The 52,370-nt window shown below is 29.5% G+C and overlaps 9 protein-coding genes across 11 annotated transcripts; 2 read left to right on the top strand and 7 right to left on the bottom strand.

The window, feature by feature from the left end:
* Positions 1-1,873: 1,873 nt before the first annotated feature.
* On the bottom strand, positions 1,874-5,057 carry LOC124912055 (serine carboxypeptidase-like 45). The gene is made up of 10 exons (XM_047452611.1): positions 4,758-5,057; positions 4,570-4,671; positions 4,370-4,465; positions 4,208-4,300; positions 3,530-3,606; positions 3,153-3,443; positions 2,861-2,985; positions 2,671-2,763; positions 2,468-2,585; positions 1,874-2,340 (listed from the first exon to the last, which is right to left on the bottom strand). The coding sequence occupies exons 1-10, from the start codon at positions 4,996-4,998 to the stop codon at positions 2,185-2,187; spliced, it is 1,392 nt and encodes a 463-aa protein (XP_047308567.1). The 5' UTR covers positions 4,999-5,057; the 3' UTR covers positions 1,874-2,184.
* A 3,338-nt stretch (positions 5,058-8,395) lies between these two features.
* On the bottom strand, positions 8,396-11,246 carry LOC124912547. Its single transcript, XM_047453183.1, has 3 exons — positions 10,837-11,246; positions 10,422-10,772; positions 8,396-8,865 (listed from the first exon to the last, which is right to left on the bottom strand). Exons 1-3 carry the CDS (start codon positions 10,979-10,981, stop codon positions 8,444-8,446), a joined length of 918 nt encoding a protein of 305 aa, XP_047309139.1. The 5' UTR covers positions 10,982-11,246; the 3' UTR covers positions 8,396-8,443.
* A 3,695-nt stretch (positions 11,247-14,941) lies between these two features.
* LOC124911772 (tRNA (carboxymethyluridine(34)-5-O)-methyltransferase) lies at positions 14,942-16,401 on the bottom strand. The gene is made up of 2 exons (XM_047452286.1): positions 15,357-16,401; positions 14,942-15,274 (listed from the first exon to the last, which is right to left on the bottom strand). Exons 1-2 carry the CDS (start codon positions 16,259-16,261, stop codon positions 15,187-15,189), a joined length of 993 nt encoding a protein of 330 aa, XP_047308242.1. The 5' UTR covers positions 16,262-16,401; the 3' UTR covers positions 14,942-15,186.
* Positions 16,402-17,658: 1,257 nt separating this feature from the next.
* Positions 17,659-20,492, bottom strand: LOC124912412 (UBP1-associated protein 2A-like). Of its 3 annotated transcripts, none has more exons than XR_007096666.1 (3): positions 18,984-20,492; positions 18,725-18,914; positions 17,659-17,917 (listed from the first exon to the last, which is right to left on the bottom strand). XR_007096666.1 is itself a non-coding variant. In XM_047453025.1 (2 exons), exon 1 carries the CDS (start codon positions 20,453-20,455, stop codon positions 19,082-19,084), a length of 1,374 nt encoding a protein of 457 aa, XP_047308981.1. In that variant the 5' UTR covers positions 20,456-20,492; the 3' UTR covers positions 17,659-17,917. The 3 variants fall into 3 exon arrangements, 1 of the variants encoding a protein (XP_047308981.1); XR_007096665.1 differs by having other exon boundaries at positions 19,082-20,492; XM_047453025.1 differs by lacking the exon at positions 18,725-18,914 and having other exon boundaries at positions 19,082-20,492.
* Positions 20,493-22,242: 1,750 nt separating this feature from the next.
* LOC124912812 (heavy metal-associated isoprenylated plant protein 45-like) lies at positions 22,243-24,041 on the top strand. The gene is made up of 4 exons (XM_047453457.1): positions 22,243-22,253; positions 22,362-22,413; positions 22,619-22,694; positions 23,716-24,041. The coding sequence occupies exons 1-4, from the start codon at positions 22,243-22,245 to the stop codon at positions 24,039-24,041; spliced, it is 465 nt and encodes a 154-aa protein (XP_047309413.1).
* Positions 24,042-32,420: 8,379 nt separating this feature from the next.
* LOC124912638 lies at positions 32,421-33,207 on the top strand. Its single transcript, XM_047453283.1, has 2 exons — positions 32,421-32,762; positions 32,830-33,207. Exons 1-2 carry the CDS (start codon positions 32,619-32,621, stop codon positions 32,929-32,931), a joined length of 246 nt encoding a protein of 81 aa, XP_047309239.1. The 5' UTR covers positions 32,421-32,618; the 3' UTR covers positions 32,932-33,207.
* A 311-nt stretch (positions 33,208-33,518) lies between these two features.
* On the bottom strand, positions 33,519-34,881 carry LOC124912415. The gene is made up of 3 exons (XM_047453031.1): positions 34,727-34,881; positions 33,863-34,133; positions 33,519-33,765 (listed from the first exon to the last, which is right to left on the bottom strand). The coding sequence occupies exons 2-3, from the start codon at positions 34,113-34,115 to the stop codon at positions 33,728-33,730; spliced, it is 291 nt and encodes a 96-aa protein (XP_047308987.1). The 5' UTR covers positions 34,116-34,133; positions 34,727-34,881; the 3' UTR covers positions 33,519-33,727.
* A 1,754-nt stretch (positions 34,882-36,635) lies between these two features.
* LOC124911394 (peroxidase 4-like) lies at positions 36,636-38,331 on the bottom strand. The gene is made up of 4 exons (XM_047451871.1): positions 38,037-38,331; positions 37,608-37,799; positions 37,338-37,506; positions 36,636-37,253 (listed from the first exon to the last, which is right to left on the bottom strand). The coding sequence occupies exons 1-4, from the start codon at positions 38,268-38,270 to the stop codon at positions 36,862-36,864; spliced, it is 987 nt and encodes a 328-aa protein (XP_047307827.1). The 5' UTR covers positions 38,271-38,331; the 3' UTR covers positions 36,636-36,861.
* A 10,344-nt stretch (positions 38,332-48,675) lies between these two features.
* Positions 48,676-50,219, bottom strand: LOC124912811 (peroxidase 4-like). The gene is made up of 5 exons (XM_047453455.1): positions 50,208-50,219; positions 49,899-50,138; positions 49,480-49,671; positions 49,207-49,375; positions 48,676-49,122 (listed from the first exon to the last, which is right to left on the bottom strand). The coding sequence occupies exons 1-5, from the start codon at positions 50,217-50,219 to the stop codon at positions 48,731-48,733; spliced, it is 1,005 nt and encodes a 334-aa protein (XP_047309411.1). The 3' UTR covers positions 48,676-48,730.
* Between the last annotated feature and the right edge of the window lie 2,151 nt (positions 50,220-52,370).

Here is a 52,370-nt window from a genome sequence, read left to right as displayed (position 1 = left end):
ATGTGATAAAAGAGAGATTATGTAATATATTTTAGTTATGGATATTTAAATAATTAAAATAGCTTATTTTTTTTAAATTAATAAAAAATTATATGTGAAAATAGTGGACTTATTATAATATTTTTATATTAAAATTTTATAAAAATAAAATAAAATTATTTTAATTAATTAGTTAAGTGTTAAATGATTTAATAAATTAAATGAAAACAGTAAGAATTTTAAATTTCTTGTAATTTGAGCTTGTTTAATATTGTTTTTATTTTAGATTTTTATACAAAATTAATATTTTTTTTTTCATCTTTTTTTTCCATTGAAATATAAAATACTTTTTATTTAATATATTCTTTCTCATCTATTTAAATAGTAAAATATTCATTAAACTCTAACAAAAATTAAGTAAAACAGTTTTTTAATTAAAAAATCAGATAAAATTCTAAATATCCAAATAGCAAACGAATTTTATGAATACTTCTATTTTATATAAGTTTTTATGTTTGGAGATTGTGATAATTTTTTTTAAAAATATATAATTTAACTCACTAATGTAATTTAAGTGTCAATAATAATTTTAATTAAGAGATCAAATATCCACTTAAATTAAAGTAGGTGCTATGATTTTAGTGATACTAGTATCTTTCATTCAAAACAATAAAAATAATAATAACAATTAAAAAAATTAATTGTTCTAAATCTAAAATTAGTTCATATATATATATATATATTAATATATATATATATATATATATATATAAACTTTGTAGGAAGTGTAATAAATCAATAAAATTGTGACATCATCTCCTATATAGTTTTCTAATTTTTAAATTTATTTTATTATTTATTTCTCTAATTCTAAAAAAATAATAAATTTTAAATTCATAAATTATACACTCATTTTATCAAAAATATTTTCTCATTATTTTTTAAAACTCATTCTAATTTTTTTCAAACCCAACTTATCTGAAAATAAGTTGAAAATGAATAAACCAAATGCTACTAAAAACATAAATAGACTATTAACAAATAAGTTGAAAATAAATCAAACTAGTCTATTTTAATTGATCAAAGTTATTGTATCATGATAAGATTGTGTAGGGTAGAAATGGTGGGAGAAGATGAGATTGCAATTATTATCTGGATTTTTTTTAAATAAACCAATTGTTTTGGGCAAAATTTGTTTAATAATATATAATTTATTAATTGAATAATTTAATGAAATTCAACATACAATATTAATAAGTTTAAATTTAATCCAAATAATTCACCTAATTTATAATATATATATATATATATATATATATATATATATATATATATATATATATATATATATATATATATATATATATATATATATATATATATATATATATATAAAAGTTAGATCTACTAGTCAAAGTTGTAATCAGATTATATGAACCTAGCTATATATAAACCAAATTAATTATTAATTTGATCATATGCCAAAAAGGTCTAGATTGAGGATCGAAAGTCAATATAAAAGCAAAATATATATAAGAAGCAACAACATTATTGATCATTGTGTTATTTAAGACAAAACTCCTTAAAAATTTATTTTTAATCTGTATGTTCTTGAAGAACATTAATTAAAACTCTAACTAAATTGGCATCATTACTAACTTTTAATATATTTTTTTTTCAATATTATATATAACTTGTATCTTTGAGGTATTTTCTCCTATATTTGTAATCAACATGACAAAAATAATGCAGGGTAGGGCATTATAGTTGGACTGCCCAAAATTTATAAACCCATTTTGTATTTGAGACCAATAATAAAATAATCAAATCATTGGTAAACTATGGGAGATTATATGAATTAATTTTAGACTATGAATATTTAGTCAAGATTAGGTTATTTCAAATCACAATAATATTCAATTAGAAGGGTTACAAGGGTACATTTGAATTCTTTTGGTAACAAGTATGCTCATAAATGACAACAACCTTACACTTACTAATTAATCAAAGTAAATTGTAGAAATTATAATCTCACTTCAAAAGGAAAATCTAAACTTAGAACACAATATATAGCCTAACTTGATCATTGACAAGCAAATGTAAATATATTTTTTTACTTTTTCCAAACACGTTTTTCATTTCAAGGATTGGACGAGAGATCGGATCGAGAGTTTTAACAAGTTCTTTATCGTGTCAACATTATTGTCAACGAAGTGGCGACCCGGGCAAGGGTTTTCCACCCAAAAATGTAGTGAAAAGAGCAAGAGATCTCTTTGGCTGCGTGAATGGAGCTTCATGAGCAGCCCCTCTTATTGTTGCAAAGGAGAGCACATCCCCATACACTTGTGTCCATCCAGCAACCTATTTAATTAATTAAACAAAAATAATCAAATAATTCGCTTAATGCTATATTCCTTTCAACTTAATATTTGTTTAACCTAGCTAATTCATAAGATCAAATAAAAAACAACAATCGGGACTAACTCACTTGTTTACCGTCAAACCATGCCTTGTATGGCACACTCGTGTTCAATCCCAAATCTTTGGCCAACATATTGACAATCGTGCGAGTCCCAGTTAATGGGATAACCGAATCTTGATCCCCACTAATACATCAAACGAAGAATCAAACAAGACGAGCAAACTAAGATATAGCAAATAGTTTAAATAAAAAGAGATCAATCGATTTACCTATAAACAAGGACTCTTGTTCCGGATTTCAATAAAAAGCTTAGGACCGGAGCAATTGGCGTCTCTAGGTTGTTAACTTGGTAATCTACAACACTATAGAAAAACTTACATAAGTTCTTCATTTCATCCTTAAAAATCAAAGTCTTTTTTTGTTCATCCATGAGAAAAAATTGTGTTTAGAAATTATTACTCGCTACAAATGGTCCAATTAAGTACACCAACAAGCTTGGCATGGAAAGCATTTTGTACATCTGCCCTATTAAGGTATTTCATCGTCTCGTCTTCTACGCATACATCGACCTGTTGTGGATCTTGCTATAGCGAGAAAGATAAAGAGATTGTCACATAATAATAGTAATATAAAACATTAGAATAAGTTGAAGCATTGAGGACAAAATTTAATAAGTTACAATATCTCTATTTATAAAAGACATAGTTGTCACAAAATTAGAAAAGAATTGGGAACATATATAGATACATACCAATTGATCGAGAGTGGCGGCTTGTAGAGATAGGATAGACGACGACAAGCAGACGTCAAGAGTTACATCGTATTTATCAACATAGGAACTGAGTTCGGATTGGACAAGAGTGATGACTCTTTTACAAACAGGGGTTAAAGCGCGAGTTAATTGAATTTGTCTCCTAATCTGGGAATAATTGCAAACCCTAGTGAACTGATCATATGTTGAATCTGATATAAGTCCATGTGACCAAAAGAACTCTGCCCTTGAGTTTAAATCAATGTCGAACTCCAAAAGTGGATTTCCTATCTGCATGCCATCACCATGCATTATATATTATTCATCAAATTCATTAATTCATTGTCTCAAAGATTAATAATTTCATCAATACTCACTGCTATGGCCTTGAGGTTTAGGTTTAACTTTTGTTTGGATTCAAGGATCAACTGTGCTAATTGTGGAACATAATGACCTGCCGGGAGACAATTTACAACAACAAAAAAAATATAATGAAACAAAATATATTTATGTAAAAGAGAAATACAATTTTCTAATGTGTTAATAAAACAAATAGTAAATTAGTATATTAGGGTTAAGTCCCAACCCATATATCTATTATCTTAATATTATTTATCGATAAAGATTGAAAGATCTAATTATCACGTCAGATAATTCAGAAAGATCGTAGTATTAAATATTAATATTCAGAAAGAAGATATTCAAGAAGTAGGGAAGATCCGAATTTATAAACCGTTCTTCACTACATATCTGAGTATGTTTTCACAACTTCAATTTAACTCGAGTGATCAAAATTTGGATCAGTGCTATTGCCATTATCACTTTTTTATATGTTATTTTCTTTTTTCATTTAGGTTGTTTTGATTGGACGAATAAAATGTTTATCCACAATCTAGCAAAATACTAACAAAAACATATAGAAAAAAGACAAGTTGAAATTGATTTTCAAGCTTAATTCCAAATCAATAGGGGTGAGAACTAATTTCTACAACATTTCATTTTTCTAAATTCTCTAAATTGAATTGAAATTGATCAATAACCAATAATAAACATACCTGCGTAGCTCTCCCCGGTCAAGAAGAAATCGCGGTTCTTATATTCGGAAAACTTTTCAAGCCATCGTTCGAGAAAAATAAGATTATCTCTAGCTGTCAAGAAAACAACAACAATATCGTATCTCTAATCGCAAAACTAGCTATTAAAAAAAATAGTCATACCCGTTATTGTATCATTCAGCCCTTTATAGAATGAGTCATTAGTAGAGTATGAGAAACCAACTCCTGCTGGTGACTCCAAATATAACATATTTGCAACTAAAATTACAAAAAATAAAATTAACATTTCAACTATATTCATATGACTTATAATCAAAAAAAAAAGTAATGTAGATTCATATGACTTATAATCAATCAACTACCTTTATTCCAACTATATTCATTCTTAATCAACACATCTCCACTTGGCTTAAAAGGTCCATGTTCACAAAATGCTCCAGCCCCAACTGATGAACAACCCGGACCTGTAAAAATATTCGAGTGTGAAGACTCGAACCCATAACCGAAATAACATAATAATCGAAGATTATTCGAAGAGAAATGAAATAACCTCCATTAAGCCATAGAACAAGTGGTTTTGAAGATGGGTCAGTTTGAGCTTCAACAAAGTAATAGAAAAGGGATCTGTCTGTTTTTCCATGGCCGGCGCCGGCTTCATTAACGGCGATGTAACCGGAAAATTGCTGATAATCAACCTGTGGCTGACCGGGAAAGCTAATTATTCTGTCGGCGGATGTAAATAAGGTTAAATTTGTAGCACAAATAATTATAAACCATCCAAAATACCACATTCTTCTTGCAGATATCTATTTGAAGTTATAGAGAGAGAAAAGAAAGATGATTGATATTTTTGATTGTAAAATGGTGAATTATCTAATCCACATTCCCCAATAATATATGATCGTTGGGATTTTTTTAACAGTTAGTGCTGTACTGGTCCTCCCTCTCATTTTTTTTATATTAATATATAGTATTTTTTTTTTTAAAATAATATTGATTGATTGAAAAATAAGTTATTTAATTTTTTAATCAATTAATCTTTGTTAGAGTAATTTAAGTGTAATAGTTCTATCAATGTTTATATTTTTATTTAGAATATCATAAATTCAAGATTATGACAATGGTAAGTGTTTATAACTTTTTAAAATTTTAAAAAGTAATTAATATATAATTAATTGAAAAAGAGGAATGAAATGGGCAAATACAATGTAACGAATTCAACACGGCCTGACATATTTGTACGAGAGAGACTAAATTCATTTCTCGCACGTTTATGTCATGTCATCTTTCTCTCTCAACTCTCTCCTATGAAAATTGTCTCCAAATCCAAAACCCTAGATCTATTCATTGCGTGAACTCAAGCACTAAAATTTTTTCCGTCGTAATGATAGATTTTTCAACTTTAATTATATAAAAGACTTTATTTTGTATAGATAACGTCAAACTTCTTCGATTTTAATGCAGAAATGCAACAGAAACAACGTCAGAAAAGGTGAAACATTGAATAAATCGTATGTTTAACTCGGAAAATACCGAACAAGACCATGTTTTAGCTGAAGGCCCGAAAGTTACCAAACAAGACATGTTTTAGCTGAAGAACATACAAAAATATATATGGCATTGTAAAAACAAGAACAACGCCATGTTCTTGTATTTATTTTCATTTTAAAAAACTGTATTTTTTTATAAACAATTAGTTCATGTTAGGGAGGTGAAGTTAACATCAAAATACACAATATGAAGTGATGTTGACGATAGTTAATTAAATTAATATGTATTTGAAGAAGATGGTCATGTTATTTTTAAAAGATAACATGAACTTATTTTGAAAAGAATTAAAGTTTTTTTAACTGAAAAAGACGTTGAACATGACATTCATAGACGTTGAACATTAAATTCATTTGAAAAAATATTAAGTTTTTTTTTTAACTAAAAATGCGCTGAACATGGCGTTCATAGGCGCTGAATATGGCGTTCATATAGGCGCTGAACATTAAATTGTTTTGAAAAAAAACTAAGGTTTTTAATTGAAAAATGCACTGAACATAACGTTCAAAGATGCTGAACATGAAATTCTTTTAAAAAAAAACTAAGTTTTTTTAACTGAAAATATGCTGAATATGAAATTCATATATAGGCGTTGAACACGACATTCATAAACGCTGAACATGGCGTTCATATGCAACATGGTGTTCATCATATGCCCTGAACATGGAATTATTTTGAAAAATACAACGTTTTTTAAACTGAAAAAGGCGCGGAACATAACGTTCAAAGACGCTGAACATGAATTTTTAAAAAGAAAAATATAGCTCTTATATTTTTACAAGAACATGGTTTTTACAAGGCCATGTTCTTGATAATGTTTTCACAAAAAAACATGACCTTGAATACATATTAATCTAACTATATCACCAACATCAGCAACATCTACTATCATCAAATACGATTCTAACAACTAAATCTACATCAAAACCTTGAAATAATTTACCTTTCTGCATTCGACGCTGAATTGAAAGCGTTTCAAAAGTTTGTTTTGTTCCTAAAAAGTTAAAAAAAAATATAACGGCGATATAAAGACAACAAATTAGAAAAAAACGAATAAAAAAAGGTTTCAACTCTAAACCAAAAATAGAGTTTTAAATGTTCAACGCCTATTTCCCATTTCGAACGAGAAAGGAAGTCGCTGAAAAAGGAAGTTGATATTCGTCAGGTAGAGAAATGAAAAATAAATATTTTGGAAATATCTATTTTTGGAAAGAGAAGAAAAGACGAAAAGGTACGAGTAAGAAAAAAAAATTAAATAAAAAAAACATTTCTTTGTCCTACATATATGGCCGGCCATATCGGTTTTTTAGCCTTGCTTTCCATTCGTTTCTCATTGAAAAATAGTTGAATTATTATAATATTTTTTAAATTTAAATTTTATAAAATTGATACAAAGTATGTGTAGGGTAGAAATACATGACTATATGACTACATGAGTAATGGTGGGAGAAGATGAGATTGCAATTATTTATCTGGATTTTATTTTTTTTTAAAATATACCAGTTGTTTTAGGCCAAATTTGTTTAATATTATTAAATTATATAAATATTTGATTTATAATTTATAAATTGAATAATTTAATGAAATTCAACCTACAATATTAATAAATTTAAATTTAATCCAAATAATTCACCTAATTTATAATTAAAAGGTAGGTTTGACTGACCCAAAAAAAAAGTAAAGTGGACACTTACATATTCCCACTATGTTAGGCACGTGATTCGTGACTGTAATTTTTTTTTTTAATTTCTTTTAAAATAATTCAATAAATTTATTTTAATATCAATAATATGTTAAAAAAATAATAATATAATTTCATTGATTGATTTGTTTGTTAATAATAAATTAGATACGCCTGTACTGTAATCACGTGAACTCTGGTTGACAGGACGATGACGACAAATTACATTTATTATTAATATATATAATGTTTGTAGAAAATAATATAAATTATGATAAAAACAAAAATATTAAAAACAAAAATATTATTATGGTGTCAAAATTAATATAAATAATGATTTTTATATTAAATAAAGTAAAAAAATATCATATTTATAATTTGAATAATAATCCAAATAAATAAATCTAATAATAATTAAATAAAAAAGCAGAGTCAGTTTTAACTTAATAATTCTTCAAATATAATTGTAATTGTGCCACCATATTAATTTAACACACTAACCATTTTAAATGATATGATTATTAGAAAATATTGTCTTAAATTTTGAATTACATACAATTTCTTAGAAAATATATTTTATTATATTGTAATGATTACAATCTCACTTTAAAACATTATTTGCACTACACTTTAAAAAGTTCATAGGTCATTTTCAGATTAAATTAAAGATATGCAAAAGGGTAAATTTGAATTTTTGGAATATAAAATATAAAGGTAAGGATAGAGTTTTTAAATGAATGTAATTAAGTAAACATATATATTGATTAGTTACTTAATTAACAAAAGAAAAAGTGTTTCAAAAATATTATAGATAAATTCTCATCAAAATTTAAACAAAAATCCAAATTCAAAAAGTGATTCTAAACAGGATTTCAAATCAATTTAGTATTATAGATCAAATCATTAATAGAATATAATGTCTTTCCAACTTTAAATAACAAAAAAAACGCTTATGTTGCCACACAAAAACACTCGAGGAAAAACCAAATAATTGAAAGCTAGCTAGCCTAAAATCGAAGACTTCTCTTGCATAAATGACGAGGCAATTGGTTCTTCATCATGACATGACTACGGTGATTCACATGCTTGAACTCGGAGAAATTAATAAGTTCTTCAATCAAGTCCGAGTAGATGCATTCTTGAAGAACCAATCCTATTTTGGTGAATTCTCTTTTTTGTTCGCGTCTCATGTTTTTACAAATTTCTTCGACACTTTCTTTCACAACCTTATCGCTCCATCGTAGCAACAAAATCAACGGTGGCGGTGTTGTCTCCAAATTTCGATCTCCGTGGCATCCAGTATTAATCGATATAGAAGCCTCAGCAACATTTAGAATGCTAGTTTGTTCATCAACATTATTATCTCTGGTCATCATCCTTATAAACTTCTTGTTTAGCAATTTCCATTCCTTAGACTGTTGTGCATGCCCTACATAACATTTAATGTACCAAAACTTATAACAATACATACATATTATACCAGATTCAACTTTACATCATTTTCATAGCAAAAAATATGGCTTTACTCAATATAGCATATGCTCGGAACATATTAATTTATATTTAACATTTTTATAACATTTATGTCTGAATAATGACGGTTGATTTATATGTTTTTGAAATATTTGATTTGCTTCTTGCCAAAACATGCATGATTGACATATATGGTAAGTTCGAATAACATATTTTAAATTCAGATTTTTTTTTATTGGTAAACTATATTTACACCTTTTTTTTAATATATAGTAAACGCGATAGTCGCAATTATGATAGAACAAACTACACACCCTTTGGACATACTACACTCAATCGACATTTTTATATGTAAATATTTTGACACATGTAATCATGCATGTTGCCTTGTATAATAATCTTAACAAAGTAAATTTCATTCATTAAATACATTTAAAAATGAAATAATTTAAAATCAAAATTTGAAAGATAAATACAAAACAGAAAAATAAAAATGAGAATGGATATCAATATTCAATTTTTCTTTAATTAAACAAAACTCGTTATTTATCATGAAGTTTTGGTAGGTTTCTAAGCACATGCAGTAGGAAGAAACAAATATACAAGAATGAACCAGGAATTCTCGAGTTTAAAGTATTGATCTAAAAAAAGAAAAACTACTTCTATATCAATTCACGAAATCTTTGCAAACTGTGATTTACTTGAAAATGGTCTTTCCTATATATATATATATATAGGTGGATTATATACCTTAATTAAGCTTATAGATGGTTGCACAAAAAGAAGGAACATAAGAACTAACTACTAAACCGTTATTATAAAGGTCATATTAGAAAATCATGAGAACGATTTAAGTCGATTAATATTAGCCTCAACATTAATTGTAACATGATGAGAACAACATCATGGAGAATCGAATGATGTTTCAAATGAAAAGGACAAGGAATAGATCCATGGTTAAATTTACTTCAATTATGATTGCATTAATCAACATCATGATCTCTTGATATTGATCATGCAACATGATAGAAGGTTGTGGAGGAAATAGGAAGAAATTGAACAAAATAAGAAACACCCAATTAAGAAAAGATGAAAAGTATATGTATATGATGCTAACACTAGTGAAATCAATTTGATTATAGAGTATTTGACCTTATATTAGATTGTTGGGTGCTGTTGATGATGATTTTATTTAAATTAAAACATCACCTAAGAATCATTATTAATTTTTTTTTATTATATTTCACAATGATTAAGTCTCATGTCAATTGATGTTTAATATAGTGACAAAATGATGAATATATAAGAATTTGATCATGATATTTTATCTTTTTGGATGATACCCTTTTCTTCTTTTTATTTATTTTTATTGTCTCCAAAGTCTCATGTCATGAATATGCTAATTCTTAAGGAAGACTCAAACTTGTTTAATTAATATAAAAAATTATTTGAATATTGAAAACATTATATAAAAAAATTAAAATATTATTAAGAAAAGAAAAAAATACTCACAGAAATACTTATTGTTGTTGATGACTGGTGTCTTGCAGCTTGTTATTCTCTGCCGGAAAGTTGTCAGGCGGCGGCGCTCCGGCGAGATTGATCTAGCCGCCCTAGCCTCCTCTAAAACCTTTTGTATCTTTCTTAAATCCTCATCACATTTTCTCAATCCTTCCATCAATCTCCTCCCTTTCTCATCATCATCATCATCATCAACCACGGATTCCCGATGGTGATCGACCGCCGGAAGTTTCTTGATGATTTCTGTCTGTTTGATCAATTTTCTTCCATCGGAGGCTACTTTCAACTGTTTTACTGCTGATGAACTATTATTTTCTTCTTCACTCGGCCTCTTTTTGCTTCCTGTTGAATTAATCACACAGTTAGAAGTTAAATTGATTGGAAATGTAAAGTAAATGTTATTTACCGGAGGTGAGGAATTTGCGGCGACGGTGGTATTTGGAAATGAGCTGAAAAACGCCGGCCATGCAGCCGACGGCATTAACACGATGGTCGGGTACATTTTCACGGCGAGAGGAGGATTGAAGATGATGATCATGTCGTTTGAACATAATGATTCCACGATTTGTTCTTGGTTTTGTCTTTCTTTCTAGATCTGGAGAGAAGAGTGTAATGGTTGTAATAATAAAGTTAAAGAAGAAAAAGAGAGTAGGGTAATGGGAAGAAGATATTAACGGTAAAAAAGATGGTCCCAATTGAGAAAAGAGATTTGGAGAAGAAGAAGAAGAAGGAGGAGACCAGACCAGACCAGAGAGCGTGGGTGAGGATGATGATGTTTCATAAAGCTTAAGGGGCAAGGCCGGCCGACTGTAAAAGAAGATCAATATTACTTTGTTCTTCACTTTCTTTTTCCAAGTGCTTCTGCTACGTACAACTTATATCAGCCATTGGATTCCTAAGTGCCATCATCATCTTCATCATTCACTCTTTTCCTTCCTGACCACCTTTGTTTTAAGCGGTTTGGTTTGGTTTTATTCATTGTTTTTTTTAATGAAAATGTAAAATATAAAACATTGACTTGTATTTAATATATTCATATGTTCAAAAGTTATGGTGGGTAAATGTTTGTTATTGTTTTTAAAATTAGTAGATTTGAAAAAGGAAATGAGAGAATTCACACTCGCAAAATAGTTATTGGAAGCCTATCTTCAATGTGCCTACTAATCCTGATGAATGTTGGTTTTGGTGAGCAGGGAGGGTTGTGTAGTCCGATTGGTGGTGGACGGGCAACCTCACGTGAGTACGTAGAACATCGCGAAAGGGATGGGTGAGACGACGAAGGGTCACACCGGTCATCAGTCTTCAAGATACTTTCTCAATACCTCCTAAGGGCCTCCTCATGTGCCCGGGTTCGGGGAGGCTATGCATTGTACTTTGAATGTTATTGGTGGTAGAGGGAGGACTCCAGAAAGGAATCGATTCTCGATTAGACTCAGTTTCCACAACCAAATGAGGGAGAGGTCTTCGGTTGGCACACAACCTAGGCAGCAAACTCGGTCCGGAGTGGTGGAACCAGAACCTCGTGCGACCGAAGCCCGGACCTTTGCAATAGTGGTAGGCAGATTGTTTGGGTAGACTAGACGAAGACGGTTCATGTGAGACCCAAATCTTTTGTATTTTAGAGTTGGAAGCGCGCCTCTGAGTTGCAGTACTTAAAAATATATAATGGAAAAAGAAGAGTGATTGAGGTAGACTTAATCCAATTAAAGCAATTACTTTGGGCTTTATAGACGTTAGCTTGGAACCAAAGGCGTCTCGGGCCCAGACCTAATTATGGTGTTTTTGGGTATGACTTCAATTCTCGAGGAAGATGTGTTGCTCTATGTTACGAATTTAACACAACATTTATCATGTCAATCGATAAATGTATTAGACCATTAGTCAAAGAAATGAATTTGACGATTCGTTGATGGTCAATCGGTTAATATTGAAAATCCACAAGTTGTTGTCCCGAAACACATCATAAGTCCCGACGTAAATATGGAGGGTACATTGATTTGATTGTTTGAAATGCCAGCGAATATGTAGAATCGTGATCTTCTTAGTCTGACCGATAATGATCTTAGAGGATTTATTAAGCTTGATAAAAACACTTAATTATTGTAGAAGACCGATTGTGTTAAAAATAAAGGTACATCACTCTTATTCACATATTTGTTACCCGGAATTCATTTGTATTGATAAAAGAACACATATGTATAAGATGATAGTACTTGCCGCGTCTCCTTCATCAAGAACAAAAATATTGAATTCACTATGTTGGAGTCATTGACTTCGTTTAGGCAAACAAGAGATTAACTCCATTTTACGTAATTGGATTCGTATGGCGAGTCTCGCTGACGTTGAAATGCGAGTTTTTGGATAATATATTTTATTTTGGGAAGAATGCCAATTTTACATACCAAGTTGTAAGAATGTGTCAAATTTACTTATTAAGTATCAAAATTTTATTTATATGTATGAACTTGTCAAAAAGTGTCAAATATATTTAAAATAACAGAAATGTTAAACGGTGTTAAAAAATTTGCCACATGTAATATCCACATATTTTTTATTTTTTAAATTGACATTACTTTAATTATTTTTTATTCAAACAAAATATTAAAATCTTTTCTTATTTATTTTCTCTTTCTTTACCCTCACAACTTACCATTTTCTTTAAATATTTCTCTCTTTATTTCTTTAATTTTATTATTAATAATAATTAATTAATTAATTAATTATAAAAATTGTTCTAAAAAGTAACGAGTTATTAAGACTTCGCCATAGCATGGCAATTTAGGATTCGGCCAACAAAGACTTCACCACAACATTGACAATTTAAGATTCGATGAATGAATGTTTCAACCAATGATTATGATAGTGTAAGGTTTAACTGAGAAAGACATGGATTTGGGGGTTACGTCTGGGAGCTGATAAAGTTTAACATGGTGAGTATTATGAAAACTAAAATTAAAACAAGTCGGTTATGGGAGATTTTACCTTGATTCGGCATTGTCCGCTAATGGCGACAATGATTTAGGATTCGACTAATGAAGATTTTGGCCACAACGTCTATGATTTAGGAATCGGCCAACAAAAACTTCCACCAACGATGGTGACTATTTAAAGTTCAGTTAGGGAGCACTTGGAGGTTAGAAGAAAATAAAAATCCAAAAGAACTTGAGTTAATCAAAGAGAGAAAAGTTAGAAAAAAATGGAGAGTTGTGGAGGGATGAGAGAGAAAGTAAAAATAAGTTTTGTTTAAATGGAAAAATAATTAAAGTAATGTCAATTTAAAAAAATAAAAAATATGTGGATATTACATGTGGCAAAAAATTTAACACCGTTTAACATTTCTCTTATTTAAAATATATTTGACACTTTTTGACAAGTTCATACATATAAATATAAATAGAATTTTGATACTTAATAAGTAAATTTGACACATTCCTACAACTTGATGTGTAAAATTGACATTTTTCCCATTTTATTTTTAATTAAGTTGATATATATATATATATATATATATATATATATATATATATAAAAAGTATAAGTTGTTATTGATATATATTTTTAATTTATTTAACAAATTCAATAATAAATTAAATAAATTATAATGAAGGCCTGAAAGTTAGTAAATTGATGTGAACGGTGAACGTGCATTTTAGTTAATAAACTGACAAAACCGAAATTGAAATTAGAAAACTAACATAATTCTCTATTTCAATTTAAAACGTTTTCAATGAGAATATATCTGAGGACTTTGAAATTTAAAAAGTTTTCAATGAGAATATATCTGAGACTTTTAGGAGTTTATGCTTGACAATGATTATATATTATCTATTGAATTTTGACTATAGCCTCTGATCGTTTCAGAAACCATCCATAGTTCGATTTGCTACGCATCTCTGACTTCTGCCTGGTGGATTTAGTGAAGAAACATATTTTGTCTAATTTGTAATTCTGGCTCAACAAGCACACGTATAAATTGAAAAAAATACGGAATTTTTTTTTTGTTCATTTTTGTATTTCTGAGTCATAATAACCAGAGGGAAAACACGAACAAGAAAATAACAGACATCATGACAAACCGAGGTAATTGGTTCAGAGAATTAAGCGTGAGAGGAAATGAAATGCTTGTGCACCTCCAAATCATCATGTTGAAAAAGGGTGGTGAGGAGAATCAAATTCATCCCCAAATTTCTCAAATTCCACGCCATTTCATGTTTGGTGGTAACAATAACTCTAGTCTGTACATCAATCCACTATATTTCTTCATTTTTTTAGTTCAAGGTGTACAATCTAACTTAGTTCTTGAAGAATCGCAAAAAATACCAACTCAGATTTCAGGTTTGCGATAAACTCGGAGAGGATCAAAATCATCATAAACCAAGATGATGTAATTGAATCTGAATTGAAACAGGTTTTCCTGTCCAAACCAAGATGAAGCCACCTCAAAGGGGACCCGAGTGTAAGGATGCAAAAGGTTCACATAGGAAAGGAATGGGGGTAAAAACAAGGGCAAATAAGTTCTGTATTTCAAGAAAACTTCTAATAAATAAAAACAATGTCTACACAATGTCTTCAGCTCTGCAGGAAATCCTTATAAAAAAACATTGTATATTGTACACCATTGGACAGTTTAGAAAAAAAGACCACAAATGTTTCTTAAAAATGAAATTGATTATCATCATTCTAACCTGGTTCTTGGTCATTGCAGCAAGCATTGATGAATCAAATCAAATCGAAACTAAACAATCTCAAGATGCTTCTATTTGGTTTTCTTCAGAACAATGCACCAATTAGATTTATCATAAAACTTATCAACAACCTCAGCATTACTCATACCACATACTAACCTGCAACAAAAAGAAAAAAGAGTCATTCCAATTCATTTCAAATTCACAACATTCTAGAACAAGAATCAACATCGCCTCTTACCTCTCAAGCTCGCCCTCGCCAAAGACATGATAATATCGATTATAAACCACAGCACCCTTTTTATCATCCTTTTTAGCCAACCCATTCTCCACAGCAGAAGCAGAAGCTCCACTAACTTCAGCTCTATGATAAGGTAAATGCCAAGGAACAAAATACTCTTGCTGGCTGCTTTCAGTTAGTTCAACATCATTACTATGATCTTGAGTTTCAGGAATACTTTCTAAAGTAATCGAAGGCCTACGAACACGAGGACTACTAGGAGCAGGACCTACCCATTCAGCCAAATACTTATTGGTTAATGGAGTCCACTTATTAAGCAATGATCTATCTTCTTGTTCAACAGCCCAAACAGTAATCAAAACAAACCCACCAATTTTCACTACACGGATTAACTCATCAATTGCTTTCTTCCTTCTATTTTCAGTACTAAGATGATGTAGAACAGCAATAGAGATTGCTGCATCACCATAACCTGTTCTGTAAGGTAAATTTACTGCATCTGCAACTAACACTTCGTTTCCTCTATCACTACAGATATTGATTAACGGAGCACTTATATCACACCCAATAAAGTAACAATTTGGATTCAAACCCAAGTACTTACCATTGCCACAGCCTGCATCTAAGATTAGAGAACCTGGGGATAATGAATTTATGAAAGTTGCGACCTTTGGCCATTTGGCGAACCGGGTTGAACTGAAATGAGGAGCGATTGCATCGTAGACGCGATGAACATACTTCTTTTCGATTTCTGGCGTCGATTGGACATTCGAAGAGAGACTTTCATCGGTTGAAGATTTCAGGGTGTAATCACTGGATAGTTGTTCTTTCATGATGCTTAGATTTCTTGAAGTGTGAGCTAAAAAGGAGGATTTTATACCAAGTCTCGAATGCTTGGAGAGCATACAAAGATTCTTCTTCTTCTTCTCTAGAAACTAAATATGAAACTAGGGTTTCGTAAATGAACAATTGGGGGCGAGTAAATTAATGACCTTTTTTTGGTTCAAAGGAAGGAATGATATCATCTATATGAGAGTTGGCTGGCGGCTATGGACAAAAGCCAATATGGAGGGATAGAAAACACAAGGTCTTCTTTGGTTTGGGTTATATTAATAATTTATTCTTTTTTTATTATTATAAATTTTAAATATAAAAATACATTATAATAATTTAATAGTTTAATAATTTAAAAACTTAATATTTTTATTTAATAATGTTTTTAGGATAAATTATCAAATTGGGATACTTATTTGACTAATAGAGATTTCAAAAAATTTCTTTCAAATCTCTAAAAATTTATTAGGGTTAACAATTGGTGTTTTAACGGGTGTTAATTTATTATTTATGTAAAATTTATAAATAAATAAAAAATTTATATTATTAATTTAATTACTGAAATTTATATAATTGAACAGTATTATTATCGGTTTTTTTAAATTCGATAAACAAAACATTTAATTCACTAAATTTCGAGGGTTAAATTAGTGAAATAAATATTTTATTTATTTATTTATAAATGACATATAAATAAATTAACATACGTTTTTAAACCATTAAGAAAAAATATATTTTTTTGTGTAAATTTAACAATTGTCTCAAAAAAATCAATATATCTAAAATCTTAATTGATTCTAAAGATAAGCCTTATTAGTCAAAATCTTGAATAACTTAACATCACAAACAAATTTAAAATCTTTTCATAAAATAAATCAAAATTTCATAATATCAACATAAATAAAATTATTTAAATAATTTCAATTGGGTATTAATAATAAAAACTAAACAATAGTCCTTTATAATTTCAGGCTTTAAATGTAAGTGGGTGATAAAAGTTGTTTATGAGTTAGATTACCACCAGAAGAAGTGTTTTGAATGAAAATGTAGTGTTAGGTTAGTTTTAATTAATTAAAAAAAAAATATTATTATTATTTCAAAATTTAAGATATTTTTTTGAAAAAAAAAAGTACTTTGTAATCAAATGTATATTCCAATTTTATTTTTATAAAATTTTAAATCTCAAACTTTTCAAGATATGTTGGTTAGAGTTGTCTACAATGTGTCAATTAGGTTTTTTTTTATCTTTTATTCTTTTTATTAGTTTATTTTTAAATGATTTTACATATTCGGCTGTTTCTCTCATCAATATGCAACTGAGTCATTTTATTTATTTTCTTAACAAAAAAATACTTTTAAAACAAGTTCAATATTTCAAATATAGTGTAATTGGATTAAAATGTCTATTTTCTCAACCGAAAGTAGAAACAAAACCCTTAGAAAAGCTGAATATTTAATAAAAATAAGTAAAAATAAACACTGATTATTTAGTTCACTTTCAAGAACAAACAATTCAAGATTGGGCTCATTTTAAACATAACCATCCACAAAATCTCTTCAAATTTCATTCAAGACTGAGTTATCAACAACATTAATCATCGAACAATCTATTGACTGACTTGGTTCGAAAGAAGTGCTCAAGACTCGAGATTAACTTTGCAGCAAACCAACAAAGCAGCTGCTTGATGACGACTTTAACAAAGCAGTTGCATCGACAAAACATAATCCTGCAAATTAGGTCAAAACCATAGCATCATTGTTTGTGAACATATAAGAAACCTTAAAAAAAGAAAACATCATTTCCTTATACTTGATAAGTCAATTCTTTATAATTAACTAAATTAAATCAAAACATGCCTTCTAGAACTTAACCTTTCGCCAACATCAGGAACCAAAATACACATTAAAAGAAACATAGGAAAAAAGGATGATATGCAATATAACTACAACAACTTGCCAAACACAGTCTACAAACCAATCAAACACAGCATTAAAATCACCTAAAATCCCTTCCTTGATCACCTAAAAAGGAAAATCTTGATCTTGAATGTCATTATTTGACTGCCAAGATAAATTTATTGCACAAAATTCTCATTACCCAATAATCTTGTTCTGCTAGATAAGGATCTCATTTGCATACCAAAAAAATAAAGAGCATTGAAACTACTTCAAAAACTTGAAAGACATGAACAAGATTCTTGTGGTGAACAACTATATGAGGGTGCACAATAAAGATGATACGCTAAGAGGTAGAGTAACATGGCTTTCGGACAACTGTTCTAGGAGATCGTTTGATCTTGGCTTATTTGGATTTTTTCAAAATAATCATTTACCCATCATCAATCAAATCATCATTAAGAATATCAAATTACCCCTACTTTAGTTTATAGAAAATTTAAATATTTAATACAAAAAGATACTTTAGTAATTTAACCAAATCAACCACTTCTTCATCAAACAAAATTTTGATTTCATTATCTAGATTTTTTCCAAAATAATCCCTGATCAAACAAGCTCAAGGATATGTAACTTACCCAAGTCTTACTAGAAGATTAGCTATAACTCCCTTCTCTCAATTCAATCAAACGAGGCTATGCCCTCGGTTTCCTTCCTTCCCTTTGCTGATTCTGTCTACTTCTTCCTCTATTTCTTCAACATCTCCCTCAATCTCTCCCTAAACTTCTTGCTTATTGCTTATTCTATCAGATCTTGTCCACCTTGAGCCTACACTTATAACAATTGGTATCAGCGATTTCGGTCCAGTACTAGAATCAACTAGCCGAAAACGACTACCTCTTATGCCTGTCATCTTTATCATGCACCCTCATATAGTAACTAACTCGGTCATGGATGTGGAAAAGAAAAAGACAATGCTTTTCATAGTGTTTTACCTAGCGACTGAAGTAGAGTGGATAGTTGTTAGCTGCTGAAGATCCAAAGTTAGATTGTGGCCTTTGAGGTTCTGCTGCAGAAGTGGACAGTGCAGAAGAATGTCCAGATTGAGCATTCTGGTAAACACCCATACCTTGCAAAGCCGCTTGGGATCCATAGTTTCCCAATACACTCGGATTTATACCATAATTACTACTCAAACCTAAGCCAGCAGCAGCCGGAGCTAAAGATGATTGAGACAAACCCTGAGCAGCAGCCATCATTGGATTTGCAAAACCAATCCCAGGATTTGCAAAACCAAGCCCAGGATTTGAACCTAGTAAGACTGCAGCTGCAGCTGCAGCAGCAGCTGGATTCATATTATAATGTGCCAAAAGCGCAGGATTCAAACCAAACCCATAACTCATGGCACCAAGGTCAGTCTGCTGTATAGAAGAAGCAGGAACAGCAGCAATAGGCTGAATCTTGTTGGGTCGTGGGGCACCTTCTGTAGCCAGCCGGCATTCTAATTGTTGGCCTTCAAATATCTTGATAGGATCCTCTAGAGCCTTCCTACAACCTTCCACAGTCTTATATATGAAAATTGCAAAACCCTTAAACTTACCAGTTATAGAGTCACGACCCAAAGGTCCTTCCTCAATCTCCCCATATGCAGAAAACAAGGAGAGTAATTTGTACGAGTTAATATTTGGACTAACATTTGCCACAAATATTTTTCGTCCTGAGGTATGTTCCTGCTGAGACTGTGAATTGCCTCCAGTGGAAGAAAGCTGACAGGAAGTCATCCTGTTTCCAATCTTCTTTTGGGGCTGTTTCAATGCCTTCTTAGCACCAGCTTTGGTTTTGAAGAGAATGAAAGCATACCCTTTTGCCTTTCCAGTGAATTTGTCCATAACAACCTTACAATCTTCAATTTCACCATACTGAGTGAATATAGTCATGACCTGATCATTAGTAGCATCCCATCCGAGTCCATGGACGAAGATACGACGGTGAACAGGATCAGATTCAGTGGATTTAGCTATACGGGAGATGATTGAAGAATCCTTTTCTGCCGCTTCCTTAAGAAATGCTATGATTTGCTCCTTACACAAGGGTTCCAGGAGCTTCCTCAGTGTTTCTCTCTTCGTGTTCTCATCTTCCTCATCCTCATCCTCTTCTTCTGATTCAGATGAATTATCGTCAATCGATTCTTCTTTGTCGTCCTCGTCATTCGATTCTTCGCCAATTGACTCTTCTACTTCTACTTCTTCTTCAACTTCTTCGTATACATACTCCGATGAAGATGAAGAATTTACTTCCACTAATTGAGGCTTTGCAGGAGGTGTACTTGCCGGCGCCGATGTTGTGGGCGCTGTTTTCTTCTTCGCCATAGTTGTCTCTTACAAAAATTAGGGCTCAATTGTAGAAAGGATTGTGAAATGAAATGATTTTTTTTTGATTATTTTCAAATAAATTATCCTCATAATCAATTAAAATATTAAATTATTTTTAACTTTTCATATCTATTTTAAATTAAGGTAACTTGTTATTCTTTGTATGAGTTTGACAAATTAATAAAAAAATAAAATAAAAATGTAAAATATAAACTTTCATTGAAGAATTTGGTTTGTTTGTTTTTATAAGTTTTTTATATTAAAAAAAATGTAAAATCCTCTCAAATATCAATATTTTTTATTTTGATTCAAGAAATCTCATAGAGGATGACAATGAGACGGTTTGGGTGAGAAATATATTTATCATTCCGTCACATTTTTACTTCGTGATATTTTTATTGCCATCCCTGTTCCGTTCGATTTCGAAGAATCACCGCAGTGCACGGTTTATAGTTTATACAATATTCTCTAAACAATAATTATATAATAAATTGGTGATTTATATGTTTAATTGTGTTTTTAGTGTTCAGGGTGAAATCGGGACAAGTCGGGATGATGGACATAAATATCATTCCGTTCAATCTCTAATCAACTATCGGACAAACCGAAGAAAACCGTTCAAATGGGATAATTCGGTTCGGTTACTACGGAGCGGTTTCATTCCGCTTTCTTTCACAGAGTTTTCACAGTTAATATGTTAGGTCCACTCTTTACACCACCATACCACTTTGTTAGGTATCAAATTATTTAATTTATTATTTTATTTTTATAAGTTTTAAATCTATTTTTTTAATAATTTAAATCATGCCCTTTTCAGTAAATAAGATTTATTCATTTCAAATAACTAAAAAAATAACCATAATCAAACAAGTTCTATGTTCACAAGAGTTGAAATACAAATAATCTCAATTCAAACAAAATCAAAGCAAATAAATTTAAGCATGTAGTGAATCAATAGTATAGTCTTTTATATTGTTGTAATTTACATATGTAAGACTTAATATATTTATATGCTATATATATATATATATATATATATATATATATATATATATATATATAAATATAGCATTTTCAAATATAGTAAGTCAAGTATATAAAGCAAATTTAAAGCAAATTTAACTTGACATTTTTAGCTATTACTTTTTATTCTTACTATTTAGCAAAACCAATGGTGTATAATAACTTGGAATCTTTTGCATTTTCAAATATATCATCAAGTACTTCACCAATTTAATCTGTTTTTATTATAAAAAGTCAAAATTTTATTTTATTTTAAACTTTCATCTTTCATGAAAAGAAAGAGATGCATAATCATTTTTGTTTTTGTTTTTTTAAAGAACATATATCAATTTATAAAGGGTTGTACTTCAATCAACTTAATTATGGTTAAAACTGAATGTGGATTCTCAAAGTATGGTTAGTAGATGAGAAATAATCAAGAAATGAAAAAGATGAATACATTCTTAAGACAAGTAATAAATAAAGTAGAATATGACTACATTATTCTAATTTATTTCGATCACCTTTTATCATATATCATTAAATTTTATACGATAACTTTTATCAATCGATCTATTTTCTTTTTTGATGTCTTACCAAATTAAATGGTTTGAAGAGGTGAGCATCAAGCTATCAAAATCAACTCAACTTTTGATTATGGGCATCCAACTATCTCTATATATATGTGTGTATTTGTGATAGTTTGATCATTCACTATATATACAACTTTCTCCTCTTATCTATCATGCTTAGAGGATGCTTTGGCCATACTCAAAATCATAATGCCTTGTCTGTAAGTCATCCATATAATATCAACTTTTCTTTCTAGTTAGGCAAGAAATTTTAATATAAATTTGATTTAATATGTCGAAAACAAATTTAATCTACGCATATTACTTAGACCTTCGACCCAGTCGAATTTCAGTGAGGCTCCTCGTTGGCATCTAGCCGAGGTATTTTAATTTGAATCTATTGATATTGTTTGTGTTGTTTCTTTTTTTTCCAACTTAGACATGTTTTCGGCTCTCTCCTTTTCTTCACTTTGTTTTGTGCGTTTCTTTTTTTTATAATATTAGTTTCTTTACGGTTTTTTAAGTTTCATTAATGATATTTTACATAAAACAAATAATTTTTCAATTTCAAAATCTTTGATAATAGATTGTGGAGCTTGTGGTACATATGGATTGTGAAGGATGTGAAAAAAGAATTAAGAGGGCACTCTCCAAGTTAAAAGGCAAGTTCACTTTCTTTGATGTCTCTTTCTATTCAAAATCTTTTTAGAAATTGTCTTGGTACTCCTAGTTAAGATTTGACATATTAATGCTTTACTCTTATTTATTATATTTTTTAAAGGATAAAATCTATTTTATTGATTTCTTTATTCGTGAAATTGCAACTAAATTGTAAAATTCATAAACATAATATTTAATACAAGTTATGACATTATTTATTATAAATTATTCGAATAAACAAAACAGTTATTACCATAAATGAAATATTCTCCGAAAGTAGTTCACATTGCCACGAAACTTGAAAACTTCCTTTACCGTTTGTGATTTTTGGCCCTTTCCATATTTTATTTCATCTACTCACCAAGATGAACTTGTTCACCAGCATATAATTCTTCCAAAGCATTTGAATGAAGCATCATGATTAAGGTTTTCATTGTTGCGATATGTCTAGTCTCTTATTCTTAATTAATAAAGATTGAAACTTTCTATATTTGTTGTGCTTTAAATAACTAAATGTATATTAAACATGTGGAAAAAAAGTTGTGAAATCCGCAATAATTTTTTGGATGGGTGTATAGAAGTTTACATGACTTCTATAAAAAAGTAGCTAAATATTCCTTTCATTTTTATGGGTATTTTCACATGCTTTATGTATTTGTACAATTGACTTATATATAATTAAAGTGTGAGAATAAAACACATTTTAAGGTTGGTGGTAAATGTCTAATATTACAAACAAAGGGAACTGTGGGATGCCACTAAACTAAGAGATGCCCTTATAAGAATCAAGCACATATTCCCCCTCCTCTATATCTTCATTTATTCTTTATTCTTATTTTGTTGGATTAAGAATTGAATTCACTTATCTATATACATTTGTGATCTTGAATTCTCTATATTAGTGGTACTCATGTCATATGTTTTGTTGTGACTTATTTTGTAATGGTTTATTTTTTTTTATCACAAGAATAATAAGGGGACTAGATTTGAGAGAAATTATGTTAATGAAAGTTATATATATAGGTGTGAACATGGTTGAGATAGACATGGGAAAGCAAAAGGTGACTGTTACCGGTTATGTGGATCAACGACAAGTTCTAAATGTGGTTCGACGGACAGGACGAAAGGCTGAATTCTGGCCGTTTCCATACGATAGTGAGTATTATCCATACGCAGCTCAATACTTGAACGAGTCGACATTCTCCTCAACTTACAACTATTACAACCACGGGTACAATGAGGGTGTTCATGGCTACTTTCCTAACCCTGTTTACTCACATATCATAGAGGATAATGTGGCTGAGATTTTCAGTGAAGAAAATGTTCATCATGCATGCAACATCATGTAAATTGTAATGATAAATTGCAATATTTAACTTTAATGTATAATATAGTTCAATGAAAAAATAGCATGTATAAGATAAATAAGGATGACATTTGATTCACATACCTATAAAGATATATAACATTTTTCTTGGGATAAGTTTATGTTTAAACTTTAATCTATTATTTAAATGTACTAGGTCCTTATATTCGATTAGTGATATTCTGAATCTTTTAATTAGCATTGAAATTAAGAACATTTAAGAAAAAAACTCACGAGGGCCAGGCACATAGACTGGATTGTCAAGTTTTGTAAGCCCATAAGACTTAACCAGACTTTTTTTTCTTTTCGAAAACAAATTAGAAAAATACAATGTTATGGACTTTTCAAGATTCAAACACAATTTTGTTTTGATCCATTGAAATTGAATTCATTTTATTCCATTTGAAGACATCTGAGCTAGGGTGGAACATCCTTTTTATGTTATAATGTTTTTCTATCTTTTCGATTTATTATTAAGTTTTTTGAATTATGAGATATCGATTTATGAGATATTGTGGCTTTATTTGTAATAGTTTTATTTATAATAAATACAATTAAAAAAATATCAACTTAAAGTAGCTCGGCCGAATACACTACAAAAAAAAGTCTGATTTGCAATACATTTTATCGATTAAATTACGAATATTGGTAAATTTACTTGATAGGAATAAGTTCAGCGCTGGTAAATTTACTTGATTCGACGGGCACATTAAAAAACTAAAACACCAAAGGACACTGATCCAATTTTAAAGTAGCGGTTAGAAGGCAGCCCTGGGTACAAATAAGGATGTAGATACCCCAGTGCCAAAAAAAACACCACTACAGTTGAAACAACCAAGTAAGGAACATTTTTCAAACAAAGTGAACACTAGGACAAAAGTGGTTGCACAAACTAGCTACAATGCCCCTACACTTGTAAACGATAATGTGGCGCCTACGGGGTCTAACCCTAACGGTAATAAGAAGGCCAACAAACCGCATAAAGACAACGCTAGATTGACACAAACTGTCTTGAACCAAATTAAAGAGGTGGCTACAAGGATGAACAAAGACACAAATGATGTGCACATAGTGAAGTTCAGAACCAAGACACATCATACAAGAACTTCAAATCCTACCATGGATGAACATATAGACTTGAGAACTAGAACAAAAAAACCGACAAGCAAGACACCAATCATGGATGGGACAACAAGGAAAAGGGCAAATGCCTCATCTAATGTGGAAATGCAGAATGAGCACACAATGGTTATCCCTCGAACACAGGGTTAATAGGGCAATCATCAAGGCCAAAAACGGTTCGCGTTCAACCAAACTTCCAACTTATTACTTCTGAAGGATTTGAAAGTCAGATTAAAAGTGATCTACCATCCACAGTTCTTGAAACTCAACTTGACACAGATTTATCCCAACCACCTTCGGATACTGATGATCATTCTATTTCAGCAACTGAAGCAACTGAGGATGAGGATATGACTAAGCCTTTTATTTCTATAGAGGGGGATAAGCGTAGGAAGACTACCATTTCATTATTTCATTGTTTTAATTATGAATTTACAATTTTTTTTTCAAAATGCAGTTTTGAGCCAAACATCACCCGAGATATAAATCGAATTATTACATCTTTATGGAGGGGTGCTTATTTCAATTGGAACCAAGTCCCCCAAGATATTAAAGATGTTTGGTGGAAACATTTTGCGGTATGTCAAAAAACCTTATTTCGATTAATAACAATTACATAAAAAATTGTATGAACCTCTCATTTATTAGCCATGTTCACTACATTTGTAGAACACTTTTCGGTGGGAACCAACCAATGAACAATTTGTCAATAAACTATTTCGAAAAAAGCAAGTGCCAAGATTATAAACTTCGTGAATCGAGCGAAGAAAAAAAATGAAGAAGCCCTCTGACAATTGAGGACTGGGATTTAATGAAAGTTAATTTCATGGAAAATGAGTACATGAAGAAGTGTACAAAGGTGCAAACTCATAAATTGAAGTACACCAAAGAAGGTGGAGCTGCATACTATGGGGGATCAATAAATGCCAATGAGCATCGAAAAAGATTGATCGGTAACTAAAACAGTTCATTCATTACATTTAAAGTTTATGGTGATTTCACTTTACATATACATCTATTTACTAAATTATAGGCTATTCAACTTAAAAGACAGACCAGTACTGTCTTAGAGGTCTTCCAAAGGATATTTTAAAAGAAAACTGGGGGTTAGAGTGGTAAAAGAGTAGAAGAGTTGGCGGTTTGTATTCACAAATTTATTATTAAACGTCTATTAATTTACTAATGCATAGAAGAATAACATCACTAGTTACTTTTTCTTAAAATTATTGGATGTAGGAAAATTTTGAGCAAGTGAAACAAACTCAAGAATCACTGCCAGAAGGAGAACAAAAAAGCGATTATGATCTTTGGATTGAAGCGGCAGGAGGTCCAATAAATGGAAGAGTGTTTGGACTAGGTTTTGTTGGGAAAAGTAGAAGTTGGAGCGCGGGTCCATCAAACACTGAAATTTCTTTGGAGGTTTTCCAGCTGAAGACATGGAATGAAGAGAAAGAAGCATTATGCAACACAAGAAGTGAAAATTGCAGCTCAAGAAGAGGAAATTAAAGCTCACGAGGAAGAGATTGAAGCTAAAAAGGAACGGATAACCGCACAAGACAAAGAGATTGGGAAATTAAAGGTCAAACAAGAAAATCTTACGGAAGAGAATAAAGAGCGTGACCAAAAAATGAATACAATGAGTGAGCAGTTGACAATGTTAATGAGGATACCTGATAACTCAGGTGTATCCATGTCCGATGGGTTTTCCCTTGCCCAGGGAAAGTAGCACAAATTTATGCAATCATTCAAGTATGCTCTTAATTAACAAACTAATTTAAATGGTTAGATTAGTAATTCGTTACATAATTTGAAACATCTCAATACCACAGGTTACATACTTTTGGCATGCGTGGAAATCAACATTTGATGATGAAGGTAATTATTGTATATATATATGAAATATTTTTGGTATGTTCACAGTATATAATATGTTTGTTAGTAAATGCATCCTTTAGACTTTTCGTTCATAATAAAAGTGACATGTATTTTAATGTGTTATGTAGGTTGATTTAGGAAGAAGAGAAAACAGTCAAGGGGCACATTTTTTGAATGCATGTTTTGATGGCGGTAAATGGATTAGTTTTTGATATGTTCTGGATTAGTCAAATATAAGGAGTAGATGCGTTTTGGATTAGTAGGGTAATCTATCTTTTTGGATTAATACACTTTCATGTGTTTCTATATATGTCTTTCATGTTAAAAAAAAAATTTGGTTTTGGAATTTAAAATATGTACACGAATGATTTTGTTGTGTTCATATTTAATTGAATTTAGTTATTATAATTGTTTTTGCTAAATGGTTTTGAAAAGCAAAGAAGACAATTTCATAATTTTTTCTTGCGAATTAATATACATATTGCGATTAAAATAAGAATATTAATATACATATTGCGATTAAAATAAGAATATATAACCAAAAAATAATTTTGAAACAGAATAAAGAAAGTCGTAAAATGAGTGGCTATTCAACGATATTCCAATATCCGTCGCACTATTTCAAATTTAAACGAAAAAATTAAAGAAATATATAATTTACTGAATGGAAAAAAAATTTCTAAAAATTTAACTAAAGTATCGGCTACTTATCTTGAGTGACAAAAATAATTATTAAACGTGTAACTAAAGTAATAGCTAATCATCTTTATTTGTGAAGGGAAATATTAAATTTTTAACTAAAGTAATGACTACTTATATTATATGACAAAATAAAATACTACACTATTAACTAAAGTAATGACTAATTTTCTTTTTTAGCAAAAGAAAACGTGAAGCATATAACTAAATTAATGGTTATTGTTCGCAAAATAAAATAATAAAATTGTAACTACATTATTAGCTAAATATCTTTAATAGCAAAAAGAAATAATAAACTTTTAACTAAAGTAAAGTAGTAGTGATCCTATCATGGCTAAAATAAATATTAAACATTTAACTAAAATAATCATTATTTATTTTCGTTTAAAATTTGAAATATTAAAATTTTAACTAAAGTAATTAAAGTAATGACAAAATGAAATATTAAAATTATAAGTAAACTAATGACAACTTAACTTCAATAGAAAAATTAATTAATAAAATTATAGTTAATGTTAAAAAAATAAGTAGTAGCAAAATTAATGGTCACGTATGCAGAACAATATTCTGAAGAAAAAGTCGGAGAAATAATTTCTAAAACTCGAGTCACAAAAATTTATTCTAAATAAATTGCATAACTAATTGAAAATTTAGCCACGCGTGAAAAACGTTTTATTATTGTCAGGTCGCAAATAATAAAGGTAGAATGTTGTTCATCGCTAAACAAATTGTAAAATGTTGGATTTGATAAAAAAAAGTAATAGCAAGTGAGGATGTCGCATTTCACCAAAATTTTTGTAGTGATATCTTTTTGATGTTACAACCTTTTTTATCTTTTCGATTCATTATCATTTTTTTTTATTTTGTGAGATATCATAACTTTATTTGTAATAGTTTTATTTTTCATAGTAAATATGATTTAAAAAAAAGATCAATTAAAGTAATAGAGAAGAAGATCAATTCGATAAAAAAAAAAAGTTTGTTGTGACAAGTAAATGTGTATATGTTATAAGAAATTGAAGTATGTCCTCGTTTATTTGATAAACTATACTATAATCTTTGGTATTAAATTTTTTCAAGTTAATTTCCTGGAATGAAGTTTTTGTTATTTTCAAGTGAAAGATAAAACTAGATCTCTTAACAAATTTGAAAGCTTAATAATTTTATTTTATTATTGCATTTCATCCATTTATTTACTATAAATTTCTTTTACTATTATCTCATTATTTGTAGTTGACCTTTGAAGAATTTTGTTTTATTACAATGTATGACTTTTTTTAAAATTAATATAAGAACTAATTATTAATTATTTTTCCTAGTAAAAGTAAACAAAATAATAAATTAAGAAGTTTCCCATATGAATTATATATATATATATATATAAATATTTTTTTTTCTTAAAACATTGGGTTCACTTTTTTTTTTTTGCATGCGATTAATCTCTACGAGTTAAGTACATAACTCACCCATTAACTATTTAACTAGACACATAATTTGTCGTGTACACCAAAAAAGCTGATAATATTTAGTTTTTGTTAGCTACAGTTTAGAAAATTATACTATAATAAAGTTTGAATTGTCCCTATCTTGGTCAATTAATTTATTAACGTTGATTGGTTCAAATGTCCTCATAATCTTCCATTAATTGCTGTCCAATTATTTGAAGCAAAAATTATAAAAAAAAAAAGAAAAAAAAAAAATCCGTTGACAATTTCACATAAACGGTTCCAACTTCATTTTAATTAATTTATTTTTTCTTACTTAACTTTGTCTTTGTCTCATTTTAAAATCTATATATTATGTAGTGGGAGAAGGTGAACGTGCTTAACAACTATACTAATTTATTTTAAACAATAAAAAGTAAAATTAAAAAACTTGAATTTTCATTAATGAATATTTTAATTGAAGTGTAGGCTTTAATTGTATGAGTTCATAAGCTAATAAAGTCATATTTAATTTTAAACATAACCCTTAAATATACAAACTTTTAAAATAAATTTATATTAATTTAATTTATAGACAAATAGTTTATATTAGGTTATTTGCAAACTCACTATCACAATGACAATATAACCATTTTTTTAATTGTCAAAATAAAAAGTAATAATGATTTTATTTTTATTTGGAATAAAAGATGTGATTGAATTATATAAAATATTTTAAAATGAAAAGTGGATAAAAAGTAAAATTTTGGATAAAATTTTAAATTAAACTTAAAAAAAAACATTTTTTTAATCAATATAATTGTTTTAATTTTGTTTCTTTTTAAAAGGTCAATATATATTAAAAAATAAAAAATTTTGTTTAAGCAAAAAAAAAAGTGTACGACATAAAAAGAAAAAAAAATGTACTAAATAAATTATAGAGCTCGAAAATTCTCGAGAAAACAATTAACACTCCAACATACTATACTGGTTTTCCTAAACTAATCTCAGAAAAAATCATAATAATAGTACTGTGAATGATAGGCATCGGACGACTACGATCATTAAAAGTTCGACGATTTCTCTCTATACAGATAATTTATCAAAACATAATTGATGATAACTCAAATATGTAGGCATGTCATATCAATATAAATTTCTTAGCAAATACCCAAAAACTCGAGCATCACTCAATGAATCTCAATAATACTCCACAAAATACTAGTCACGCCTCGACAATGCAAAAATAAGTGAGTTATCGATTCAACCTCTTTGTGACACATACGACTAGCCATAATACAACATTTTTCATGCACATATCATCCGTTAGAATTCCACCATGAATAACGTTTCATCCAAAAAACGAAATCTTAGATGAAATCTTTAACTCTCAAAGTTTTTTTCAACCAAAAAACATTATATGTTATTTTTGTTTTTTAAATAGATGAGATCTAATACCCTTTAATCTGTAAGCGTTTTAAGTTTAAACGGGCATAACTGTGGGGATGCTAGGCTAGTTCTCATTATTTCAAAAAAATAAAATAAAAATAACAAAAAATTAGATCTAATACCCTTTATCCAATATTTTCACACAATTTTTCTTAAGATAAAATATAAATAAAGCTTGTATAAATAAGATTGTCACGAAGACACTAAATACCTAGTCAAATGGCCTTAACCATTAATTTTTAATCATTTATTGACTTTATATATATATATATATATATGACCATTTTCAATTAGTGTTGGTCACTTCTATTTACATCTTAGAAGTCATCCACCAACAATCATATTTTTTTACTCTATCCAAAAATAATTTAAAATTTTTAACAAGATCTTTGGATATTTGATATTTTATATTTGATAGGACCAACTAAACAAAAAAAAAAAGAGAAAATATTATAATGAGCTCAAAATCAAACAAATCCTAAAACTAAAAATAAAACATTTTATTTTTTCAAAAGAGAGTAGTTAGAGTTGGAATTGGGCCAATCAAATAACTTATTATTATTAATTTTTATAATTCTTTTTTAAATATCTAATAAAAATTAATGATTTTGATAAGTTGAAATAATTCACGATCATTTGATATGTAACTAAAATGATGGATCTTAACAAACTTTTACACTGATCACTTCAAACAATGTAAAATATTTAATTGAAATTGCAAAATCTTAAGTTTAATTAATTTATCAAAACAATCTACATATCAATTGGTTTATTAATTAAAGCTTTAATTAAAGTAAGAATTAATTAATTAACTAAAGAAATGTCAATTTATTATACCTAAGAACAGCCAAATGCAACTGCCACCTACTTATTGATGAGCCAATCAATATGATAATTTAGCTACAAATTTATTAAATGTTCTAATTTAAAGCTATTTATACTTAAATATATTTAGACTGAATTGTGAGATTGATGCTTCTTATTGACAAATTAAGATTTCAACATTTTCTTTTAAACCATATAATTTGGGGGTTGTTTATTATTAAAGTTATCTAATAAATTTTTTTTTTCTTTAACAGTTTTAAACACCGTTAACTTATACTCTTAAATTGTGTAGTCAACCTTCTCGATAGATAAAATTCGATAGTAAATTAATGACATTGATATTTTATTTTATTTATAAATTAAACGTGAATAATAAGTTAACAACGTTTAAAACTATTGAGATAAAATTTTATTTACTTATTTTTTCAATATCACTGGTATTTATTACGTGATGCCCAATATTTTAGGTAATTGTTGAGAAATTTAGATTAATGCAACTAATATGACATACATATACAATTGGGTTATCATCCCAATTATTATTGGGTAAACTATTTGTTTTTGATAGAAATCGTTGAATTTTGACTAATCGTAGTCTTATATTTATATTATTATATTTATATTATTATTATTATTATTATTATTATTATTATTATTATGTTTACTAAGATTTATTTTAAAAAGTTGAAAAAGTTATATGAGTTAATCGTTTTTCTCGAACACTTACGAGTTCTATACGAGTTCTATAACCTATTATGTATCATTTTTTATTTATTTTATCTGATTGCTGTTTTCAAATTATTTTCATTAATTTTAGTATCATGATTTTTTTATTTTTTTATTTATGTTGTTTAATATAATTTTTACACATAAAGAACCCTAAATTGTGTTAAAAGTTTGAAAGTGGATAAGGAATACCAATTTAATGGTAATGCATTTATAATTTTATATTATAGGACATGTGAAGAAAGAAATTTCTACGGAGACCCGTATACAACGTTGAAAATTAATCCAACCACTCCGTCCATCGTCGTGTTCGTCATCATGATCATAATCGTCTTTTCTTTAACCTAGCAAATAGCAGCCAAAGGGGATAATACAGAGAGAGAAGAAGAAGAAAGGGGAGAGAGACTTTTAAGTTTTGATCCCTAATTTTGATAATTCAAATGTGTCCGCTTCGATTTATTCTGGTTTTCCTATCAGCTTTGCTAGCTGGGTTTTTGGTTCTCAAGAACATCAATTCTGAGGCCGACATTTATGTCGATGAACAATCCGACGACACTGATTCCACTGCCGGTCGCTCCTCTAAGGTGGGTGCTCTGTTTTTTTAAGGGATATTTGATTTTGCAGGTTGAATTAATTAATTGAATTTTGCAGGTTTTGGGATCAATGTCGGCTGGATTCTGGACTTTTGTAGACATGGCTAGCGGTCGTTACCTTTGGAGGAACTTGGTTTCTTCCAAACCCACTTCCGATTGATCATCATATATTTGTTCTTCTTCTTCTTCTGTCTCTCTCGAGTTGTAATCTCTTCATCTGGTAAACAGAAAATAATAATAATAAATTTTGAATTACTTCTTCTTCTTGTTCTCACTTTGAAACTCAAATCATGTTAATGTATTGCTTAAGAATGTTTGATTTTTAAGGATAATATGCCACTGATTTTGTCATCAGACATGAACTTCATGATTCTTGTGGTTTGAATCACTCATTTCAACTCAAATGTTCGTTCATCTTGTTGGTGGGTTGTATTTCTTTTTTCTAGTTTTAGGATAAAAAGATGATTTTTTTTCATGATCATCCCATACAGTTATGACACTGTTCTTCAATTGATTGTTGGTTGTTTAGATGATTTAATACAAGACTATCATTGTTTACAAATAGTTTTTCAGAAGGATATATTTCATGATTAGATCATTACTACCCATGTTTAAACTTGCTAATGTTTCTTCCAAATGAATCAAATTTGTAAATCCAACTTCAATTCCCACCTGAACAAATGTAACCTTTCGAGTGAAAATGGCCAATAACAAAATCGAAAAATTTCAGCTGAAAATAACTCACCAGACAGTAAGAAATTCAAGTATAGAGAAAACAAAGAGAGACATGATTCAAGTTACAATGCTCATAACGAGTTCAAACGCTCGTATGACATATGAAGAAACATACAAAATGAATGAACCTGAAACTCTCTATAGATAAAAGATTCTAGTTGTTTAAAAACAAAACTGAGATATTGTTCAAATTTTGATTTCATTATTCAAATTCTTCAACTTTATTTGCCAAACTCCCAAACAACACCACCACCATCCTCTGCAAAAGATTAATGATCATGTTATAGCAATCAACAATTAATGATTGTAGCAGCCAAGAATCATTTAGAGTATTACTTAACCATTATGAACAATACCTTTAGTCTTCTTATCTATCCATATCTCAGTTAGCATACCTGCACCAATCCCAGCAAGAATCCATGACCCATAGTAAGCTATACCAGAGGGTATCGACCTTCGAGGAAGAAAATAGAAATCAGGAATTTGCCTAATCTTTTTTGGAAGACGTTTTTTCGTGGCTTGTCCACCACTTGTCTCATTAACCATCGAGTCGACCATAGGTTTCCATTCTATCTTCTTTAATGGGTCTTTTTGTTCATTAGATCCCATAATAATCACTATTCAATTCTGCAAAAACAGCAATAAGTTAGTGTTTCTTGAAGTTGGAAAACCCTTGTCCTGTTCACATCTTTATAAAACATTCTGATGAAAATGTCATCTTGATAGCAATGATATTGAAATGCAATCATCAAAACTAAACACATTAGATTGAGTTGGTTCTATTTTAAAGACTGGAAAAAGAAACTTGACAGACAGAATTCAATTAAGATTCAAATCATCAAACCACCTACTAGTCACAATCACCACTTCTAAGAAACAATAACTCAACTAAATTGTTAACTATGAGGCAATATGAATCAAGTAACAAAGCAAGAAAGTATGCCTGAAAAAAGAAAGATTATAAGGAGATGTCTTCGACCTGCAAACATCTGATGTGAACAAATCTGAAAGTTGACTATACTAGATAATACCCTAATCTGAAAATTATAAAAATTTCATCTAGTTGTTCCGATTCTCGTACCCTAATTTGAAACACTCTCAAACGAAGTAGATATTTCAAACAATCCAATCAAATCGTCATCAAATAATCCAACGAAATCCAATCGAATCGTCATCAAATAATAATCGGACGAGGGAGAAACAATCTGCCCTCAACATACCTCCGAGAGAAATGAATCTGGGGCTATCGTATTTTCCTCGTGCCGCCTTCTACGGCGCTTGGCGAGCTGGAAAGGAGGTCTGGGCAGCCGGGCTGGACTCTTGGAGAAGAGGAAAGGTAGTACAAAGATTGTGTTTTTATTTTTTATTTTTTGCTTAGAAGTAAAAAGGATTTAGGATAAATTTTAATCTTCCTTTAATTTTATTTAATACGGAAATTTGACGAAAAGACTCCGTAATATGGGTAAATAAGCGGGTGAAATGCGCGGATACCCACCTCATATTTTTTTGGTCGTGAGACGCAATCGGATGTCGTGTGAAAGGTCCACAATCGCGAGACGCAACCGGCATTCGCAAAAAGCAACCGACATTCGCGAAATGCAACATACAATCGCGAGACACAAATTTAATTTTTTTTTTAAAAATAAAAAAAAATAAATAAATTTGGGTCTCGCGAATGCAGGTTGTGTCTCACGAATACCGGTTGCGTCTCGCGACTGTGAACTTTTCACATAACATCCAGTTGCGTCTCACGATATGGACAATTTCGTCAAAAAAATATGAAGTGGTCACCAACGCTGGTCACCGACTCATTTTAGTCCATTTGTAAGGTCTTCTCGTCAAATTTCCTAATACAATGCTATTATTATTTTCAAAAATTAAAATATATAAATATTTAAAACAATGATAGGAAACGAAAATTTGATGTCATGAATAATGTCGGGAATAATGTGTCAACACGTTATTAAATTTAAATCTAATAAAAGAGAGAAATTGTATTTTTCAAGAGCAATCACGTGTTGAAATATTATTTCCAATATCAATCATGACACCAAATTCTCGTTTTCTATCCTAGATAATAAATCTCTACATTGTATTATCACTATAACCAAGTTTCACACACTTTCAAGCCCATGACCATAAAAAGCCTAAATAAATTGGATAAAAAAAAAGAAATGATAGTATGAAATTAATCGGCTAGAGTAATAAACAAACTTACTACAAAACGAAAATTTGAAAACTATGTGCCAAAATGTCGATAAAATAACAGCCTACTTTATGCCCAACACTTTCAAGAAGAACTCAATCAAGATACAACTTTAAAGAACACCATCAAACATGATCAGTCAATCACTAATGTTAAAATCAAAATTCATTCTAATCAAATAATATGTGGCTATCAATATATCTCGCGGTAATAAAAATGTATTGAACAACAAGAAAGACCGACTCTTACACTGAATTAACTACAACAAGTTATCCAGGAAATTAGAACAAACAGACGAAACCAAAGCAACAATATCAATTTGTTTTTGAACAAACCGGTTAAAAACATATATTTATAAAGAAAATATAGGCGATGCAACACCCAAAAAAAGTTTTTCATTTACATATAATAACTAATAAATACCTAAATGTGTTATTATGTACCTAGCTAATGATTTATCTACTTTTCTTTACTATTGATCAAACAAATCAAGATTAATTAATTTTTTAAAATTTGATATTGAAATATAACTAATATAAATATATTCATTTTTATGTATTGTATGTTACTTATTTATTCATTTTTCTAAACAGAATATTAAAAACTTATTCAACACCTTATCTGAATCTAGATACAATAATAAAAAAATCAGCTTTTACAAAGTAATTATCAAATTCACTTAATCAAATAAAATACTTTAGAAAAAGAAGAAAAAAGTACCATGATTCATCTAATTTGGTTGTCATGTCTACTTCATGTTATAGAACTGCTAGGCAAAATCATATTGGCTTCTACCTACTGCTGATTTGGTCAAATTCAATGTTTAATATTTTGGTTCATTTTGTTGACAAAATTTCTTCTACTTGACTTATTCACTTATATATCTATTTAGATAATCTTAAATCAATAACATAAGAGAAAATGAGAAACTTAATTTCCATAATATATCATGAAAAGGAAATTTATTTTATTAAGTTATACAAATCATAACAATAATCTCTGTCACACCACACCAACAATAACAAACAAGAACAAACAATAAGGGAAATAATTATCCAAACAAATATGATCAAGAGTAATAAACACAAACAAAAATCTACCCATTTCAAAGAAATGTATTGATTTACTTATTCTTTTATTTCATTCCGATTAATTCGCTTTTCTGCAATTCCTCCTTATTTCACCGCTGGATCCAGTGAGAACGTCAATGTCTCCCATCCTAATGATAGCACTCACGAAATCCTCGGAAAAGTCTTCGGGCTTCTTGCTGTAAGCCTCAACAAAAGAGTCGGTTGAGCCACCGTTGTAGAGAATTTGGTCGGAGTGAAGAAGTCCCTTCTTCGACAAAAGATTATTGTAGTACTTGTTATCGAACGTGGTTGGAGTAGTAACATCGAGAGCGGCTAGGTTGTTGTCACCGGACCCTGCTGGGGCAGGGCAATTTCTTTGCCTATTCTTGGCAAAGGATGAGTCTATGTTGGTTTCATTGTATATGCGGTTTCTAAATGTGACACATCTTGCCGCACCTATTGTGTGTGCCCCTGTAGATTTTTGTGAATTAAAATTAGAGAACAATTAGAATTTTTTTTTTATATAAGAGATCAAAATAAAATAAAAACACTAACCGGAAAGCACGACCATGTCCTTAGCCGATAGACCCTTAGCTTGGAACCGGTTTATGAGGTTGCTAAGAGTTGAAGTTGGAGGCGGAATTACTCCACTGTTAGCAGCTGAAAAGCTCGCTGTTTTTGAGTCTCTTCTACCAAGTTTCACATCCCACTCTGGTCCTCCAAGCTGCACGATCATACACAAAAAACATTTCAATTTATATAGTGATAAATTATTAATAACTTCAAATTAAAAAAAAATTCAAATTCAAATGTGTTATAACTTACAATGTCTACGGAGTCGCGAGCAGCTATAGCCAAGATATCCGCGCAAGAGACCACGCCGGGACAAACACTCTCCACCTTTGACTTGATATCGTCAACAACATTGAATCCTCGGACAGATCTGTTGTTTGGGGCTGCTGTCTTCTCGCCTCTGGATGAAGGGGTGTCGTCGAGTAGTATGGAACCGTCACAACCCTATTAATTCACATACCATTATAATATATTAAGAAAAATAATAATAACATATAGTTTGTCAGTTTTTTATTTGTTATGGTTATTTGTAAGCTTTAGATCACTAACAAAATTGTTTGAATGGATTTTTCTCTCCAAAAATATAAGATATTATTTTTAAGAAAAAAGGGGAGTACTTAATGAATTGAACATAATGTACTCTAGAGGAGATTAATTAAAAACCAGGGTAACAAAAATTACATTTACGAAGCAATCGTGGAAGTGGAGGCGAAGGAGGGAAGCTCCAATGCGCCTTTCCTTGGCGATTGCGGATTTGACTACAGAGTTGACGGCTTCAAAAACATTGGGACATGTTTTGTAGTAGTAATCAGTTGAAAGCGACGCCAATGAACTGCCCGAGAACAAGATCATCACCAAAAGGAGTGAGGTCGTGATGCTCACGAGCATTGAAGGGGATGAAGAAGAAGATGCCATTTAAGTTCTCTTTGTTTAACTATGAAACAAAGACTATTGATGGAATGAATGAGAAGCTTGTGATAATTGGTTACATTTAGAACCATATATATAGGAACATCTAGGGATAGCTTAGTCAAGGAGAAACAAATTTAAAATTATTAATTATGTGATAGTATTATTTTGATAATATTAAATCAAATGTGAATTACTAACCTAAGTTGAAATAGGAGATCATTAATGTGAGGATTATATTAAAGTTTTAAATAAAAAAAGATAAAAAATAGAAAATAAATGACTATTAGTTGAAGATTTATAACTCTATACCTAACATTTGAAAAGTAGAATTGTGCATGCATTGGAGGACATTTTTTATTATAAAATAATGATAGTTATTTTCATTGGGTAATATATGCTTTCAACAATCATTAGGTAATGAGTCATTGTAACATTAAATTGGAAGAAGCTTTTATTCAAATATTGCAGATCTTTTAAAAAAAAAACTTCATAGATTGAATAAGTCAAATTATATTGTTAATTTTACTTTTACTTTAAAACTATGTCAATAATTGCATGAAATTAAAGTTCAATTAGCCATCTATGAAAATAGTCAAATAGATATATATGAGGGTGTGGGATTGAAAATAAGATTAATTAAGATTATGTATTATATTGCTTGTAAACTAATTTAAATTATTATTATTACTATTTTGAAATTGAAGTTATATTCTTTCTCAAAAGTTATTATGATCGTTATAGTAGTAACGTTTCACTCAAATTTAAGGTGTTATTAATGATAATCGGACATAATTTATTTTTTCTCTTAGACAATTTATTTTTTACGTGAGAAAAGTAATAATAACATTAGATTAAGCAATAAAATTTTATGCATAATATTACTCAATTAAGTAGTTCTAATCTACTGCCTCTAAAATGTAATTGAGATTAAAAAATAATAAAGAGATATAATCCAATTAGCAATGTTGGGTTAGGTATTGTCACAGGTCAATAATACCAATAATAATAATAATAAAAAGAAAAGAAGGGGATTAGAAACATTAGTCAAAATCTCTCAATTTTTAATTTATAAGAAAATCTTTAGTCAAAATGATATCCATAAGAAATATTTTAAATTCAAGATTTAGTTGAGGAGTTGTTATATATGCCTATTTTACTCATTAATTTGATAGGGGAAATTGAATTTGATTAGTCATTCTTTTTTTTAAAATTTAAAAACTTATTTCTTTCTTCATTTAAATAAAGCAAAGTTAAAAAGACAAGTTTTATGGAGAAAAAATAAATGAGATACAATTCAAATTATAACTATATAAATTAATAAAACATAACAAACTAATAGTCTCAAAAACACATAAGCAAATGAACAATAAAAGAAAGGGGGCAATAGCCCATTATTCCATAAAGACATTAAATTGATGAGAATAATTTTAGTTCATTTGATGAATACATTAGGAAATTTGATTTTATGTTTTTATAAATATCATCATTTCCATTAAAGAATTGATTTTTTTTAATATAATAATTGAATTGTAATGATAGATAAGTAATAATAATTTGAAAATTTTATTGACATTTTGAAAGTAGCTAGATTATATAATAAATTATAACCCAAATCAACCTAAAGGTATGCTAGTACTTGTTTACTTTATCTTTCTAGCTGTCCTTAAAGAAAAAATCAAAACCAAACTTCTAGAATTGAATTCTTTTACTTTGAAGTTTCTCGCAGCATACCAGCAGGATGCAGGCAACAAGAATAACTATATTTTATTTTATTTTATCATATTTTTAAGAAAACAATTAACTATAATATGTAGTAAACAGAAAAATCAACAGTCAAATTCCAGAAATAAATTAATAAAAAAAATCAACGGTCAATACAATAAATAATTTACAACACAATGACAAGATTGATTCCGTGTATAAGCTTGAATTAACCATAATTGAATGATAATGATAAACTTTTACAGTAATTTTGGCTGCTTATAAATAAAAACAAATAGATTTTAGCGTATAATGAATAAGTTGAATAATTTGGAGTAAATAAGAATGATAAGTTGGAACGATTAAGCGTATCAAACACACTCAACATTAACGTTTCGAATAAATCGAATATTATTAATTAAACGTACATAAATGTCTAACGAATAAGTTTAAGATGAATCAAGATCTTAAATCCCACCACACATTCAAGATATTGTCATACAAATGAAAATAAAAAAAAGTGCAATCAATATATAATCACATTGAGGTATTACATAAACTCTAAGTGTACATTAAAACCCAAATTAATAATATAATTAATATTATTATTAGTTAGGTCAATAATAATAAAATAAATTACGATTTCAGAACACATGAATATTAAGATGTAGTTGTAGACATACCATTTTTACATCTAGAGAATTAAAATAAATATACTCAATCAATCTAGCCTGATGATCATAATTAATTGATTCATTTTGGCAATTTGGCCTCTCCTGAGTTAATTTAAATTCTACATTTCAAAATACTCAAAATTTGACACCTCAGTGTAGATCGGTTCGAAATATTGTAAAATTTGAGTATAATATATCATCACGAGTCTATTCTTCAGATTCAAACACAATTTTTTAAAATTAATCAAAATTTGAACTATTTGATACCTCAATGCAGATCGGCTCGAAAAATCGTGAAGTTGAGTTTAATATTGTTTTTTTTTTTGCGTTTTCAAGAAAAATGTCATCCCGAGTCTATTCTTCGGATTCAAACATAACTTTTTTAAAATATTCAAAATTTGAACAGTCTGACACCTCCACGCAGACCGACTCGAAAAATCATAAAGTTTGAGTATAATATTGTTTTTTGCGTTTTTAAAAAAGGCCACCCTGAGACTATTTTTCGGATTCAAATAAAACTTTTCAAAAATACTCAAAATTTGAACAATCTGACACCTCCACGGGACGATCGGCTCGAAAAATTGTAAAGTTTGAGTATAATATTGTTTTTGCGTTTTCAAGAAAAAAGTCATCTCGAGTCTATTCTTTGGGATTCAAACGCAACTTTTCAAAAATACTCAAAATTTGATTCATCTAACACTTCTATGGGGCGATCGGCTCGAAAAATCGTAAAGTTCGAGTATAATACCATCTTTTTTATTTTTATAAGAAAACGATCTAGCGGGCCAAGGAGAAAAGCGAGAAATTCGAATTTTGGCGGGCTCCATGTCATCGACTTCTCCTGCCAGGCATGAAGTTTGCCTTAGAAATGTTTTTTAAAATCTGGAAAAAGGCAAAATGGTACTTTCACCAAAAACGCTCTACAAACCTCACTTCTTAACTGAAATTTTTTATTCAAGTTGCTAATTGAAGCTAAGAGAGTTCTCTATAATCCTGTTCAAACATACCATCGATTGGAATTTTGGATCTTCATGACATTTGAAAACAATGAGAAGTGTTCATCATGAAGTCTGATTTTAACACCTTATATTAATAACATTTCATAGAACTCAATTCTTAACCAATTATAGATGAGAGTACCCTCTACAATTATGTTCAACCCGAATATTTTTTTGAAGTTCCGAGCTCGATGACATTTGAAAACAAGGCAGTGTTTGAACAAATTGCTAACCTAGATTCTAATCTGTGACATGCTCCACTTCCTATCGTCATAACTTTGGCTACACAAAACCATTTTGAATCTATGAACTACCAATGGAAATATTTTGCACTTATATTTCTTTTGCACCAAGAAAGGCACACAATTCGACCCACAGTCCACGCGAGTTTGCCCATAGTCAAGTTGGTCAAAACCGGACCATGTGTGTTCATTCGATAATTGAGGGAGCTATGGCACATCTTATACAACGAATTTGATACCGAAATTGTATCATTTGAGCTTACATTTCCAATTGTACTAATCTCAGCCTCTAATTTGTCCCGAGTCAATCAAGAGATCCATTTGTAGTTCACTGTCCATTCAACAGAAATGAGGGAGATCAAATTGAACCAAATTTATTCATCAATGAATGACATGAGCTGTGCTCATCTATTCAAGAAATTTGAAACACAAATATTGTGGGCCTTGAATCAGGCTTTCCAAAAATCCCAAGAACAACCCAATTGGTTTAGAAACAAAGTCCGAATTTCGTTTAAACCAAAAAACAAATTCTACCTTTCATTTACAAAATTTCCCCTCCATGTTGGCTATAATTTGGGCGTTCCAATTCCAAACGTCCGAACTAATCCCCTAGCTGCTATAATCGCAAGAAATAAATCGGGAAACTGCTTCGAGAATAACCACCAAGAACGACACCTTTGGGAAGGATTCTGCCGATCATGAACTTATCACTGGTTGTTGTTGTTTCTCATTACCTTCCTACACCTTAATAAGGTAATTCTTAGGAGATTGTAAGGCTCCTAAGCCAACTTATTCAATTTCATTAATTAAAAGCAATTTACATTATATATTCATCCATTTCTTGAGTTCTTGCCAATTGTTCTATGGATTATTGCTGAATGATTGTTGAATTGAATTGGTTTAACTCGTAATTGATAGAAACATGTAGAAATCATTCAATCATCTGGTCCTATTTTAAAAAATTAAATTATATAAGAATTCTATTATAACTTTAGTACGTTTTTACGTTTTTGAGCCATGGCTCAAGAACGATCTCTATAGGTTTAACCTAATTAAAATTCGGGACAGAACTAGGAATCGAAAATGGGGTGTGCTTGAAAAAAAATTATGTTGGGCTTAAATAAATAACGATAAAATTTTGGATAAATAAGTGAAAAATGAAAAAAAAAATTAAAAAATAAGAGATAATGTCACATTTTTACAGTAATTTTTTTTTTTATTACTATCCCTAAATAAATCCGTTCCCCTGATCAATGGAAGCTTAAGAAGAATCTAAGGGTGTGTTTGATAACCCTGGAATTGGCATTGGAATTGGAATTGGAGGGTCCAATTCCAATTCTTATGTTTATTAGACACTTTAATACTAAGAATTGGAATTGGAATTAAAATTCCAATGGAATTCAATATAGTGTAATTTGATAGTTCTCCCTTCCTATCTTTTTAGGTCGGAATTGTAATTCCAAATTAACACGTTTTTCATGTTTTTGACATGTTTAACACGTTTTTCACACATTAAACACGTTTTTAACACGTTTTTTTACACGTTTAACATATTTTCATATTTTGGCACGTTTAACACGTTTTTGGCACGTTTAACACGTTTTTGGCACGTTTAACACGTTTTTGACACATTTTAACATGTTTTTCACGTCCTTGACACGTCTAACACGTTTTTGACACGTTAACATGATTTTCACGTTTTTAACACGTTTAACACGTTTTTCACGTCCTTGACATGTTTAACACGTTTTTGACACATTTAACACGTTTTTCACGTCTTTGACACGTTTAACACATTTTTGACACGTTTAACATGATTTTCACATTTTTGGCACGTTTAACACGTTTTGACACGTTTAACACGTTTTTTATATTAAGGCACATTTTGCACGTTTAACAAGTTTTTCACATATTTAACACGTTTTTGACGCGTTTAACATGTTTTCACGTTTTTGACACGTTTAACACGTTTTTTTACGTTTTTGACATGTTTAACGCGTTTTCACGTTTTTGACACATTTAACACGTTTTTTTACGTTTTTGACACGTTTACCACATTTTGCCACGTTTTACACGTTTTTCACGTTTTGGCACGTTTAACAAGTTTTTCACATATTTAACACGTTTTTGACACGTTTAACACGTTTTCACGTTTTTGACACATTTAACACATTTTTTTACGTTTTGACACGTTTACCACATTTTTGACACGTTTAACACGTTTTGGCACATTTAACAAGTTTTTCACATATTTAACACGTTTTTGACACGTTTTCACGTTTTTGACACATTTAACACATTTTTTTACGTTTTTGACACGTTTAACATGTTTTCACGTTTTCAACACATTTAACATTTTTTTTACATTTTTGACACGTTTACCACATTTTTGACACGTTTAACACGTTGTGGCATGTTTAACAAGTTTTTCACATGTTTGAAACGTTTAACACGTTTTTGACACGTTTTCATGTTTCTAACACGTTTAACACGTTGTTGACACGTTTCACATGTTTTTTACATTTTTGACACATTTGACATATTTTTAACACATTTAACACGTTTAACACGTTTTTCACGTTTTGGCACGTTTAACAAGTTTTTCATTCATTTGACACATTTAACACATTTTTGATACGTTTAACACGTTTTTACGTTTTTGATAGGTTTAACACGTTTTAAACCTATCAAAACGTGTGAAAAACATGTTAAACATATTAAAAATGTCAAAAACATGTTAAATGTGCCAAAAATGTGAAAAACGTGTGAAAAAACGTGAAAACATGTGAAAACGTGAAAAACGTGTTAAAACGTGTAAAAAAACGTGTTAAAATGTGTGGAAAACGTGAATAACATGTGAAAAACGTGTACAACGTGTGAAAAACGTGAAAATGTGTTAAAACGTGTGAAAAACGTGTTAAAACGTGAAAAATGTGTTAAAACGTGTAAAAAAACGTGAAAACGTTTAAAAACGTGTTAAAACGTGTGAAAAACGTGTGAAAAACGTGAAAAACGTAAAAAACGTGAAAAACGTATTAAAACGTGTGAAAAACGTGAAAATGTGAAAAACGTGTGAAAACGTGTGAAAAACGTGTGAAAACGTGTGAAAAACGTGAAAGATGTGTGAAAAATGTGGAAAACGTGTGAAAAATGTGAAAAACGTGTTATAATGTGTGAAAAATGTGAAAACGTGTTACAACGTGTAAAAACGTGAAAATGTGTAAAAAACGTGTGAAAAACGTGAAAAACATGTTAAAACGTGTGAAAAATATGAAAACGTGAAAAACGTGAAAAACATGTGAAAACGTTTGAAAAACGTGAAAACGTGTGAAAACGTGAAAAACGTGTTAAAACGTGTGAAAAACGTGTGAAAATGTGAAAAACGTGTTAAAACGTGTGAAAAACGTGAAAAATGTCAAAAAATGTCAAAAACGTATTAAACGTGCCAAAACGTGAAAACATATTTTAAAAGTTAACATTTTGAACCGATATTTTATTTTACAAACATTGGAATTAGAATTGAATTACAATTCTATCATTTTCCCAAACATAGGAATTTGAATTGAATTACAATTCTATCATTTTTCCAAACATAGGAATTGAATTGTAATTCAATGCCAATTCTCATGAAATTGGAATTAGAATTCCAATGCTAATTCCAATTCCAATTCCAATTCCCACTCATCAAACACACCCTAAGAGAAGTTGTATATTTGAAAACTACATGCCCACATGGATGGTTGAATCTTGTTCATGTTGGAGCTCTGCCCGCGTCCCCAGGACTTTCGGATGTATTCAAAGAGGTCCTTCTCCTTTAATAAAATTCAAGCTTGCACAAATTTGAAAATCAAATTTATTTAAACTCTTAAGATCTGCTTGGTTTATCATTTCATCCAAATGACTTAGTTAATTAATTTGAACCTCTAAATCGTTCAGAAAAAACTAAAAAAAATACAGAGCGATTAATTTGTTTTCAGAATTTTTAGGGAATTATTAGAAATTTTTTTTTTAACTTTGTGATGCCATAAATCGAGTTCTCGAACTCCAAAATCACAAAATTGATTCTGCATACTCCTAAAAATATAATTAATCACCACAAAAATTTTCAGAATTTTTAGGAATTATTTGAAAAAATACTTATCTTTGTAGTATATGACCAGAGTTCTGTAACTCTAAAAATTTGGAACAAAATTTCTAAATGCTCTTCAATATATTGTTGACCGCTTGAGAATTTTTATAATTTTTGGAATATTATCGAAAAATACTCAATTTAGCAGTGTCATAAACAAAATGATGCAACTTTGAAAAGTCCAAAAAAATATTCCAAAATATTTTTAAAATTATTTCCTGCCAACAAGCGTGGACAGATCTCTTATCAATCAAAATGTGATTTTTTCACTTCTGACTTTGTACCCTGATTCTTAATCGAGAAACGCTCAAGACTCTTTTATTTTAACATGGTGTACAATTAATGTATTACTGGATTCATTTTTAGGAGAGTAATATGATTAACCCTTATTAGACAAAAGCTTTAATATTCACAACAGAAAAAAGAGTTCTGATGTCAAACTATTTCGGAGTAGAGACTGTCGGGTTAAGATGGCCGTGTGAGCCATATCACCAATGCTCTTTCCCACACGTAACTAAGTACCAAATCTTAAGAAATGAATTCTCTGATTTTATTTCTTAGTTTCTGTGAGAAACTAACTAATAATTTTGGTTGGATCGAATTAACTTTTTGGGTCATGTGATTTCGAAAGACGGCATTTCAGTTGATACAAGCAAGATTCAAGCTATAAAAGATTGGCCACAACCAAAGAATGCTAGCGAAGTACGAAGTTTTATGGGTCTAGCTGGTTAATGTGATGACTCTAAAGTCAATTAGGCTGATCTGTTCGTGGGTGTGTCGATCTAAAACCTATAGATACCAATAAATAAAGGCCCATTGTTAGAGAACTCTATTTCGATTCCTCATCATCACTTTAAAGACGAGACATCTCCCAAAATAAAGATAAGTCAATGGATTCTCTAACATAACATAAACGTCACAAAACTCTTTTTGTAAAAATAGTAATCGAGCCTACCATAAAAATCCTATCGCATTTCTGTCCGTGCGAGAACTCGCGAAAGGAAGTAAAACATGGTGTTCAAACCAACTGTTGAGGTACAATACACCCTTGAAGACCATTCGAAAAAAGTTTTAAAAATAAAGTGAAAGCCAATAAAAAAAAAACGCACAAAATAGTACTTAAATGTATTTAAAATAAAAATAAAAATTATACTTATTTTATTTTGAGTAATGAATAATGTTCAATATATATATATATATAGGACTCAAACTTTGATAATTTTTCAAACGAATATTTAAAAGAAATTAAAAAAATTAGCATTTACCATAATATTTTTTTCACGATTTTTTATATTATTACGGAATACATGCATGCTAGTTTAATATAAAACATATAGATCTATGTTAAATAAAATTTAAAAATATATAATTAATGGAATTAATAAAAATATATATATATATATATATAAAATATTTGATTTTTAATATTTTTGTTATGTTCACTTGTAGTACCTAACAGATAATTAATACATCTTCCCAAGTTTGTCAAAATAAGATGTCATGGGCATGAAGACACGACAAAAGGTTGTTTGATTGACCAGATCAATTTTCTAAAAATATTATTTTATCTATTTAATTTTTCATAGAGCCCTCCCCAAGTAAATTTGATTTAAAATGAAATTCTATTTTCATTATAAAAACATTATATTAAAAATTTGACTTAAACATGTGTGGTTAAGTTAATTTGTGAATTTTAAAGCAATCTTTTAATTTTTGTCACAATTAAATGAAATTGTGTTAATTGGACCTAGTCAAAGATATTATTGATGTGAAGTGATCTTAGATTTTTTTTCCACAAACGTATTTGGGTAAGTATACTTTTTAGAATCCTTATTTTACTCCTTTCAGCTTTGGATAAGACAATATACACTTATGCAATGACTTGTTCCTCTTCAATGTTTCCATGTAGATGATGGAATTTGTGAGGAAGTTCTAATTAAGAATATTCATTTGTGAAATGGATGTTTATTGTTGTGGTTTTAATGGGTAACGAGGTTAAAGTATTTTCGTGTATTTTTAGATCAATCCTTCCTTCCGTCTAGTCAAAACTAAACTAAGAGGGGATGTCACATATTACTATTTGATCGATTTTTGTAACAATTGTGTTCTTCTATGCAAGAATCAGACTCCGAAATTGGATCCAAAAAAGTTTGTTTAAGTATTTTCTTCGTTGAGCACAGTAGAATAAAGATGAATTTGTATCATTTCAAATCCCTATTCTTATCCAATAGAAAAGAACATGAAAAGAAGATAAAAAAAACTATCAAAATGCTAAACGAGTACAAAATGATCCTTAGCTTGTTTGGTTGGGATTTTTTTAAATATTGTTAGGAGATTATTTTGATGACACGAATTATTTTTGAAAAAAATATTTAATTATTTTTTTAAAGATAATACTTTAATTAATGAATTAAGTGATGTAATTAATAAAAATGAATAAAATTATATAACTCAAAAGTTCATACAATCAAAATGAAAAATTTAAAGAATTCTCAGAAACAAATAAGGATAAAATGCAATCGATTAAATACTTGCCGAACAAACAATTAAGTCTTAATATCATCAAGTAAATACTTGCTGAACAAATAATAAGTATATAAATAATTATCCAAACAAATATGATAAACAGTAATAAACCCAAACAAAAATCTACCCATTTCATATGGATAAACCAAACATAGAAATGTATTAATTTTCTTATTCTTTTATTTCATTCCGATTAATTTGCTTTTCTGCAATTCCTCCTTATTTCACCGCTGGATCCAGTGAGAACGTCAATGTCTCCCATCCTAATGATAGCACTCACGAAATCCTCGGAAAAGTCTTCGGGCTTCTTGCTGTAAGCCTCAACAAAAGAGTCGGTTGAGCCACCGTTGTAGAGAATTTGGTCGGAGTGAAGAAGTCCCTTCTTCGACAAAAGATTATTGTAGTACTTGTTATCGAATGTGGTTGGAGTAGTAACATCGAGAGCGGCTAGGTTGTTGTCACCGGACCCTGCTGGGGCAGGGCAATTTCTTTGCCTATTCTTGGCAAAGGATGAGTCTATGTTGGTTTCATTGTATATGCGGTTTCTAAATGTGACACATCTTGCCGCACCTATTGTGTGTGCCCCTATAGATTTATATGTGAATTAAGATTAGCAATCAATTACAATTATTTTTATATAAGAGGTCAAAATAAAATAAAAATACTAACCGGAAAGGACCACCATGTCCTTAGCCGATAGACCCTTAGCTTGGAACCGGTTTATGAGGTTGCTAAGAGTTGAAGTTGGGGGCGGAATCACACCACTGTTAGCAGCTGAAAAGCTCGATGTTTTTGAGTCTCTTCTACCAACTTTTACCTTCCACTCCGGCCCTCCAAGCTGCACGATCATTAACCAAAAAAATCAATTAAAATAGTGATAAAATATTAATAACTTCATATTTTAAAAAAGTAACAAATTGAAATGTACATGTTATAACTTACAATGTCTACGGAGTCACGAGCAGCTATAGCCAAGATATCCGCGCAAGAGACCACGCCCGGACATACACTCTCCACCTTTGACTTGATATCGTCAACAACATTGAATCCTCGGACAGATCTGTTGTTCGGGGCTGCTGTCTTCTCGCCTCTGGATGAAGGGGTGTCGTCGAGTAGTATGGAACCGTCACAACCCTGTTAATTCACAAACCATTATTTTTCAAATAAATAAACAATAACATATATAATCAGATTCTCTTAGATAGTTTGCAAATTTTTTATTTGTTATGGTTATTTTACAGCTTTCACTAACAAAATTGCCTAATGGTTATTCTTTTTATGAAAATGGGGAGTGCTTAAGGAATTGAACATAATGTATGTTAGAAGACATTAAATAAAAACAAGGGTAACAAAAAAATTACATTTACGAAGCAATCGTGAAAGTGGAGGCGAAGGAGGGAAGCTCCAATGCGCCTCTCATTGGCGATCGCGGATTTGACTACAGAGTTGACGGCTTCAAAAACATTTGGACATGTTTTGTGGTAGAAATTGGTTGAAAGCGACGCCAATGAACTGCCCGAGAACAAGATCATCACCAAAAAGAGTGAGGTTGTAATGTTCACAAACATTGAAGGGGATGAAGAAGATGTCATTTTAGTTTTCTTTGTTCAACTACAAAAAGGAACAAAGAATATTGATGGAATGAATAGAAGCTTGTGATAATTGGTTACATATAGAGCCATATATATAGGAACATCTAGTGCTAGCTTAGTCAAGGAGAAACAAATTTAAAATGATTTTTATATTTGAATGAAATTATCTAGAAAAAAGAAAAAGACATATAGTATAATATTTATAATAATATTAAATAGAAACATCTAGGACTAGCTGAGTCAAGGAGAAACCAATTTAAAATGATTAATATATGAGTATATTTAATATTAAATCAAATGATTAGAATAGTATGTGAATATGTGCTAGATATTAAATTTACAAATAATTTTGTTATGGTGTTTTTTATTTAAATACTTAAATCCACCTACAACATGGGCATAATTTAAAATAACATCTAGTGAATTTGGATCCATGTATACATTTATTAGCAAATTTAAGATTAAATTGGCATATTTAGCCGCTATTTATATATTTAAGTTAAATAGACTTTAACACGAATAAAATAAAAATAAAATAAATTTGGTTGAGTGTTTGAACCCCAAACAACACAAATTAACCATGGTTGTTTCATATAACCAATTTCATATTTAGAAACTTTTATGAAAAATAATAATTTAAGTCAATTTTTAAATATTATTAGTAATTGAAAAATACTAATAACTTATTAACATAACTACAATAAAAATAATTTAAGAGATTTATAGGTAGAGATAAGAGACTCATTATTATGAGTTGGGCTGAAAATGAGTCAAGTTGCTTGGTTAGCTTGACTTTAAACAAGTTCGAGTCGAGCTCGATCCGACTCGTTTAATATTCGAGTCGAGTTTGAGCTTATATAATACATGTTCGATGGATTTCGAGCTTTTTTGAGCATAATAATAAATAATATATTTTTTTTATTTATCTTAATATTATAACATAAAATTTAAAATAAATATTTTTTCTTCACAAATATTTACAAATTTAATTTAGTTGAAGTTTTCGAGTCGAACCGAGCCGAGCTTTTAGTTAAATAGTCGAGTCAATCTCGAGCTCAAATTTATAAATTCGCTCGAGTTCGAATCGAACAAATAAATATTTAATCGAGTTGATCTCTACTTCAAACTTAAGCTGGTTTGAGCTCGACTTAATCATATGTCGCCCTAATTGTGAGAATAATGTTAACTTTGTAAATAAAACAAATTAAGGACTATTAGTAGTAGATTTATAATATAACTCTACCTAACATTTGAAAAATAGAATTGTGCATGCATTGTAGACTTACTTTTTTTTTTTTTAAATAATGATGAGTTATTTTCATTAATGGGTAGCATGCTTTCAACAATCATTAGGTAATGAGTCGTTGTAACATTAAATTGGAAGAAGCTTTTATTTCAATATTGCATATCTTTAAAAAAAAAAAAAAAAACTTTAAAGAATGAATTAGTCAAATATTCATATAGCCACTTTTACTTTTAATTTATGTCAATTATGTTGCATGAAATTAAAGTTAACTAGTCATTCATGAAAATATAGATGAAAAAACCTTGATTTTCTTATAAGGGTAGAAGCGGAAAATTACGTATATAGAAAATGTCATATCGTAAATTTTCGAAAATGTAAAATTTTTTCAGTATACCCAAAAATTGGTAAATACATAACGATTCCAAATTATATGTAAGCTAAAAAGATGAGATTTTCAAAATTTTGGTATAAAAATATCGAAATAATATATATATTCTATTTTAAGAATTAGATAGATATGAACTTTTCAATAAAATCTAACAAATTAACCATTTAGTATTTTTTTTCTAAATAAATTCAGGCTTATCTCTATCTTCTCCCTTATCATAATAAATTTACTTTATTCTTATGTTATTTAATTAAAAGAATCCAATTTTAAAAAGTAAAATCAAAATATAATTAAATTTTAATATTATTTGTTATGAAATTGATACCTTATTGAAATCGCGGTATACCATCAATAATATTGGGTATGAACTTATATCATGCTGAAATTTCGGTATACCAAAATAACGGGGCAGTAATAGTATGAGTTTTCATATACCAAAATAAATTACGGTAATTAATTAATTGTGGTTATCATAGTCAAATACATGTTATATTGCTTGTAATTTTTTTTAAAATTAGAATTTATTCTCTATATAAAAATTATTACGATCATTAAAATAATAACCTCTCACTCATATTTAAGATGATATCAATCAGTGACGTGAAAC

The sequence above is a fragment of the Impatiens glandulifera genome, chromosome 8 (assembly GCF_907164915.1).
Source record: "Impatiens glandulifera chromosome 8, dImpGla2.1, whole genome shotgun sequence".
In the NCBI taxonomy this organism is placed as follows: Eukaryota; Viridiplantae; Streptophyta; class Magnoliopsida; order Ericales; family Balsaminaceae; genus Impatiens; species Impatiens glandulifera.
Note: the sequence above shows the minus strand (reverse complement) of the source record. Positions and strands in the feature narration are given on the sequence as shown.

What these genes read in the sequence shown, in the direction of transcription:
- LOC124912055 (XM_047452611.1), bottom strand. Translation starts at nt 4,998, where the DNA reads ATGTGGTATTTTGGATGGTTTATAATTATTTGTGCTACAAATTTAACC. An exon ending in TGAATATAGTTGGAATAAAG is followed by an intron (nt 4,466 to 4,569) that starts GTAGTTGATTGA and finishes TTGTAATTTTAG; the next exon opens with TTGCAAATATGTTATATTTG. An exon ending in GCTGAATGATACAATAACGG is followed by an intron (nt 4,301 to 4,369) that starts GTATGACTATTT and finishes TTTTCTTGACAG; the next exon opens with CTAGAGATAATCTTATTTTT.
- LOC124912547 (XM_047453183.1), bottom strand. Translation starts at nt 10,981, where the DNA reads ATGTTCAAACGACATGATCATCATCTTCAATCCTCCTCTCGCCGTGAA. An exon ending in CCGCAAATTCCTCACCTCCG is followed by an intron (nt 10,773 to 10,836) that starts GTAAATAACATT and finishes TTAATTCAACAG; the next exon opens with GAAGCAAAAAGAGGCCGAGT. An exon ending in CAACAACAATAAGTATTTCT is followed by an intron (nt 8,866 to 10,421) that starts GTGAGTATTTTT and finishes AATGTTATGTAG; the next exon opens with GGCATGCACAACAGTCTAAG.
- LOC124911772 (XM_047452286.1), bottom strand. Translation starts at nt 16,261, where the DNA reads ATGCTCTCCAAGCATTCGAGACTTGGTATAAAATCCTCCTTTTTAGCT. An exon ending in GGCGAGGGCGAGCTTGAGAG is followed by an intron (nt 15,275 to 15,356) that starts GTAAGAGGCGAT and finishes TTTTTGTTGCAG; the next exon opens with GTTAGTATGTGGTATGAGTA.
- LOC124912412 (XM_047453025.1), bottom strand. Translation starts at nt 20,455, where the DNA reads ATGGCGAAGAAGAAAACAGCGCCCACAACATCGGCGCCGGCAAGTACA.
- LOC124912812 (XM_047453457.1), top strand. An exon ending in CTCGTTGGCATCTAGCCGAG is followed by an intron (nt 22,414 to 22,618) that starts GTATTTTAATTT and finishes CTTTGATAATAG; the next exon opens with ATTGTGGAGCTTGTGGTACA. An exon ending in GGCACTCTCCAAGTTAAAAG is followed by an intron (nt 22,695 to 23,715) that starts GCAAGTTCACTT and finishes TTATATATATAG; the next exon opens with GTGTGAACATGGTTGAGATA.
- LOC124912638 (XM_047453283.1), top strand. Translation starts at nt 32,619, where the DNA reads ATGTGTCCGCTTCGATTTATTCTGGTTTTCCTATCAGCTTTGCTAGCT. An exon ending in CTGCCGGTCGCTCCTCTAAG is followed by an intron (nt 32,763 to 32,829) that starts GTGGGTGCTCTG and finishes TGAATTTTGCAG; the next exon opens with GTTTTGGGATCAATGTCGGC.
- LOC124912415 (XM_047453031.1), bottom strand. Translation starts at nt 34,115, where the DNA reads ATGGGATCTAATGAACAAAAAGACCCATTAAAGAAGATAGAATGGAAA. An exon ending in GATAGATAAGAAGACTAAAG is followed by an intron (nt 33,766 to 33,862) that starts GTATTGTTCATA and finishes AATCTTTTGCAG; the next exon opens with AGGATGGTGGTGGTGTTGTT.
- LOC124911394 (XM_047451871.1), bottom strand. Translation starts at nt 38,270, where the DNA reads ATGGCATCTTCTTCTTCATCCCCTTCAATGCTCGTGAGCATCACGACC. An exon ending in CTCGCGACTCCGTAGACATT is followed by an intron (nt 37,507 to 37,607) that starts GTAAGTTATAAC and finishes ATGATCGTGCAG; the next exon opens with CTTGGAGGACCAGAGTGGGA. An exon ending in GGACATGGTCGTGCTTTCCG is followed by an intron (nt 37,254 to 37,337) that starts GTTAGTGTTTTT and finishes AAAAATCTACAG; the next exon opens with GGGCACACACAATAGGTGCG.
- LOC124912811 (XM_047453455.1), bottom strand. An exon ending in CTCGTGACTCCGTAGACATT is followed by an intron (nt 49,376 to 49,479) that starts GTAAGTTATAAC and finishes ATGATCGTGCAG; the next exon opens with CTTGGAGGGCCGGAGTGGAA. An exon ending in GGACATGGTGGTCCTTTCCG is followed by an intron (nt 49,123 to 49,206) that starts GTTAGTATTTTT and finishes ATAAATCTATAG; the next exon opens with GGGCACACACAATAGGTGCG.